Source organism: Anabrus simplex, chromosome X (assembly GCF_040414725.1).
Source record: "Anabrus simplex isolate iqAnaSimp1 chromosome X, ASM4041472v1, whole genome shotgun sequence".
NCBI classification, from domain to species: Eukaryota; Metazoa; Arthropoda; class Insecta; order Orthoptera; family Tettigoniidae; genus Anabrus; species Anabrus simplex.
This window is the reverse complement of record NC_090279.1, coordinates 9887210-9959298: the sequence shown is the minus strand read 5'-3', so window position 1 is coordinate 9959298 and position 72089 is coordinate 9887210. Positions and strand designations below refer to the sequence as shown.

At 40.4% G+C, this 72089-nt stretch overlaps 1 long non-coding RNA gene across 1 annotated transcript; it reads right to left on the bottom strand.

The window, feature by feature from the left end:
• Window positions 1-27223: 27223 nt before the first annotated feature.
• Window positions 27224-69572, bottom strand: LOC136886241 (uncharacterized). The gene is made up of 3 exons (XR_010861745.1): window positions 69508-69572; window positions 63683-63778; window positions 27224-27306 (listed from the first exon to the last, which is right to left on the bottom strand). It is a non-coding gene; the product is annotated as an uncharacterized lncRNA (long non-coding RNA).
• Window positions 69573-72089: the final 2517 nt, after the last annotated feature.

The window sequence follows — 72089 nt, the reverse complement described above, 5'->3', positions numbered from 1 at the left end:
ATCTGGTGAAAGGTATAAAATGGCAGGGAGGGATTCAGTTAGGTGGAAATGTAGTAAGCAGTTTGGCCTATGCTGACGACTTGGTCTTAATGGCAGACTGTGCCGAAAGCCTGCAGTCTAATATCTTGGAACTTGAAAATAGGTGCAATGAGTATGGTATGAAAATTAGCCTCTCGAAGACTAAATTGATGTCAGTAGGTAAGAAATTCAACAGAATTGAATGTCAGATTGGTGATACAAAGCTAGAACAGGTCGATAATTTCAAGTATTTAGGTTGTGTGTTCTCCCAGGTTGGTAATATAGTAAGTGAGATTGAATCAAGGTGTAGTAAAGCTAATGCAGTGAGCTCGCAGTGACGATCAGCAGTATTCTGTAAGAAGGAAGTCAGCTCATGGACGAAACTATCTTTACATCGGTCTGTTTTCAGACCAAATTTGCTATACGGGAGCGAAAGCTGGGTGGACTTAGGATATCTTATTCATAAGTTAGAAGTAACAGACATGAAAGTAGCAAGAATGATTGTTGGTACAAACAGGTGGGAACAATGGCAGGGGGGTACTCGAAATGAGGAGATAAAGGCTAATTTTGGAATGAACTCGATGGATGAAGCTGTACGCATAAACCGGCTTCGGTGGTGGGGTCATGTGAGGCAAATGGAGGAGGATAGGTCACCTAGGAGAATAAGGGACTCTGTTATGGAGGGTAAGAGAAGTAGAGGGAGACCAAGACGACGATGGTTAGACTCGGTTTCTAACGATTTAAGGATAAGAGGCATAGAACTAAATGAGGCCACAACACTAGTTGCAAATCGAGGATTGTGGCGGCGTTTAGTAAATTCTCAGAGGCTTGCAGACTGAATGCTGAAAGGCATAACAGTCTATAATGATAATGTATGTATGTATGTATATATGTATGTATGTATGTATGTATGTATGCATGTCAGCCCCTCTCATTCCTCACACCCAGCGGAGGCTGTGATTCTTCATCTCCATAGTATTTTTTCTAAGATGGTAAGTCATATGTGTACCAAGTTTCGTTGAGAGCAATTCTGGAACATACCCACATGCAGTACATCCATAATATCCGTTATATTTACATTCATTTTCACCCCCTCTCAACCCCCATACTAATTGCGGCTGAAGTATGCCTTAACCATCCAGAGTGTCACAGATCAACTCTGTGACCTCGAAAAGAAAGTATTCGACATTAATATCCGTAAAAAATCGTTTATTTTTATATTTCACCGTCTCCCCCAGGTGTGCTAGGGGTGTTTTACCCCAACAGTGTTTTTTTCAGATAGCAAGTCATATGTGTACCAATTTTATATGAGGGCTATGCTGGATGAAAAATACATTCGTATTTTTGGTCATTTTGAGCATTTTCCTTTCCACCCCTTCTAATATCTATGCCGATAGGGGCTGAACAACGACAACCGGAGTGTGATTATTCATCTCAGCGACGTCGAAATGTATGTCTGTACCTTAATTAAGGCCCGGGCGCTTCCTTCCAATTCCTAGGCCTTTCCTATCCCATCGTCGCCGTAAGACATATCTGTGTCGGTACGCCGTAAAGCAAATTAGAAAAAGGAAATAAATAAATAGAAATGCATGGATTCGACACAAATTTCAGTTATTTTTATATATCATCCCCCCATCCGGAAGGAAGCAAAAATTGGACATGCCGGGCTGAGTAGCTCAGACGGTTAAGGCGCTGGCCTTCTAACCCCAACTTGGCAGGTTCGATCCTGGCTCAGTCCGGTGGTATTTGAAGGTGCTCAAATACGACAGCCTCGTATCGGTAGATTTACTCTCACGTAAAAGAACTCCTGCGGGACTAAATTCCGGCACCTCGGCGTCTCCGAAGACCGTAAAAGTAGTTAGTGGGACGTAAAGCAAATAACATTATTAAAAAATTGGACATGAAAAATTTCCGGCGTGTCACTATTCAACTCAGCGACAGCGAAAAGTATGGATTGAACACTACTTTTGGTGATTTTTATATCTCACTCCCTGGCCCCCTACCCCTAAGGTCAGGTGGGGTGCCTAACCCCCACGTGGTTTGTCTCATGATACTAAAAATTTGGAGTGCCGCTATTCATCTCACTGACCCCGAAAAATGTGGATTCGACATTATTTTCGACAATTTTTATGTATAACTACCCCCTCGCCCCCACCCCAGAGGAGCTGAATTTGGACTTATAAAAATCCGGAGTCTCACTATTCATCTCAACAACCACGAAAAGTATGGATTCGACACTTTTTCAAATATTTTATGTCACCCCCTCGCCCCCCCCCCACCCGTCCCCATTGAGATGGGGACGTGGTGGTGTCTTACCCCACGAGGTTTGTCCAAAGAAATCCGGAGTGTCAATATTCATCTCAGCGACCCCGAAAAGGATGGATTCGACCCCATTTTCGGTTATTTTGATTTATCACCGCCCCTCGACCCCCACCCTAAAGGCGGCAGAACTTCGACTTTAACAAATTCCGGAATGTCACTATTCACAGTAAAAAGTATGGATTCGACACTATTTTCGAATATTTTATGTCACCCCCCTTGCACCCCTCCGCCGCTATGGGTGCATGGGGTGACTTACCCCCACGCGGTTTGTCAAAAAATTCCGGTGTGTCGCTATACATCTCAGCGACCCCGAAAAGGATGGATTCGAAACTATTTCCTATTACTTTGATGTATCATTCCCCCTCGCCACCATCTAAAAGGGGGCCGAATTTGGACTTGCCCACGCGGTTTATCAAAAGAAATCCGGAGTGTCACTATTAATCTCAGTGACCCCGAAAAGGATGGATTCGACACTATTTCCTATTACTTTGATATATCACTCCCCCCACGCCCCCACCCAAAAGGCAGATGAATTTGGGCTTGGAAAAGTTCCGGAGTACCACTATTCATCTCAGCGAATCCGAAAACGATGGATTCGACACTATTTTCGTATATTTTGATATGTGATCCCACTCGCCCCCCGCCCCTAAGGGTACATGGGGTGTTCTCCCCCACGCGGTTTGTCAAAAGAAATCCGGAGTGTTACTATTCATCTCAGCGACCACGAAAAGGATGGATTCGACACTATTTTCGATTATTTTGATATATCACTCCACCTCGCTCCCCTCTCCAAAGGGGGCTGAAAATGGACTTTAAAAATTCCAGAGTGTCACGATTCATTTCAGCGACGACGAAAAGTATGGATTGGACACTATTTTCGAATATTTTATGTGTCACCCCTCCCCTCGCCCCCACCACCTCTATGGGTACGTGGGGTGTCTTACCCCACGCGGTGTGTCAAAAGAAATCAGGAGTGTCACTATTCATCTCCGTGAATCCAAAAATGATGGATTCAACACTATTTTCGTATATTTTATAAGTGACCCCCTCGTCCCCGTGGGCCCCACCCCAAAAGGGGCATAATTTGGACTTCAAAAAATTCCTGTAAGTCACTATTTATCTCAACGACCATAAAAGTGATGGATTCGACACTGTTTTCGAATATTTTTATATTACCCCCTTGCGCCCCCCCGCACCTAAGGGTACATGGGTTGTCTTACCTCCACGCGGATTGTCAAAAGAAATCCGGAGTGTCAGTATTCATCTCAGCGACCCCGAAAAGTATGGATTGGACACTATTTTCGTATATTTTTATATGTGACCCCCTCGCCCCCCGCCTCTAAGGGTACTTGGGGTGTCTTACCGCCACGCGGTTTGTCTCCTGATACTAAGTCGTAAGTGTACCAAGTTTGGTGTAAATCGCTCCAGTGGTTTAGGAGGAGATGTAATACATACATACATACAGTACATACAATGACATTTATATATATATATATATATATATACATATATATATATATATATATAGACTAGCAAAAGGACCCGTGCTTTGCTACGGTATTCTACAATGTACACGGATCGAAGTAAATTGCTGTACATGAAGTGAAGAAAAAATTTAATTGCATGTCTCTTGGCGTTATCCGAGAAAAAGCATAGGGAGGTCCGCAGATGTTGTTTCCAATGTAAAGTGCGAGTTGCAGAGTTGTGATGATAACGACAGGTCCACTTGTCTGCCGCAATTCACTATGCGTAACGTCAATCACATTTTGATGGGTAAATTTGTTTATAATCGGGCGCACCTATACCTAATGATAAAGAGAATCAGGTAAAAGAGTTTTAAAAATGCACGCTCCCTTGCCTTCTGCTAGTCAAATCAAGAAGGGAATTATACATTACAATGGTACACAGGCGTTGGAGAACTACCCCATTCCTATTGCTAGTTAAGGTCGATGTGGGGAGTACTGATTACAACAGCAGACACCCTCCTGCTGAGAGCCACTTTTGATTTGTAAAGTATTAATTACAATGTAAGACACATCCCTTTCTGGATCGCTACAAATCGACTTAAATTAATAAATACAGATCGACATACTGAAGTATATGCATGTTCACCTTCATTTACATAATAACTGCTGCTAAACGGTGCATTCATATTGAAAAACGGATTGTATAAAAAGACGACTCTGGCCTCATTTAGCTATCTAAATGGCTGGCCCTATGGCATTTCCTCGTATCTCATCCATTTAAAGGCAAGATTATTTTAGAACCGTTGAATAGTGTGAAATTTGTGTAAGGTTTTCACACAGTGAATAAATTTTCAGATACTTACGCGACAGCTTCAAACATAGAATTTGGCTGGTGGGCCAATATTCGTGTAGAATTTGATGATCCTATCTTTCCTATAAGTGAATCAAACCATCAATTTACGTGTACAAAGTGTAAAAATTTAGGTAATTCAAGAAATACAGCCAAATTTAACATAAGGGATAAAGATATAACAAAAGTTATAGGATCAAAGTTGTAGATCACTCTAAATTATGCCATCCGTTTTGTGATACGACTTACCGTCTAGCCACCAAATACCTCGACAATTTTTGACAATTTATTATTTCACCCTTTCTCACCCTCTATACCAAAGGGGGGTGAAGCTGGAATTTGAAAATCCGGAATGTTACTATTCATCTCAGCGACCCGGAAAACTATGGATTAGGCAGTATATTCGATTATTATTATCTAATTACCCTCCCCCTAACGGGGGACAAAATTTGAGTTCTAAAAAATCGGGAGTGTTACTATTCATCTCAGCGACCACGAAAACTATGGCTTGGAACCTATTTTCGATTATTTTTAAATCTGAATCCCCCTCAACCCCACCAGAAAGGGGGATGAACTTGGACTTGTAAAATACCCGGGGTCTCACCATTCATCTCAGCGACCCCGACAACTATAGATTCAATTATTTTCGTTTATTTTTATATATCACTCTCCAATTGCCACTCACCACGAAGGGGGCTGAACTAAAAAAATCCGAAGTGCCATTAAATCATCTCCACGACCCCGAAAAGTATAGATTCGACACTATTTTCGATTATTTTTATAACACAGCACCTTCGCTCCCCTCCGCCCCTAAGGGTTCCAAGGGTGTCCTACCCCCACGTGGCTTGTCTCCTGATACTAAAATTTCGAAGTGTACAATTCACCTCGGCGAAATCGAAAACTATGTATTCGACACTATTTTCGATTAATTTTATATATCAATCCCCCTCGCCCCGATCCCAAAGGGGGATAAACATGGACTTATAAAATAAACGGATTCTCACTATTCATCTCAGCGACCCCGACAACTATGGATTCGACACTATTTTCGATTAATTTTATATACAATTCTCCCATCTCTCCCACCACGATGGGGGCAAAAATTGGACTTTAACAAATTCCGAAGTGTCACTATTCATCTCAGCGACCCCCCAAAATATGGAATCGACACTACATTCGATGATTTGTATATCTCAGCCACCCGCCACCCACCCCTAATGTTTCCTGGGGTGTATTACCCCCACGTGGTTTGTTTCCTGATACTAAAATTCTGGAGTGTCACTATTCATCTCAGCGAACCCTAAGCCTACGTATTCGACAGTATTTTCTATTATTTCTATATATCAATCCCCCACCCCCCCCCAACGAAGAGGGCTGAACTTGGACATTAAAAAATTCCGGAGTGTTGCTATTCATTTCAGGGAGCCCGAAAAGTATTGATTCGACACTTCTTTCGATGATATATATGTCTCACCCCCTCGCCCCTCCATACCTAAGCGTTCCTGGGGTGTCCTACCCCCACGTATTTTTGTCTTCTGATACTAAAAATGCGAAACGTACCATTCACCCCGGCGACCACGAAAACTATGTATTCGACACTATTTTCGATTAATTTTATATATCACTCCTCCCTCGCCCCCCCAAAAGGGGGATAAACTTATACTTATAAAATATCCGGAGTCTCGCTATTCATCTCAGCGACACCGACAACTATGGATTCGACACTCTTTTCGATTATTTTTATATATCACTCTCCCATCGCCCCATACCACGAAGGGGCTGAACTTTGACTGAAAAAAATTCCGGAGTGTGACTATTCATCTCAGCGACCACGAAAAGTATGGATTCAATATTACTTTTGATGATTTTTCTATCTGAGCCTTTTGCCCCCTGCCCCTAAGGTCTCTTGGGGTGTATTACCCCCACGTGGTTTGTCTCCTGATACTAAAAATCCGGACTGTACAATTCCCCTCGGCGACCCCGAAAACTATATATTCGGCACTATTTTCGTTTAATTTTATATATTACTCACCCCTTGCCCCCACCCGAAAGGGGACTGATCTTGGACTTAAAAAAATCCAGAGTGTCACTATTCATCCCAGCGACCCCGAAAAGTATGGATTCGATACCATTTTCGTTAATTTGTGTATCTGACCCCCTCACCCCACCTAAGGTTTCTTGTGCTGTCTTAGCCCCACGTGGTTTATCTCCTGATACTAAAAAACCGAAGTGTACAATTCCCCTCGGCGACCCCGAAAACTATGTATTCGACACCATTTTCGTTTATTTTATATATCACACCCCCTCACCCCCACCGCAAAGGGGGCTCAACTCGGACTTTAAAAAACTCGGAGTGTCACTATTCATCTCAGCGACCTTGAAAAGTATGGATTCGACACTATTTTCGTTAATTTTTATATCTGACCCCCTTGCCCCCCCGCCCCTAAGCTTTCCTTGGCTGCCTTAACCCCACGTGGTTTGTCTCCTGATACTAAAAATCCGGAGTGTACAATTCACCTCGCCAACCCCGAAAACTATGTATTCGACACTATTTTCGTTTAATTCTATATATATCAGTCCCCCCTCGCCACCCACCCAAATGGGAGCAGAAATTTGACTTTTAAAAAATCGGGAGTGTCACTATTCACCTCAGCGACCCCATAAACTATGGATTCGACACTATTTTCGATTGTTTTTAACTGACCCCCTAACCCCCCACCCATAAGGGGGGTAGTGGTGGCTCACCCCCACAGTGCTCGTCTCCACATAGCAAATAATATGTGTTCAAAATTTGATTGAAATTGCTCCAGTGGTTTAGGAGGACATGTGTCATTTACACACATACATTCATCATCAGTTCCCCCTCACCCCCACCCAAATGGGAGCAGAATTTTGACTTTTTAAAAATCGGGAGTGTCACTATTCACCTCAGCGACCAAAAAACTATGGATCGACACCATTTTCGATTATTTTTTACCTAACCCCCTAACCCGACCACTCCTAAGGGGGGCTAGAGGTGGCTTACCCCCACAGTGCTCATCTCCGGATAGCAAATAATAAGTGTTCATAATTTGATTGAAATTGCTCCAGTGGTTTAGGAGGAGATGTGTCATTTACATACAAACATACATTCATTTTATAGATATAGATAGATAAAGGCATAAAAATGAAAACAGACGTGAATTAATGAGACCATTCTAGGCATCCTAGAAGCTTAAAACTTGGTACTAGACAACCTGATGACTTCAGGATCCCTAGAAAAATCTAACGTTCTCAAAATTCTCGGAGAGCGACACGCTGGGAGTTTCAAATCTGCATAAGAACACAGTCGGTGATATTTATCCAGAACGATAACCTATAGGTCTCATGGTCTTATAAAGTTTCCTGGAAGTCCTAACTTTTAACCCCTCCCAATATCAAGAAGGCAGCACAATCCCCCAGACGAGTTACAAAATAGAAATTTGGCAAAATTGTAGCTTTTACCCTCTAACCGACGGAAAATTTACGAGATGTTTAAACATTTTATTTTTTACTCCCGGAAAATATCGAAATATCGAGGGAATTTTAATGACCGTGCAGACATTCCTTTCGAGGTATTTGGTGGCTAAACGGTAAGTCGTATCACAAAACGGATGGCACTATCTCGGTTCAATTTGGAGTGATCCACAACTTTGGTCCTATGACTTTTTGTCGTATCTCTATCCCTTATGTTAAGTTTGGCTCTATTTCAGGATTTATCTAAATTTTTACTTTGTGCACGTATAATTGATGGTTTGATTCACTTATAGGAAAGATGGGATCATCAAATTCTACACGAGTATTGGCCCACCCAGCCAAATTCTATGTTTGAAGCTGTCGCATAAGTATCTGAAAATTTATTCACTGTGTGAAAACCTTACACAAATTTCACACTATTCAACGGTTCTAAAATAATCTTGCCTTTAAATGGAAGAGATACGAGGAAATGCCATAGGGCCAGCCATTTAGATAGCTAAATGAGGCCAGAGTTGTCTTTTTATACAATCCGTTTTTCAATTCTGTAGTTATTCTGTAAACGAAGGTGAACATGCATATACTTCCGTATGTCGATCTATATTTATTAATTTAAGTCGATTTGTAGCGATCTAGAAAGGGGTGTGTCTTACATTGTAATTAATACTTTACAAATCAAAAGTGACTGTCAGAAGGAGGGTTGTAACCAGTACTCCCCACATCGACTTTAACTAGAAATAGGAATGGGGCCCTTCACCAACGCCTGTGTACCATTGTAATGTATAATTCCCTTCTTGATTTGACTAGCAGAAGGCAAGGGAGCGTGCATTTAAAAAACAAACTCTTTTACCTGATTCTCTTTATCATTAGGTATAGGGTCCCCCGATTATAAACAAATTTACCCAACAAAATGTGACTGTGGCAACGGTTGCCACAGAAACGTCAACAACAGAGAGCGTACCGAAGCAAGGGAAGATGGCACAACACAGAACTAGATCCCGATCCACGGAGATAATCTCACGATCCCAAATCTTTAAAAATGTGAAATACATGATTAAATTAATCTTCACGAAACATATCAAACATAATTTCATCGGAAAAATCATTTGTAACATTAGTCGAAATGTATTAGGTTTCGGCCATAGTGCAGGCGGCGAGCGGAGAGTTCGAAGTGGGGTCAGGAGAGAATTTGGTGTTCATCCAATTAATAAAGAACGTGAAATGTATGGAGAACTTCATCATTTATATGGGCAACTAAGGAGTTTTCCTGATAGATGTTTTTAATATACTCGTACGTCTATTCAAACGTTTGAGTTCTTACTAAACAAACTTAAGGTGCGACTACAGAAGCAAGTCACCAACTTCCAGAGACCCATCAGTACCGAAGAAAGACTAATCATTACAATGAAGTAAGGCTATTTTTGAATTAAATGCACAGGTTCTTGGATTCTATAAGTAATGGAGCAATTGTATATATAAAGTACATTGATTAGTTCTACGTCTCCGTAAATTTTTGTGGAAGAAATTAAGTCATATTCATTCAAAATACATCCAAGAGCTGTCCTACACTGCAAGGAAAAGTAAATAAGAACAAGTTAGCTTCTACTTGAAATTAACTTTTCAATATTAGAAAAATGTTAGAATATTAGAAAAAAATATTAGAAAAGAACGAAAGTTCCAATGGTTTCAGCCTGTTTCATATGCTTCGTGTCTTTTTACTGCATTTAAAACTTCAAGCAAGAGTGTAAAATGTTAATTTTTCCACCGCGCTTAAATTCTTCATATGCGGCAGGAGAGTCATTAAGAAACAGTAATCGAGATCACTGAAATCCTGTCTCTGCGTTTGTTCTTCTAATAATATGTCCATCTTTTTTCCTCGAGCTCCAGCATCTTCTCATCGAATGGATCGATTTTACGCTTCCGGGCTCTTGGTTTGGGCGTTGTGGTATCCAAGAACACATTTGTCTGTTGCGATACCTCTTCACCATCACTGCCAATAGTATGTTCACTTTCCCCCACATAAGAGGCGCTTGATGGCAATGGCATCTCTTGTAGGTAGAGGTTTCTCTCAGTTATACCGGGAAGAACGACGTCCTTTACAAACATCATGGCGTAGATAAACGCCCAAGATGAGTTTACGGTTTTTGTTTCGGAACCGCTGTATGTCTTTGGAAGCTTCTGGAGTTCCTTCCGAAACTTGTCTTTCAAATTCTTCCACTTGTTTTTCGCCACGTCTCCTGAAGTAGAACACAGTAATAAATATTCAATAACTACTGTATGTTGTAATTAATATAATCTTATATTTGTCCTAATGGCTTAACATTAAAAAAGACACTCAGAGTAAATTTCTAACACTGTTCTTATTTTCTAGGTCTCTAGCGACAGGGGTTTCGTTTCGGTCACTGGCATTTTCCTTCAGGGTAGGAAAATCTGCGGTTTCTGTAATAGTGAAAGAAACCTGTGAGGTCATCCAGGTTGAAGAATTCATGCCACAACCAACTGAAGAAAGGCCACTGACTACTATGAGCGCTGGGTGTTCCCTAATTGCTTCGGTAAAATCGACGAAAAGCATTGTGAGATAAAGCGCCCTCCTAATTCCGGCTCCAGTTATTTCAATTATCTGAAATATTTCTCTATAGTACTACAAGGTGTTGCTGACTATTGAAATGTGGTCGAGAGGAAAACAGAGTGTTGGAGGCATTTTCACGACTTCCACTCTTTTCAATTTATTAGAAACCAATAATTTTAATGTGCCTAGTGATAAGGGACTACCGAACTCTGCCACTGGTACTTCTTGGAAATAAAGACTGTCCTCTAAAACCTTACCTCATGTGGCCATATCCGGGGAGAGGACAAACGCCTAGAAGGGAAAGGTTTAATAAACACTTATCTAGCACCCGGAAATGTGTGGAATGTGCATTCGGAATATTACGCGCTAAGTGGCGATTTCTGGATACAAATATTGACACAAACGAGAAGGCCATCACATTTATCAAATGTGCTTGTGTCCTCCATAACCTAATAAGGGAAAAGAATGGTGACAGTGATCTACACTATCGTGAAGTGACTCTAGAATTTCCAGAAAATGAAAATGTCCAAACTTGTGGGAACTTAGATCGCAGGAACAACAGTTGCAGTGAATATGCGAGGCAAATAAGAGAGTATTTCACTGATTATTCCAGTGACTTGTAAACTATCTGTTGGTATTATCACATCATCATCATCACAAACAGAATTAAAACTGCAGACTTAGAAATAATCTAAATTAATTAATTACTGTAATTAAATAGTTGGACATATTGTAACTAACAGTAAAGGGAAACAGATAGAAATAAGTATTGCTTAAACAATACAGCAAAGGTTTCTTCCAAGTTGTAGGCTGAGCAAATCTGTCAATAACCTCACAGAACATTGTTCTCAGTGTTATTAGTACATAAACACTAGAACATTCATTTTTCTGTCCCCAAGGACTCCTTTTAGTATTTTCAGTATTAGTAGTTCTATTAAAATGCAAATTTCATATCTCATGTAAGTACTTTTATAAAAGTCAGATGCAATGCCGAAAACAAGTTTTCAAAATAGTAATATGTTACAAAATATATTCATATTAATTACACAATAATAGGGCGTACAATAATAATAATAATAGTAATAATAGTAAGACAATATTGATTATGTTCATAACCGTGTTTGACTTAGTTCTTCTCTCTGTCATTCCATAGGAAAGTGCGGGTTTGAACTTCAGAAATTAACACTTCCTAATCTGCTCTTGTTAACTCACGAACAGTCATCGCGAGCGGCGCAGCTGAAATCTCAAACAGGAGTGAGCGGCTGGCAGCAGGCAGCGTTGTCCTTGAGCCAAATGACGCGCCGCTGGCGCTATGACAACATGCATTTGCTAACGCAGGTTTGAGTTTCATTCGCGCCGCCAAACAACGCAACGCTCCGCTCGCCGCCTGCACTGTGGCCGAAGACTTACTATCAACTTGAAACTGTTTTATTCAATGCAGCCATTAAACCCGAAGTTTTCATGTTTTTTTATTCCTACGTTCATTCGAAACGAAGGTCCTTTGGAAATGGTGATAATAAAACAGAAAATTTTTCACTTCAAAAATTGAGGTTTTGAGATGACATCCAGCTCCATGGTAAAGAGAAAACTGTAGTTCACTTACTTTTGATCCATGTGAAGAAAAGTAACGCATGGCGTCAGTTTGGAAAACATGAGCACACTATTTAAGCAGAAAAAAATAACGGACGTCAACTCAGGAAAGGATAATACTGAAAAATCAAGAAAATTAAAACACTTCAGGGCCTTAGCCCATATTTATAGCGCATCATCCGGGCATATCTAAATAGAAAGATGCCCAATCAGAGAGCCCACGCACAAGGCTTCCCGCCATCTTGGAACTCGGCAATGCACTGAGGCTACGCTACAAGGCGAGCCTGTTGCAGAAACCGGTAGAACAGCGAGCGAGCGGACCTAAGATCAGCCTCGCTCTCAGGTTGGCCTGAGGCGGACCAATAGACAACATGAAAATCGTGACTTACATGAAATTAAAACATTTGAAGTACTCCGCGGACGGACGGACGGAATACAGATACAATAAGCGACATTAGTCGCACAGTACAAACAGAGATACAAATTTCAAGGGTGAGTCACCAAGGCTAAAATTGTGTCCCATCTGGGACATATTTAACAATACCTCTTCATTAAAAGTCATGAATAACTGGATAATCGAAACTGAGAAAGAAAAAGCAATCAGCATACAAGATGAAAGTATATGGCACACGCCTAGCTTTAGAACGTTGGTGAACTCACATCTTGGTAAAAACCCAAGATGAGAACACCACTGCATGGACGGATGAAAAGCACAGCGAGGGAAGAAGAGAATCTGGGAAGAGAAGAAAGCACACTCAACTGCAAAATAAGTACAATTTCGCTACTTAGTTGGACACATACTGAAATAATGATAATAATAAATAATGGAATGAATAATATATACTATCCGTATGTTATGGATTGTTTTGCAAAAGGTCAGTCTGCGATAAATTTGACAGAAGGTGACAGCAGGGGGTTAGGTCTAATGAGGCTTGAGGTCGATTTTTAAATCTGTCATATGCGTCTGGTGTATTGTATTTCCAAGTGAAGTGAGAGACTTCGTAACTGTCTATAACTCGGTGGTAGATCCGATCTATTTTTCCATGTAGTTATGACAACATGTGACTCAGTTAGTGAGACATGTTCCTGGTAGATATTCCAGAGTTAACAGTGTAGATAATGCCGTGGTTTCTATGCTAAAAGGCCTGAGGGAAAATCGTGAAGACAGAATGTTTTGAAATATGGTAAGATCCATGGTTTGAACAGGATCTCATATCAAGAGGGATGCTTTGTTCATCTATTAACTCCATTAATACCAGTGAAACTCATATCGTATTCCACAGATCCCAACAAATTTGATTTCGTTCGTGATGGCAATATTGTTGACCGATAAATTGTCTGATAATACACGGCTTTTGACGTAGATTTGTGCTGTAGTAAACGGTCGTCCGTGGCGAGATTTGTTTGCTAACTTGTAAGCCAGTGGGAAGCGGCAGCTATAAACCTGTTTGACGAGATAACAGGTGCTCACATTTGTATGTTTGGAAATAGAAGGGCATTTTAAAACAATATTGATGTTAAAATAAATAGGGAGTTATTTGAATTTCAATTCTACTGCATAGGCAAATGACAGAGTGGATTTTCAGTAACGGTTCCAAACATTTGAATTTGTATTACACTTTCGATGTTTCCATAACACAGTCATAGCTCGTACTCCCACTGGGCATTTTAATCATTATTTAAGTGTAAGAAGAATGTCCTTACGTATTTAGAATTTCCATTTCTTGATATGTTTGAAGTGCAGCTAGACGTTAATGATTTTGGATGACCATGTCCTCCAGTGGAAATGTAGGATGGTGTTTGAAGTTCATAGAAGGGATTCTTGGGATTGCTCGGCCATACTAGCATCATGAAATGATGTAACCAGCCAACTGATCCTAGATGAGGTGTGAGGATCCCATTATATTTTAGCAGTGGATGTGGTTGAACTCTGTGACCAATACTATTTAAGGGTTACCCATGAGTCCAGCTTATTTTGGGGATTCGCTGAACGTTAAAACAAAATGACAGCGTGGGTAAAATTGTGGTAGTATAGGATTTCCTTTAACAGGTTTTCGTGGATTTATTCCAATCACAGACTGCGATCTGTTGTTATGGTTTGTGAAATAACTTCATACATTTAATATACACAATACTGTTTTATCTTGTGTAATATTACACCTGTCACTGGCACTTGAGCTCCTCTTGTTTCGGCGAGTCACTTTGGTCATCAGGCATGTTCAGTTAACTTAACTCCAATGAGGGGTCACCTTGGTCATCAGGTACGTTTTTAACCTTAAACATTAATGTTATTGAATGACCATTATACCTCAGTACTGTGAATTGGAGGTTACACAGATTCATTTACGGCTCCAGATAACTTGTCTTATGCCGACGGTCTGTTAGTTGACAGCCTAAATTAAAAGAGGTCTGGAGATCACTTCCTGATATTTAGACTATCGAGAATCATAAAGCACTCCTGCTTATGGAGCCGAGTAGATTGAACCTCATATTGTTGTTTTCTAATTAACCACAATGTGGTTTCCTAAAATATCCCTTGAGGCTTTCTTTTGTTGTGGTAATTAATTTCATCCTGAAATCGTCCAGACGCAGCATTATATTAAGGCTTATGGCCATATTTGTGAAGAAACCCACCATTATATTACATTGTTTTTGATTGTATACACATAGTCAGATTATGTAAGCTTTTAATTCAAGTAAGTAAGCCTTCCTTCATACCCCATAGTCACGTATAGAAGTGACGAAGAGCCATTAACACCCCCTAAAACAAAACAGTTAACAATTCCTGCCAAAAACCTGGAACAGGCAAATATTAATTTGACATGACGAAAAGGGTTCAGTACTCAGTGTGTCTCTTCAACACTTGCAACGTTGAGATATAAGAGATTTATAGTGACCTATTTGTAGTTTCATTAGAGAAAAGCAAGTGGCCAATTCTCTGACACTAGGTAAACAAAAATTGAGGAACTTTTGCACAAGCATACAGCACCTGTCGACATACGAGTCCTTACTTACAGACGCCTCCTCGAGAACTACGTGATCTTCATGAACAGGTACGGGCACTGAAGTTTAACTTTCAATTTGCATTCAGAACAGGTTGACAGACATAATATTATCGTACAAGAGCCGAGGGAGCAGGTACAGTTTTGAGCTACTGGCCTACTCATAATTAAAGGGACACACTTGTGACATGTAGGAAGGGCAGCACAGGTGTGCTCAGTCTTCAGCAAACACTTCTTCAATTGCGTACCTTATTATGCCTCGATTCGGCATTTATTTATCCTCTAGAATAGTTTATACGAACGTTTGAATATTTTTCATCAGTTTCTAGTCTCTTACCACTTCTCCTTGTCGTATGATTCTTCTGCGTTCATCCGGATTACTTCATATCCCCACACCTGGGCGACTCCTCAATGAGTGTTACTGACCAGAGTTCTACTGATATCCGAAAGCAGAAATAGTGTCGTCAACGGCTGAAAACCACCGGGCGTCATATATCTGTGATTGATGAGGAGAAAAGTTGGAAAATTTCCTCTGCTTCTTTTTCTCTCCTGGTTGCCTTACGTCGCACCGACACAGATCTTTGCTTCCGCCGCACACGGACCTTGGATTATGTTACTTGAAAATTGTATCTCAGAGGAAATGAAATAAAGGGATGGACCGCTCTCCAGAGTACATTATAAGGTGTGCCGAGAAGGTGCCGATCTGAATTAAAAGCTTATTACTTCTCTGCTGTGTGCGATCGCAAGTGCCTGGCTACATCTCCCGGATTGGAGAAAGCCTTGTGGAACTCGTGAACTCTCGTGCAGTAGTTAGTGGAACGTAAAGCAAAATAACGTTATTTAGCTCTTGCAGCTTTATCCCGGCGTGGCGTGACCCTCGTGCACCTTCTCGGCCGTTTGCACCGGGAGCGTTGTGCTCCGTGCGAGCGATTCGCGATACAACACGGAGCAGTGCGGCATCTCTGTCGCTTGTGGTTCACATATCCTTGGTTAAGTTTACATGATTATTAGAGCATTTTACAGCGTTAATGAGATAAACGTGTGCCTTACCAACTGTATGCTTTCGGATAGGAACAGTTATAGTTTTTCTGACTGAAGATTTTGCGACAGACATTTCAACAGTATCGGCTCTCTTGTGAATGCGCCTGCATGTGTTCCGAGAAAGCAATTCTCTTTGAGATGTGCATAATACAAATACCGCAGCAGTGTGGCTACGCACCCGTGTGAATATCCATGTGACGTGTAAGGTGCCCTTTACGGCTGGCGGATTTGCTACAGATATTGCATAACTATAGCTTGTCACCGGTGTGAGTACGCAAGTGATTCGAGAGTGTTCTTTCATCCGTGAACACCTTACCACAAATATTGCAAATATTCTCGCGTGAGTGCATGCGCACGTGACGTATCAAGTTGACTTTCTGGCTGAAGGATTTGCTGCAGACCTTACACCCATATGACTTCTCACCTGTATGCGTCCGCAAGTGCTTCGGGAGTGAACTTTGATGGGTGAAGAGCTTACCACAAATATTACAACAGTATTGCTTTAGGCCTGTGTGAGTCGGCATGTGTTTCGAAAGATTAATTTTATAGTCGAAAAGCTTACCACAAATATTACAACAGTATGGCTTCTCGCCTGTGTGAGTGCGCACGTGAACGGTTAGATCGCTTCTCAGCCTGAAGTACTTACCACATACATTGCAGCAGTATTTCTTCTGGCGTCTGTGTGTCCACGTATGTTCCGTAAGTGTACCTTTATCCGAGAATTGCTTGCCACAAGAATCGCAAGAAAAAGGCTTCTCTCCTAAGTGAGTGCGCAGGTGCAGTGTTAGATGGAATGCCTGGCGGAAGGATTTGCCACAAGCCGTGCAAGAGTATGGTTTCTCTCCTGTGTGAGTTCGCATGTGCACGGAGAGTGAACCTTTATAGGTGAAAAGCTTACCACAAATATTGCAACAGTATGGCTTATCGCCCGTGTGAGAACGCATGTGCCCTGTTAGATTGCCCCTCCGGCCAAAATTTTTACCACAGATATTGCATTCGGTCCCTATCCTACTTGTATGAAACCGTATGTGCTCCTTAAGCCGGTTCCGTTTATTAAAGCATTTATAACAAAATTCGCACACTAGGAGCCGGTGGACCTTCAAGTGTTCCGACAAGCTGCTTCTGCTGCCGAAGAGCTTTCCACAGTAATCGCACTTGAAGGGACGATCGCCTTTGTGTCTCTTCAGATGTCGCAAGAGGCTCAACTTCTCAGCCAGAAACTCTCCGCACACATTGCACCTAAAACAAGGTGCTCCGCCATCCGGACGTTGATTATCTGCGTTGCTCACCTCGGTTCTCCATCTACAGTGACAATTAAGACCATGCGATCACTAGTTCAACAGCCAAGTCCACTACAACTCTCACACAAAGAAATTGCTACTGAACATTCCACTCGCTGATATCAGATTCAGAGAACGAGTTACAAATGAACATCACATTCGTGAGGGTAAACATCATCTGAGGTCAAATTCAGTGGTCATAAATTTCAAAACCTATCACTTGTTACGAGCATGTGGCACGTCTTTTCTCCCGAATCATAACATGTCGCGCAAGAAACTTCTAACGGTTTAGGAATATACGAGCAAATTGACAACCTTCTAAATAAAGGTCCCTTGTTGGATATTACTGAAAGTTGTTACATCCACTAAGATATATATAGTTAAATTCAGGCTACAATATGAATGAAATTTCAGAAAAATCTTGAACACTCTTTGATATCCTGATCGCATTCTTTAGAAAAAATAAAATTCTCAATAGCAGATTAGTCTTTCAAAATATGCACAATAACCTTTTCAAGCCACTCACATTCTCTCCATTACCCTCGCTAAATTCCCCGTCTTTCCATACCTCTACACCTCTCGCGCTGCCCCTCCCTACTCCCCCGCCCATTCTCTACCACAGCACAGAGTGCATCTGCGACCCGGTGCATCATAACATTCAGTTTCTTCTCTACCGCACACCACAGCACACGGTACTAGAAGTTAGGCGCACACTGTTCCGTTATTCACGTAAATACGCTCTAGTCTAAATAGTAAATTCCCCTATTTTCTTTCCTTCAGTTCTTATATTGAACTACAAATTCGTTATCGGACATTGGCACATAACATGGCATCCACATTACATACAAAACATTAACAAACTTCAAATTACCAACTACAGCACAATTCCCAAGTTCGGAAAATGAACAAAACATCTTATTCTTATACTGCATTTTACAGCCAGAAAGATTCAACGGATTTTTCATGTAACAAAGACACACATCGTACTCCTAAAACAAGTGATATAAGTCTTTTCCTTATCTTAAACTATAGACAACACAAAGTTGTACCCGGAATCTTAAGATCCTATTAGACTTGCCGAAAACTAGTTTTAAAGTGTAATGTCTTGTCATAAGAACGAGCGTCATGTTTTCAACCCAACATTGATGAATCTCATACTTATAAGTGGAAAAACCTATTGAGCATTTTGTTATGAAAATTCAAAATTGGACCCTCATATTCTTAATGATGTCAATAAGGAAACTATTTTTCAACGTTATATGATGTTATAGAATGGATGTTAACATTTTTAACTCAGTTTTGTCAAATTTCTCCTAATTCATTATTACTCAGTTTAACTCTTAGTCTATTTCAATCATTTTAAACATAGAGTTACATTGTTCTAGTGCATTGCCCTGTATGGTTATTTATATATGTGTCTATGTCTGTTTTTTCAATTTTGGCTTAAGATACGAGAAATTGGCGTTGAAACTAGTCCAACTACTAATTAAACGGTTGTAATTTAACCATTATAACTGTGTTCTGTATTGAATAGATGGACCTTCCCATTATACTACTATGTATTACATCCGTCTATGTCTCAATTGCAGTCTTCAACAGAGGCCGTATGCAACATGGAAACCCATAATCCTGATGAAATCCCGGAAAATCTGGAATATAAAAAGCAGATGACGGCTCTTTTCCTAACACTGACGCTTTCTTTTCTCCTCCAGATATTGCTGTGATAGACTTTATGAAGCTAATTGCTTTACGTCGCACAGACACAGATAGGTCTTATGGCGACGATGGGTCAGGAAAAGGCTAGGAGTGGGAAGGAAGCGGCCGTGGCCTTAATTAAGGTACAGCCCCAGCATTTGCCTGGTGTGAAAATGGGAAACCATGGAAAACTATTTTCAGGGCTGCCGACAGTGGGGTTCAAACGTACTATCTCCCGCATACTGGATACTGGCCGCACTTAAGCGACTGCAGCTATCGAGCTCGGTACATTATGAAGTCGACAAAGAATATGGCATTGGTAGTAGTGTTTTCTTACAATGTTCTGATACCCTCAATTTGAACCCAAATGCAAGCTATCATTTCCTTGAATATTCTTACAAATGTTCCTTTAACACTAGAGCTAGAAGGAGAATGAAAATCACGGTTTTAGCCAAAATTTGAGATTACAGGACATTGAATTTCATCATAGTGGATATTGATGCTACATAAAAGAAGGTATGAGATTCCTTCTACTTCAAAAGGTCATGGACAAAGTGAATATTTATAGTCGAATGATAACATCATTGGATAGGTTCCAAGTCTATGCCTGTCTCCCCACCGCAGAGTAGTTCTACATATTCTAGGAAACGAGAGCGAGAAATACGGATTTCTTGGTTAAAGGTGAGATCAGGAACATGGGAATAGTCGAACACGAAGGCCAAAATACACTGTAGCATGAAGTAGCACTTCCCATTTCACGCTGTCTACACTGAATTCACATGGACCAGTCGAATGCATGACTTCCTAACAAGCAAAGTAGTGGAAGGCTCGACCACGTGTTATCACCGCACTCTTAGGAGAAATTAAGCTGACAAATAATGAAAGGGGGACACTGATTCCAGATACGACAGGCTAAACCTCTTGATCATCGCACAAGGTTATGATGATGACTCCACTAGACAACAGGGGGCAGAAAATATGACACTGGACTGTATGCCATACATTTTGTGGCAAAAGTTGTAAACTTCTGTAGTCAATCTTCTTTGTGATTATGTGATTGTTGACACAAGTGATTTATGAGGTTCACAATTAGTTTTTCAGTAAAATTATATGATATATTGCTCCTATATTCTCCACCAACCAGCTACAATGCTGTAACACGTAGCATGTCCCAGGCGATGGATACGGCTTTCCCACTGGCATGTTGGCAGACTTGAGTGAAATATAATAGCTCTCGCGAACCAAACACGCACAAAGTCCTTAATGGCAATTTTGGTGGAGAGTGACACATTCCTTTCAGGAAGTTAATGCTGAAAGGAGCGTAGTGATTCTTCTCTAGAGGATCGCCTGCAAAAGGCGTCAGTTCCCCATGTACGGAGCACCGTAACTACCTGGTGTCACTAGCTCACAAATGCTTCAAGACAAGCCGGCCGTAAAATAATACCCTCACATGATTACAGAAACATGTCTCATGTAATCGGTACCAAGGTTAAGGCCTCCTCTGGAAGGGAAGCACGTTGGAAGCACACAGCTAGCATGAAAAGTAAGCAAGGGTTACCGTAACACGGGCTGTGGTAGCTAAGCAAGCGAGTACCTTCATTCTGTATCACATCACTGAACTATGTGTGGATGAAGTAGAAAATTAGCGACAGCACTTGTGAGAACGCATTTAGGCATCTGTGAGTTACAGGAAAATGAAGGAGTGGAGAAAAGTCATGTGAAATGGGGTGCGGTTACTATGTGATGTACAATGGAAGCCGAAGAACAACTAATGATGTTGGCATTATTATAGAATCAATATTTGACGGTTCGGTCTCTGACGTGCAGAAGTGTGACAATCGCTTTATGTAACTCGTCTACATTGGGAAGAGAAGGAAATTATAATTTTTCAGTGGAATCCTCCAAAACTGGCCTGGGCACGGAAACCAAAGATGCCTTCTCGGCACTGCCTGACAAGAAGACCGCTATCTTATCGTTGCTGGTGATATAAATAGACATGTCGGATGGAGAGAAGAAGAACCCACAGTCCATGGCGGACATCGATATGGACAGAAGAACGATGGTCAACAAATTCCTAATTAAGCAGAAACTATCATTGCGAAGACACAGTTCAAAAAGTGTGATATTCATCTAGTCACGTACTACAGTGGCTCCCATCCAACTCACATTGACTAAATCCTCGTGAGATGAAGGAATCTCAAAAACGTCTTAGAGATAACAGTTGTTCCTTACGAAACCGCTGCGATGAACATCGACCTGTCAACTGTAAGCTGCAGATGAAGTCACCAAGAGCCCAATACTTCGCAGGAAAAGGATTAAATGGGATCAAATGGTAGCGCCTGAAGAAGGAGGCCAACGTTGTTGCACAAGTTACAGTGACACAAATCACCATAGCTCAAGTGAGCCCGAGTAAAGTGAAAGATGCCGCACGCTCTATTCTTGGAACAACTAAGCCAGGGCGATGACAACGAAGGATTAACTATGACAAGTGGCTTCGGAATGACGTTAATTATGCAGTTCGTTTAACCCTTTATAGGTTGCTGGTACATATATTTACTACTTGGGTTGGCATAGAAACTGTTCAGATGGCAATAACCTAAGTGGACGTAACTGTCTGCTTTCTAGTCTAATAACGCTCTCTGGTAAGTTTATTCATCACTCTTTTCTAAACTCACGCTTCACGGGTATGTGAATCGTTCCACTTCCGGAAGTTGTACATATTTTTTGCCAGAGAGCGCCACTTGAACTTCACTCGTGTAAGCATTGTGTTGACCGTAAAATACAGCTCATTTTAAGCGAGATACTAATTTTCTTGATTTATATAAGGATACAATATATATTTTTGAATATTTTGATTATTTTGTTAATACAGATTTCATATTTTGTGGTTAACTTTGAAAGATCTCATTAAAATTATCATTGGTCTACACATGAAGTACCAAGAAAGGCGAAATAGTGTGCTCGTTTTGCGTATCTATAACGCAGTCATTTCCAATGCAATTGCTAATATAAATATCGGAAAATATACTTCAGAGCTTCTAGTTACATGTTTTACATATGGCTCTTCCTACAATATTGTGGCCAATATGTTATATTCACTAATATGAAAACATTCAGCAAGACTGTAAGCTTATGGACGTACGTTTTATCGGTCAGAAGATGTATTAGCTTCCGAGGTTATGAAAACTGGATTTATATCCAAACAACACTTGATGTGTATGTCGGAAAAACATGAATTTAGTCAATCTGTATGATATTCAGTTCCTCTGAGTTCAAGGGCTTATACATACAATAATAATAAAAATACATTTTAAGGGTAATTATGGATGTAAGAATAGACTGCCACATGTAGTGGCTAACACTAGGGCATCCCATAGGGGAGGGGGTGACAAATCAGACATTTATTGTGGGGATATATCACAAAATTCCCCTCACTCCCCTGGGCGCTTGCCTTCCAGAATGCATATTTATGATAACTTGTAAGATATTCTTATACGATCTTAGAAATTAATTTTAGACGAAGGCTTGCCTTGAATCGTATTTTTGTAAGGAGAATTATGTGCCTTAGTTCTATTAAAAATAATAAACAGAAGATGTAAAACAGATGTAGCCTCTGTTCTTAGGTTAGTCTTTTCCGCCCATGACCCCATGATTCTAGTGCAATTTTCAAAGCCAGTGTGCCATTCAAAATTATATATACCTCTTGTCCCATGCTTTATATCTGCATTTTGCACCTATTATTTGCAAAACCCTGTGGAAAGTTGTCATATATACAATGTGGTAAATATATTTACCAGTGCACACTCAGTGGAAAAGAAATCCTAAATGCTTTCTGGTAAAAATACTTACCACCCCTTATCGCATAATCAAACAATGTACTGACTCAGATTTCAGTCAAAACCTAAACAGTAGACCCCAATGACATAGTATTTAATCAAATAAGTAATATATTTTATTCCCCAGGGTTTTGCCCTATAAAGGGTTAAAGAAACAGCTGTACCACGGGTTTGTTGCTCGTTGCAATGCCTACAAAGCAGCCATTAGTAAAGTGAAGGAGGTCATTGCTGTAACAAAAGCAAACCGGTAAGCAGGTCCATATGTGAAACTTGACACACGCGAAAACTAGCGAAACATTTAACAGACAGTCAAATCGGGGCATCGCAAAACGGACGAAGTCCAACGCTTTTATGGCATCAACGATGAAACAGACAATTTGCTACTCGACTGGCGGGAAGCACAAGTACACTGGCGGCACTACTTGGAAACAATGTCAATCATTTAATTTTCATATATACCAATCCCAATCACCTCTTCTGTTGAAGGTCCAATGTAGGAAACTGACATCACCGAAGTCCACGCAATGTTGAAGGAACTGAAATCAGGGAAAGCCATCTGTCCTAATTATCTTCCGGCAGAGATTTGTTTCTCTCAATGGGGGGATGCAAGAGGAATCTTTTCAACCATATCACCAAAGAAGGTCAAAAACCAACAGATTGGCGATGGAGTTTCCATTCATAATTAAGGACATCCCTGCCGATTCTCCTCATTACCGCCCGATCATACTTCTGAGCCACGCAATGGCGGATTTAGAATAAATCTTCAACAGAAGGATTAGGAATTTACCCAAACATACTACAAGCCAACTGGATTTGTGTAAAATTATGGCACAACAGGAGCAACCCATGCTGCAGGGCTGTAACTTGAGACATTGTGAAAAGAATAAGAGAATTCGTCACGATTTTCTGCATCCTGAGAAAGCCTTCCATTGGGTACCTCATAAACCAATCAGTAAGCAGTACAACAACTTGGCATTCCAGAGCACTTTGCTGAGAGGGTATAATTGCTATACGAAGAACCAAGGAGTTATATTCAAGCTGCCGCAGGAACGTCTACTGAATTCCACATAACTGTAGGAGTCCACTCTATTACATCAGATCTGCACAGTACAGTACCATGGATACTTCTCTTGCAAATGATGCCATTCTGGCTGAAAAAATAAGCTTGATCTGCAGCATCAAACAGAAGACTGGAACAATCGACTAGTGCAATATATACTGCGGCTAAACAAAAAGAAGAGAGAATACATGACACTACATTGTCGACAAGTTGGAACCATGCATGTTGACGGTGAAGATATAGCACAAGCAGAGAAATTTAAGTACCTTGGCTCCACAATCCCTAATGATGGCTGACTTACTGATGAAGTCAACTTAAACATATATAAAGCCTGACTGAAGTGGAGAATAACACTGGTTTGGGTATGTGTTGCATGCAGAGGATGATATATTAGGAAAGTTAGCGTATACAAAGAAAGTAGGTGAAAAGAGGTGCAAGCGATGAACAAGACAGCATAGGACAGATAAAGTGTACAATGACCTGAAGGCTGTGAGGCTACATACAGACATGGCCCAAGACCCAACTAACTGGAGACAATGAATCACAACACCTGACTCTACCACAAGGCAGGACTAACACTAAAGAAGCAGAATTACAAGAAGCAGATTGATGAATAACCTCTTATAAAAATGGGATACAATGGATATTTTACACATCCTATAATTCAGCTCTGTATGTTCAAATTCTCTCCCCTCCAATATCTAAAAAGACCTTTCACAAAATACAGTAGTGTTTTTCATGTTTAAGTAACTTGCATAAATGCATAATAAACAAAAATATATAACTCAACAAAATAAATATTTCAGGATTATCTGTGTTAATGGGGACTGAGGGTTTGAATATTGGTGAATTTCTATGAATACCAACAAGAGGGGAATCAGTCAGTGTTTTCTAGCCTGAATGGAATTTTGCAGTTCATATTTCTGCTTACATCCATCACAGATAGCAGATGATCAGAATAATCAATTTGTTATTTTCATCACAATCAAGTCCATAAGTATGAAGACCATGGAGGACCAGCACCAAGTGGTCAGCTCAGGGCAATGAGACATTCGACACTCTTCAAGTGGAAGGAAACTGCATCACTAAGTGGTTAGTTCCGATGAATCTCATCACTAATTGGTAATCTCAGAAATATGTGTCTTTCAACTGCCAGCAATTATGAAATTTTATGAAACTTAAAAGCTGTTCTTATATAATTCAGTACCAAATTGACATGGCAAATGTTTTGGACATTTTAAAAGAAGTCATTTAAGTTGCTGAATGATATTTGTAGACTGCTGAAATGAGAGTCAGGATAACAGCAGCTGAGGTGTGATCTAAAACAAAGTGGGAAGCAGCAGATAAGATCCGGTTGACTGAATCCTTCAGAAGCATCTAAAATGTAGGATATAAAATGGACTAAGCTACATAGACAATGGTCTGTCATTTGCCTTATATACCAAGGAAAAAGAAAACACACAAAAGGCTTGTTGCTTTGCTGGTTCAGGTGTGCCTCTGCACGAGATATGTTTAGGAAGAAGAAAGCTAATATAAACTCCATCCAAAAATAGAAATATGCATTTGTGTGTGAAAAGTATTCATGAACAACATAACATATAACATAGCCTATGTGTCCTGTTACACAAGAATTACAAACAGGCAGCAGAATTTGAACCTCAAAGAGTTGATGCATTTGGGCGATCTTCAGTTGTTTGCATATTTCTACTCTCACTAATGAGAGAGTGTAAGCTGGTACTGGGCAGTTCTGAAGACTGAAATGAGTATTTCTTGCCAGTAGTTGTACATTCAAGTACCAACAATGGTGTGAGAGCAAATAATGAATTAGTGAGTATTCCAATGGCACATCTAGAGTTCAAAAATCACTACTGCATTAAATGTTTGAAAACAGCATATACACTTGTGCTACATTGTAACATCAGTGACAAAAATTACAACTTTGAAATAATATTATATCATTACATTATTATTTACCTACTTTTACGAGATAATAAATTTACTTCCTTGAAGAATTCTGAACTTCGTTCGTTAACCTGCACAAATTTAAAGCCTCAGCTGTAGGTGTCCATTTTATTAGTTCATACTAATTGTGTAAATGTGTTTGCAATCAACAGACCACAAGCATGTGACTGTCAATGAGCACTAAAATGAATAGTAAGAATTGGCAACAATCATCAAGTGTAACCAAAACACTGGAACAAATATAAATGCAATATCACGATATATTTTGTACACTTACAACAATGTGGAAGTTTTATTTGATAACTATGATATCTAAGATGTAGCACTACTGATCTGAACGTTTCATTTCTACAACACATTATTTGCTTTGGTGTTCACAAATGGAGGAATCTGACTTAACACACAAGAGAGCAGAAAAATTGTAAATATAAAGAATCTAACCAAATAAATAACTTGAAAATAATTTTTGAGTTAGTGAACTATCAAACTCAGCCATCATTATCTTGTTAATGAACCTAATTATGTTCGTTTGAAATATTACATTGTTTGTAATGTACATAAAACATAACAATTTTGAATATGTAGATTTAGTTTATAATCTACAAACATGAATTTTTCTGCGTTTCAATGTTGGTACGAACGTATAAAATTACTGAGAATATCTGGAGGTAATAACTGTAAATGACATTTCAGATGATAAGAATGTGATGGACAAATGATACAGTGACAGTGAAAGAACGAACAGATTTTTCATGGTTGCTTAAAAGTATTGTAAAAAAATACACATCAAAAATATCTAGCTTTACCAGAGATTCAATAAAACTACATGATGGAACATAAATATGATCTTAGATTTGCTGAAAATTGTAGATAATTTCAACCAATAGAAATTTTAGGTATTAGTGTTTAAATGTAACCTTGTAAAGAAAGGATTAAAACGATGAAAATGGCCAATTTTGGAGATAAGCCAACTACTACTGAACACAACCGTGAATATGTACAACCTATCACGTACTGTATAGGATTTGTAGTGTACGTACTTTGTTTCTTCCTTGATGTATGGCAACAGCTGATCATCAGCATGTTCTTCTATGAAAATTTCCTCCTTAATACCTTCGGACAGCTATAAGTAAAACGGAACAAAAGTAGAATAAAGAAGTAAGGGAATATGCCGAAACAAGGAACAGCTGAGGAAATAAATTTCATAGCGGCACAAGAAGAGTACAAATTATTTATCTCCCATTTAAAAATATAAGAATGGAAAGGAACAATCAAATTAAAATCATCTTAAATACAAAAGAGCTGCCTACCTTGGTGGAAAATGGTACACAAAATACATTATTACCAAGTGCCAAATCTTAAATGAACAGAGAAGAAGACAGTTTCCCAAAACACAGTATTATACAATTCACACTAATTTTCTTCTACAAAACACACAGCTCATCCTTAAAAGAATTACATTATTTACAAAATTCTGCTCATAGTATCTTCTGTGTTTGCAAACATAATCAACTCATATACATGTGGAATACATTCAAATAATACTATAAAACTACTATTAGATAAAAATTTACATTTCATTTATTTATTGTATTTGTTTACCCTTTTTGGAACCTAACTTACATAATGACCTGTTAAATTCAACCTGAGACCCTTCTGCCTCTGCTTTTCAGAAAATTGATAAGGAAGGTAAGAACATGGAAAGGAACACACTGTAGGATAGCAGTAGACAATGTAACAATAGAAAAGGAGGAAAGTTTGTAAATATGAAAATTTAAAATTGCCTACATATTTATGAATATTCAACAGAGTATATGTACATATGGAGGCACTTCCGTAATTGTATACATGTACGATTTAAGGAAAATAAATAATGATAATCATAATAAATACTCCAAATCATTACCCAATACCATTCCTTCCTTCTCTTTCTCTTTCTGTTGATCCCTATTTCCACAATGACTAGCTATTTCCCTTATCCTCTTATATTCATATTTCCCTGTTCCCAACTTTCTATACATGACTTGACTTGTCACCTCTTTCCTCATTTCCATGTTCCAATATACTTTCTCTCCGAAAACACTTCACTGTAATATCAAATAATCCCACATTATTCCTACCACTTCCGCAACAAGTAGACAATGCTTAAATCATAACCATAGAAACATCCATCAGCCCTTTCTGTACATCACATTAAGATAAAAAATCAATCAATCAATCAATCAATCAATCAATCAATCAATCAATCAATCAATCAATCAATCAATCAACTGCATTTAAGGCTGTCCGTTGTTTAGGTAGAAAAATATTGTGGACATGTATGAAACAACTCCCTTGGTAAATTATGTCAATCACTAAATCATCATCCTGTAAATAAACTTTTGCCAAATTTTTCCCTTTGAATTCCAACTTATCTTCATGATGTGACCTTTCCCACATTTAAAGAACATGACTGAAATTTATTCATCAACTAATGTCATTCCAAGCCATCTTTCCAATGACATCTCAGAATATACTGCTTAATAAAACAGCTTGTCTCTTTTATCCAAGTCTTCCCAGCCAAAACTTTGCAAAATCTCTATAACATAACTCTTTTGCTAGAAATTATCCACAAGAATCGGAGGTGTTTCTGTACATTATTTCATATTCTCTAATCAAGTAATACTGGTGATGATCTCATTCTCTCATTGTGGCCCTGCTGGAGATTTATATGCCCTCCCTTTTACAACCTCTAAATAACTTCATAATCATAATAAGATATCTGTAAATTTTATTTTCAATCCTCGTTATGTCATTACCACAATGGATATCTATCCTTATTCTGAATACCTAGGTACTTACATACATCCCCATGAGGAACTTTCACCCCATCAACACAATAATTAAGCCAGAGAGGACTCCTCCTATTTTTGAAACACACAACCTGGCTTTTCACCACGTTTACCATCATAACATTGTCCGATGTCCATCTTACAATATTGTCAAGGTCTTTTTGCAGTCACTCACAATCCTGAAACTTATTTACTACAAAGAGCCTGATTAAAGTTCATTATTCATATTGTTTATATATATCAGGAAATATCAGGAAATAAAGTTCTCATAATACTGTGTTGTCGGACCCAATCCCATAACTGTTACAGGATCAAATAAATCTTTACCTACTCTAAAGCTCTAAGTTCTACTTTCTAGAAATACACCAGATGTAGCCTAATTATTTAGGTAAAAAGATATATTTCTACATTTCTGTAAATTATCAACCTTTACAGGCTAATCCTTGACATTTTTGGTGGTAAAGTTACCCCTTGGGATATCCCTGTCCTCAATAATGTATTTTTAATATAGTTGGTACAGTGAGAATCACAATGTAATTTCATTATTGAGATAGTTCTGTGTCATTTTGTTAGTGCACATGTTCTGTTGGTTATCGTCTATATCTGCATATTGTTGCTGTATGGAAGTAAATAACATGACCTATTGTTAATACCGTGCATTCTGTAAGATACGTGCATTATTGATACTATTCACGAGCTGAGTTGATATTTTTTTAAGAGTGGTTCTAGAAAACTGTCAAATATTGAGATTATTGGGAGACAAAAGGACCTATCGCCAAGAAAGATAGGAAATGTCAGTTAGCTACTTTTTGAGAAATATTATTCATAGCAAGAGATAGCTTTTAGATATCACAGCAATCTGTTAGTAGAATTTTAAAAATGTGAAGACAAGAGGAAGACAAAATATCAACAATGTGTTGGAAACTGTGGGCAAAAGAAGAAACTAACCCCAAGGAGTAAGTGAAAACTGATTAATTCATCAGTAAACAATTGCAAGGCTACTGGTTAGAGTATTAGAAGAGTATGGGTCATTTGTATCAGCCAGCACTGTGAGATGAGAGCTGTTTAATGCTGGAATGAAAGCAAGAAGACCTTGAAGAAGAGCAAAGATTACCCCTGCTATGACTCCAAAAAGGTTCCAGTGGGGCAAGAATATCCAGAATTGGTCAGCTGGTGACTGGAAAAGGCAAGTCCATGACAATAACTGTAATTCCTAAATAATCATTCATTATTCCATTTTAACCCGATCTAACTGATGTAACCATACAGTACATTAAATGTATGAAATTTCTCTTTGGAACTGTGTAGATTACTGCATTTAATGCTAGGTTTATTTGCTTTTATTTATTTCAGGTTTACTTTAGTGACAAATCAATATTTACTGTCAAGGAAAAGGCAAGTCAATATATCAGAAGAAATGTTAGTATGTCAGATTGTGTGAAGCGGAGAGTGAAGCATCCACCTTCAGTTATAGTCTGGAGTGTGTTTTCTTGGTATCGCTGTGGACGATTATATATTGTGAAAGGAATTATGAGATGTGAACAGTATAGTATTAAGAACCCGTCTGCTACCTCAGGTGCAAGAGTGGTTTGGCCAAAGTGAATTTCTTTTTGTGCAAGATGGGGCCCCTTGCCACAAAGTGAAAGAAAAGTAATGGAATTTGTAAAGGAAAACAATGTAAAGGTGCTAGATTGGCCCAGAAACAGTTCAGATACGAACGCCATAGAAAATCTTAGGGCAACAGCAATGAAAAATAAATATAACAACAAAAATCGTCTTCAAGATCTGGTTTCATGATGACGATTTCAAGTGTCAGTGTAAGATACCGATTCAGGGTATCCCCTGTCATATCAAGTGACACATTAAAGCTAAGAGGATGCATAACAAGTACTAAAGTCATAAACTTAAATATTGGTAACATCTTATGTGTTCAATTCTCGATTTCTTAATGTTTACTTTAATAATTTAGCCACGTCCTTATAGCCACCCATTTAGTCACTATTTTATCTAGCACGACTGCATTAATTTTTGTCAATAGTCTTCCAAGGTCTATCCTATCGAAAGCCTTAGATATGTCAATCGTGATACATTTGACCTCCTGAACCTAATATATCTTGCTGGAATATACAGGGTGAGCTTCAGTGGAATAATATTTCCTAAACCTGAACTACTTTCTATTGAACCAGTTATTAATTTCGTAAATGTGTATAATCAGACAGAATGCATTCCAAGAGCTTGCATGCAACACCAGTCAAGATGACTAGTGTGTAATTACTGGCTTATAAGTTTATCACATTTTCTTTATACACAGGATGCAACCATACTAATTCTTCATTCATCCAGTATAGCTGCTTCATACACACACAAATCAATTAAGCACTACAGATTTGGTTCTATATCAAAACGAACTGACTTTCGTATACACCCAGAAATTTTACCAATCCAAGCAGAATTTCTAGATTTAAATTTTTGTATCTTATTTTCAATGTTTGTTTTATATTGTAAATCCATGTGGACATTGCAAAGTCATTCCAAACGATTGGGGCAAATGTGACAGCCACTGAAAAAGGACTTAACAATACCATTGATGACATAATCTATGCCTCACGAGTGACGGGTGCGATGCCCACTTGCTGGTGAACGGTGTTTTTTTCACGTGATGCAGGACTGCAATCCCCACGGACTAACGGAGTATATACATTCCCATGTTGTATAATTGCTACTCGATACCCTTCTCAGTCAATATTCAACACCGTACACAGAAACAAGATGTAGTACCATGCAGTACATTCTGGACTTCAGATTTCGTGACATCATTCAGTCACAGAGTGTGACTTCCCTTCATCTTATCCATGCTGACTTTACCATAATTCGCGCTTCAACAACTACCACAATATCAGTCTGTAGGTAAGAACCTGAATCAACTTGGATGGAGCCATTAGCTGGTTCGGATGACTCCAGGTATTCACTCTTCTTTTTGTTCATTCAGAAGTTGTATTGTATGAAACAGGTATACCGATCTTCACCTTGATGCTGCAGTCCCATTCTGGGTCTATCAGCAAGTGCGACATCACCTTCATATAAGGGAGTCTTAGAAACACTCCTTTGCAGGTCCCATGTGGTGGTTACCATGCTGAGGACAATGGGCAATGGGGACAGACTGGTACATTGGTGTGCACACCAACTTTCACTGAGAAGCTCTCCGAGACGTTGACAGCGCAACAAACACAACCTCTGGTGTTCGTGTATAGCATTTTGATCCAAATTATACGCATTTCTGGTATACCATGGTCACGACTGCAGACCAGATCACATGGTTTGGAACACAGTCAAAAGTCATTCCGAGATCAAGGAAGGCAATGTACACTGCCTGATGATGCTTTCAGTGCTTTTCAATTGGCATTCTGGCAGTGAAATTTGGATAAGTTATTCCAGCACCCTTAATGAAGATGCACTCTTTAGCTATAATGCCGACGATTTCAACCAGTCAATAATGAAGGATATTCTCAAAGATCTCCTCAGGTACAATTGGGGGCCAATTTGACGGTAATTTGCACATCAGCTGGATTGTCATTTTGCCTAAAATAGGCACAAGGATGTTTGTAGCCCAATGACTGGGAACAGAGCCAGAGTCAACTCTGGCACTGAACAGGCTTGTCAGCCAGTTGATAATGTGTTTTTTAAATTGCTACAACTTCCAGAAGTTTGCTGGAAGGTCATTTGGTCCTGGCACTTTTTGGTTCTTTATACTCCTAATGGCACTGTCGACTTCCTTTGATGGAATGCATAAGATGGGACTCACCATCTGGAATAGGGTGATGGAATTTTTTTGCTAGTGGTTTACGTCGCACCGATACAGATCGGTCGTATGGCGACGATGGGATAGGAATGACCTAGGATCTGGAAAGAAGTGGCCATGGCCTTATTTAAGGTACAGCCCCAGCATTTACCTGGTATCAAAATGGGAAAACACGGAAAACCATCTGCAGGGCTGCCGACAGTGGGATTCGAACCCACTATCTTCCGGATGCGAGCTCACAGCCGCGCGCTCCAAACCGCATGACCAACTCGCCCGGTATGATAGAATTCAATGCAGGAAATCTCTACAAATATTGTAGCCAATGTTTGAGGATTTCTTGTCTGTCCTGTAATCACTGGTCATCTTTGCCTCTAATGCACACAGAGTGCTCAATACTTGTGTCAATTTTGGTCAGCTGGAAAACAGTTCTTTTTTGTTCCTTTGAGTTCAGTAGTGTGCAGTGTTTATCGGAACTATACCGACAAAAACTCAAGGATGCTCTTTGTGTATGTTAAGAACAATGGTTCAATCAGACTGGCAGGGAAAATTATTCTTTTTGAGAAAATTGGGTTAAATTGTTCCTTCCGGGTGCGCAGTTCAAACTGAAGAGCTGCTGCCGTGTTTCAGGGAAGATAAGGGTAGACAGTTGTTGTGGAGTGTATGATGCAGACAGACATAATGCTTCGCACGTATGAGAAACTTCCCAAGTAACCCCAGAAAAGAACCCTACTCAGAAAAACTGCCTAAGACATGATTCTTCAATTAGAGTAAAACACTCGAAAACAATTCATTTCAAGTGACAATTGTTGACAATGTGAACATTCAGTACCACACGATACAACAAACCAATTCTCAAACTGAGGGACAGAGGAAAAAGAGACAACAATCAAGAAATAGGTTTATCACAATAGTTCTATGAACTTAGACTGACCTACATCAACACAGATCTATCCATATTAAGAAACAAAGTATACACTTGTTTGAAGATAAACTGACGTCCAGAATTATCCCATGGAATATTTGGAAGCTAATACTAAGAGAAGTGTAAGAAAAAACTAGTAAACTAGTAAACAGGAATCACGGATAAAAGGTATCTGGGCAGAGAGAAACGCCCATGTCTCAATTTATCTCCAAAGGGGAAACATTGGGTTGGATCGAACACATTTCAATGCAACTTTGCTGAATTATCAATTAACAAATAGTAAATTTAATTATTATCATTATTTTACCGTAAAACAAATTATAGTATTAAAATTTACAGCTGAAAGATAGCTGGGCATCTCAGAAAAGTTAACTGTTAATAATGTAGGATGACACTGCATAAGCACTGTACAAATCTACAGATAGTTTCAATTTGAAGTTCTACACAACAATTTATACTGAAAATGAGACTTTCACACCATACATAGGATTTCTACACACTAACTTTACTAATTCAACAGAAAATGGAAAATGCTGTGGCCACTGCATTCACTTTCACTCAAGACGTTTATAAAGTCGCCAACGTTCTTAAAACAATCAACATGAAAATATCTTTTAGAACCAATAGAAGAAATCGTGATATATTACACAACTGTAACTCATTACATAAATCTGATGCTTTTTCTAAATCTGGAGTATACAGATTCTAATGTAACAACTGTAGCTCATCGTACAATGATCAGACAGGACGAAACTTTACTATCAGATACTCCGAACATGACAACACCATAAAATATAACAGATTCTCTGCAATAGAACAACACATGCAAGACTCTAAACATAATTTCATCAAAATTGAACGGGACAAGGAAATACTTAAAATTATTAACAAAGGCCCCCTTCTAAACACAACTGAAAATTGTTTCATTCACATTGACCAATACTTCAACACGAATTTCAATTTAAACACATTTCTGAATAACACAATATTCTATTAGACTTCATCTTTCTCATTTTCAAAAATGCTAAATTTCTAAACGCGATTTCGATTTTCCATGGATTACACATTTCCTAGCCACGTTTTCTACCTCCAATAACCTATCCACGTGACCAACCTTAAACTACTACTCCTCCCTTACTTTTCTATCACATCCTGTCCTTTCTTCTTTCTTCATTCCACTTCCCGCTCTATTAATCCTCTCCTATCAAAAGCAACCTCTCTCTATATATACTTTTACCTCATTTAGTCATTATTTATATTCTGATCCACACCTATTTATCTTCTATTAACATCTTTGATTTCCTCTCTTTCCCTTTTCCGCATTGAACTGCGTATTATAATATCACTTACGATTCAGATCATTACAACATTTAAATTTAAACCTTAAGCCACCTCAAGAACTACCTGAGCCCTTATCTTCAAATAAATCAAACGCTGTGTAAATGTGTTTCTCAACTGTTCTAATATTCCGCTTTTTAACTTTCTTCTTTTGACAATTGTTTCTTATATCAACTGTTCTGCATCTCCAAACTTCAAGAATCTGACATACGATATTCTATTAACATTAATATATATTTCTATCGTCAAGTACAATGACTTAGCAAATGCCACGGGATAGTCACCTAATAGCATGCGGGGCCTCCTCTGGCCCTGCGAACTGCAGTGAGAAGCCGTGGAAGTGAGTCGACAAGTCCCTGGTAGTCCTCTGAACGCAGCTGACACCAAATCGTTTGCAGAGCTGGCACCAATGCTGGTCTGTTCGTGGGTGCAGGATCCATGACACGGAGCCTGCGTTCCAGGACATCCCAGATATGCTCGACAGGGTTCATATCGGGGCTCCTGGGTGGCCATGGCAGTCGTTGAACCTACGCTGCATGTTCCTGGAACTATTCCCGCGCGACGTGGGAGCGATGTGGCGGCGCGTTATCATCTCGAAACACCGCAGAACCGTCTGGGCACTGGAAGGCCAAAAATGGGTGGAGATTGTCTCCGAGCAGCTCAACATACCGCGTACCATGCGAAGTCCCTTCCAGAACAACTAGGGGGCCCATTCCATACGAGGAAAATGCATCCCAGACCATAACAGAGACACCAGCGCCATGGACAACACCTTCGAGGCAGGCGGGATCCATCGCTTCACGTGGCCTGCGCCATATACGTTACCTCCCATCAGCATGGTGCAGTTGAAATCGTGATTCGTCTGTCCATATCACGTTACGCCATTATTCCAGTGTCCATCCCTGGTGACAATCGACAAATGCGCGTCGTTCTGCCCGATGACATTGGGTTAACAGTGGCACCCGTGTGCGGCGCCGGCTCCCATACCACATAGGACCCATGCTCCTACGGATTGTCCACTGGGAGACGTGTATAGCACGGCCTGTGTTGAATTGAGCTGTGATTTGTTGCACGGTTGCCCGTCTGTCACTATTGACAATCCGTCTCAGATGTCGCCGGTCACGGTCATCGAGGGTGGCTGGACGGCCGGTCATTTGTGTGTAGTGGACGGTGACATCCGCATTCAACCATTCACGATACACCCTGGACTTGGTTGATCGTGTGAAGCCGAATTCCCGCACCACTTCCGAAATCGCACTTTCCATCCGTCGGGCACCGACCACCATACCCCGTTCGAACGGTGTCAGCTCACGACGACGTTCCACGTTACATATTTCACATGCACAGCCGCTGCTCACAAGGTCTCCTATACAACTGCCGCTGGCACTGGGGGCGTGTGGTGCGTAGACAACACACCTTCGCATCAGTGCTCCGCTACCCCATGACATTTGCTCAGTCAGAGTATATTAAACAGTATTGTACGAGTTCACGTCTAGCAGCGTTTGCAGGCTTGCTCCTTGAACCATTTATATTGTCATCGAATTTCACAATCATCCAGAAGCACAGTGCCGGTTAACACATATGTTTTGCGGCTTTCCAAGAACTTGCGTCTGGCTTCATTTGTGTGATTGATCCTCGAATTCTTCAGGTTTTTGGGAACTTTCAACACATAGTGGTAATTCCTAAAGTGTTATAGTGTTTTATGATCCACAACCGGTGAAAGATTTATACATCAAGTATTGTTTTCCTGTGCACTGCTTTTCATATTTTAAGTGATCGACTGATGATGACCCGGAACAATGGTAGAAACCGGTACCGCTTGTAATCAACTAGGATTTTAATATTACATTTCTAATTCAACTTGTATTTAAATGGTTGAACCGCTATATCTCTCATTTCAATGTGTGTTCCCACTACAATTCTGTAAGATATCCTACGCCAAGCGATGTTTATTAGCCGTGACGTCTTACAAAGGAAACACTATTTCGCCTTCTGCAAGATATAACCACTATAACATTAATTCCAGAACACGTGTGGTATGCATAAATCATCTGAACCCGCAAGTTAAGTGTCGACTGACATTTAAATAGGCATGGTTGGAGCACATATTAATGTGCCGTTTTAGTTTCGGTGTGTGTGAGACGTGTGTGTATGTATGTGAGGAAGCCTACTGTTACAAGAAGACTGCAAGACAAGGAACAAGGGGAATCAACATGCTGCTTGCAAGAGAAATCTCTACTTTCATCATGGTTTACCTTGCAGCGGATATTCCTTCCGGAATGTGCTACTAAAATGGGAGATCCCAACACACGCTAAAGGGTGCTAAAAGGACCAATAGTGAGACACAGCCAGCCAGGACTGAATCAAATTCCATCATAAAAATGTAAGTGCCCTTTTAAAATATTAATTTCCCTTCAGGAAGACTTCCTTCTTGATGCAATATTTTCTATTACTTTGTGTTCCTACAGAGCCTTATCGCTTTTGATCTAGGGCCGATGACCTTCGATGTTAGGCCCCTTAAAAGAACAAGCAAGCAGCTTCCGATCTATTTATTGGTGTTGGTAAATTTTGTGAACACCTTGAAAGACTAGAGATAGGAAGTTCACATTCACAGGAAATGTGCATTAGTATCTCCTGAAGAAATGGTTAGCATTTGAACCATGTGGACCCTCGGGTTAAAAGTCCACATCGGTATCTCTGCGCACCACCACCGACTGTTAAATTGTTCCTGCGGCTATTGTATTGCTATAGATCGAAGGTAATGGATCAGTGTGACTTGAGAAGACGTGTAGGATGCCTCGCAGACGAATGCAAGAAAAGTACTGTCAAATGTGTGAGTTTCAAAGAGGGCGCATTATTGGCATGAATGTGATGGATCTATCCGAGAAATTGCTGATTGTGTGCGAAGAAATGTGCCGGCTGTGCAACGGGTGAGTAAACATTCAAAGAAGGCTGTAGAACACGACGAGATGGGTCTGGTCACACCACCCGAGAAGATCGCCACCTCATTGGAATGGCATTGCAGCATATTTCTACGTCCTCCTCGGCTCTGGCGCAACAGTGGAACAGTGCAACATATCGCAAATTATCAGGAGTGACAGTGCATCACTGTTTATTACGATCTGGTTGTCGCCGCGTTGTCCACTTCTCTGCCTACCTTAGACTAATGTGCGTGAACATGCTGGACTTTTCTTTTGCTACTGGCTTTACGTCGCACCGACACAGATATGTCTTATGGCGACGATGGGACAGGAAAGGGCTAGGAGTGGGAAGGAAGTGGCCGTGGTCTTAATTAAGGTACAGCCAGCCCCATCATTTGCCTGGTATGAAAATGGGAAACCACGGAAAACCATCTTCAGGGCTGCCGACGGTGGGGTTCGAACCTACTATCTCCCGAATACTGGATACCGGCCGCACTTAAACGACTGCAGCTATCGAGCTCGGTAACATGCTGGACTGCAATGGTGTGAGGAACGACGTCACCGGGGACAGGAATGGCAGCAGATAGTGTTTTCGGACGAATCCAGGTTGTGTTTGTTTGAAAATGATGGCCGCATTTTAGTTCGCTGCAAACAGGAAGGCGGCATCACACTGATTACATTCGCACAAGACATACAGCGCCCATTCAAGGCCTTATGGTGTGGGGTGTTATTGGGTACAACAACAAATCACAGTTGGAGCGTGTCCAGGTAACTGTTACCAGTTTGACGTACGTGAATGACATCCTGCGAACCGTAGCCATACCCCTTCTACACGACACCGCAGACGCCATATTTCAACATGACAATGCGCGTGGGTGTGTTTTTTTGTGTAATTTTGGTAAGGATATGGCCATGGAGATAATAGGGTTCATGTGAATTAGTCTTTGCTGCTCTTGTTCATTGAATAAGAAAACTGAATTTTTATTAGTGTTTTTAAATTTCGTTAAATTCTGGTTGTAGGTTCCTTGTTTACTATTGAAAATGTCGCACCCGCAAGAAATTTTTCAGTTTTTGTAATATATTCGTTCCTGTTTAATAAAATTGTGGTCCCTCCTTTGTCCACTTAACTTACTATGATGTTATTTTAATTAGTTTTGGTTTTTAATCCTTGAATTAGATTTGTGTGGTTGGAATCAGAAGTTTTATTTAACACCTTAGTCACTGCCTGTAATTTTGTTTTTATTTTTAACTTGGTATCGTTCTGTAAATCTAAGGGGAGTTTCAATTTATTCGACTCAACCTCCACTATAGTAGTGTTGATAACGTCCCTTTCTTTTCGTGTGCTGGGCCAATAATGCTGTATTCCTTTATTAATGGGTAAATTTCTTGTTCTGAGAAGTTTGTGTTTCTCATATTATGACTATGGCTGGTGAGTTGGTAAAAGGTGGAATGCTTTTTATTTTTTCTACGTTCTTTTTGAGTAAATGCAGCTGAGTTTCCTTGAAGTACCATAAGCAAGTTTATTATCTAAAGTCGTTTGTTTCCTGCTTAAGGTGTCATTTAACTTGTAATCTACACATAGCAGAAAGGAACTCCATTCTACTGGGGATATGAGTTGAGATACTGCTAAGTATATCTTGTTTAACTGTAAACTTAATTGTGACTTCTTTTGAAAGAATGTTTTGATTTCGTCCTTAAGCCAGATTTCATTGGTTCTATTTTGGGTTTTACTTAAATTGGGAGCAGGTAAGCCTTTCCTCTGAACATGTCTCAAAATCTAGGGACCAACTTTAGTCGTAGACATTCTTTAAAATAAGCTGTGTATTGACTTATTTTACAGACCTCTACCTTTAGGTTGAGGTATTTGTTTAACTTATAGGGAACCTGGTTGGCTATGACATTACATGTTGCATTTCTCATGACTGGTCCGTGTTAAAATTTCATTAATTCAACAATGTTACAAATGTTTATTGAGATCCACACATTCAATACAAGTAGGGTTCTTAAAATTAAGATTTATATCTTGTCATACTAATTTAATGGGACATGTTTCGCCCATTGCATGGGCATCATCAGCCGTTATCTCATGCCTAAAGAATAAAAACCAGGATCCTGATTACTCTAGTCAAAGTGTTACATACAGAAACATGTGTGTTATAAAAATGAGGAAACTTGAAGAAAGTTCACAAACCACAATTTACACAATAAAACAATTACGTTCTTTTTTAGTAACTGCAGCTGAGTTTCCTTTAAGTACCATAAGTAAGTTTATTATCTAAAGTCGTTTGTTTCCTGCTTAAGGTGGCATTTAACTTGTAATCTACACGTAGCCGAAAGGATCTCCATTCTACTGGGGATATGGGTTCAGATACTGCTAAGTATATCTTGTTTAACTGTAACTTAATTGTCATGTGACAAGCCTTTCCTGCAAACAACCCTCAGAAAACCAACTCTTCACACAACTGCAGGCATGGGACTAGGGTTACCAACTGAAAATTTCCAAATGCAGGATATTGCATAGCAAAAAGCAGGACATTTAAGAAAAATGCCTGACAATTTCGATCAATAATGTGACGATCACTCACCTATTTTCGGCTACCGTCATCTGGAACTCCACTTATCTTCATATACTCGCCGCTACTTTACTCATCTAACCGGCCTTGGACCTTCACTGCCGCCTTGCCGTGCGTCCGTCCTGCTGAATTGCTCACTACACACTGAGTCTCCACTGGATTACGTCACCCGTTCGTCACTCTCCGATGTTTCTCGATGTTTTGTGTACTTCTTTCCTGAACTTTCGCCAGTGGTATAAAGGCTTCCCCCACGTACTCGGTCGTCAGCCAAACGAACAGGTCGACGAATTATTGGACATAGCCCTACTGCGAAATATTCCTCAAAAACACACCAAAAACCATGACCTAGGGTCGAGGCATCAACCAGTAATATTTACACTGGAAACGAACCCGGAGGAATATGAGAATAACCCCAAGCGCCGACTCAACTATAAAGCAGCCAAATGGGGTAAATTTGAAAGAAAACTCGATTCACTCCTACAGGGGACTGAGGACATACAAACAGTAAACCCAGCCCAAACGGATGAATCCCTAAAACACTCATAAATGCGATCCAGGCAGCCACAACTGCGAGCATTACAGTGCACAAACCTAGGAAAAACACTAACATTGAATTACCGGCCAACATTAAAGATCTAATACGCCAACGCAACAGACACAAGCGCAACTGGGCCCGATACCACCGCGATGAAGACCGGATACGTAAAAATGAACTCAGGGTCGAAATCGAAACCGGAATAATGGAGTATAGGTCTCAGATCTGGAATAACAAACTGAGTACGTTTGACGCTAATACCAGACCGGTTTGGAACTTAGCGAGATATTTCACGCGAGAACCACACGTGATCCCAACAATTAAGGGACCTAACGGACCAGTATACGAAAACCAAGATAAAGCCGAGGTGATAGCCGACTCACTGGAAGAGGCCTTTACGCCCAATGACGAACCGTCAGACCCCGCCCTCATTAGGCAAACAGAGGCCAAGGTAGCGGAATTCCTAGCAAACGCACCTAAGCCCGAGGTTAAGAAGACTAATATCCACGAAATTAAGTGGATAATAGGTCACCTTAACCCGAAGAAGGCACCCGGCCCAGACGAGATACAGAACATAATATTACAAAAGCTAACTCCAAAAGCCCCCGCACTACTCACTAAAATATACAACGCAATGTTTCAATTGCAGTATTATCCGGAACAGTGGAAAAAGGCGAGAATCCTTGTATTCGGCAAACCAGTCAAGGACAAATCTAATCCTAATAACTACAGGCCTATCAGTCTCCTAGACGCCCTCAGCAAAGTATTCGAGAAAATATTGCTGAAAAGGCTAATAGCACATATCAAGGAAAGAGGAATCATTCGAAGTGAACAATTCGGTTTCAGGAACGGCCACTCCGCCCCGCAACTGCTTACCCGGGTCCTAGAACAAGCGACCATCGGACTAAACAAGCGGAGGGACACAGGCACGGTATTCCTTGATATCCAGGAGGCATTCGATAAAGTCTGGCACGAAGGCCTATTAGCGAAAATAATAGACCTTGAATTCCACCCAGGGTACATAAGATTAATTAAATCATACCTGGAAGACCGAGAGTTCCAAGTAGACGTTCATAACACACTGTCAAGCACGCGACCGATCAGGGCGGGCGTAGCCCAAGGTTCACTAATGGGGCCAATCCTGTTCATTCTATTTACGAATGACATGCCGACAGCGGAACTCACTACCACGCACCTCTACGCGGATGACACTGCTATCACAGTACAACACTTTCAGCTAGCATGCACCCGAAAGAGACTACAAGTAGCACTGCGAACCCTCGAGCCCTGGCTAACCAAATGGTGTATCAAGGTCAATGTAGATAAATGCCAAGCTGCAATGTTCACTAGGAAGAACATACGCACACACAGGCCAGCCAATATAAAACCACTCAAACTATTCAATCGAGATATAGCATGGCACGACAAGGTCAAATATCTAGGAGTAGTCCTAGATAGAAAACTAACCATGCTATATCACATTAAAGAGATCCAGCGGAAAACACACGCACGACTGTCACAGCTCTATCCCATACTGTATTAACAAGAGAGTAGCAATCAACATGTACAAGGCCCTAATTAGGCCAATAATAACGTACGCAGCCCCGCCTGGGGCTACACTGCTATGACAAATCTGGATAAGCTGGAGCTAATACAAAACAAATGCATTCGAGCAGCGGCTAGACTCCCGTACGACACGCCAATACGCCAACTACGCTCTATTGCGAAAGTCAGCTCGATAAGGCAACACACTCCGAATGTACAAGAAGTCATGGGGTAGTAAGGTCAACCCACTTGTCAGTGGAATCGGACGCTATGACGTCGACCTATACACAAAATACCCCGAAACACATTCTGTTCAGGCACAGGGTTAGGAGACCGGGGTGCCAAAACCGCCCTCGCTCTTAAGCTGACACCAACCCATTACACCGCTCCACTTAACATTACGCCCACACACCACACTGCAGCACCTGTATATATGTACATACCTATATCCTAGATTAAGCTATACTACTATTATTATGCTATGTTATGTTTTTGTAATGTTACAGACCTAGCCACCACCGGTAATCAAGCGAGGGAGGATTGAGATAAGAAATGCATCAAGACGAAGGCAACTCAGCCTTAATAAGTGACGACCCATTCCACCCCCGCCCCGTGCCACCGACAAGGGATTGGACAGATAACCCACCCCTGATTATATCATTTAATTATACGATGTACTTGTTTTACAGGGCACGAGAGCGGAAGAGAGCGGCCCGCACTCTAACGTTTTAAATGTATACATGTACAAATTGTTGCAGAGACAAGTGTGTTCCAATAACACCGCATAGATGGACATCGACAGGCGGAAGAAGATAGCCCCTTACTTGGCACCAGGGACTGCTGGCTGCTGGGCAATGGAACAAACCTGTGGCCCAGAGCCCAGACGCTACCAGACCCGAGCCGCACCAGGCAGTGACAAGAAGGACTGATCCCCACAATAACAGAAAATGGCAAGGAAATTGTTATGTTTGCATGACACATAATCCTAACTAACACAACCTCTGGTCTATCTCCAGCCCACATCCTTGCATGTGCTATCAAAAGAAGTCAGGTTTTACATGTAGGCTCTTTCTTCTTTCTGCCCATGTGGTTTTCCCTGACTCTTCAATACCACACTTCAACACCATATACCTAACACAATCTCACCTGGTAACGTGTCTGACATGGAAACAGGCAGATACTCCTTGTATCAATTCCCACTCTACCCAGCTATCTCTTTTCTACTTAGAAACTAATAGCATGTCGGAGGCCATGTAGATTGAGTCGATGGTCACGGCGGGGGAGCGTGCTACATGGGCCCCCCGTAAAAAAAATCGGTCGTCAGTCCAGCACTGACTCCAAGTGTGGTTAGAGGGTAGTCTGAGGACTTTCGAGTATTTGCTGGGAAGCTCCACTTCTTTTATTTTGCTGTATTGGGTGAGCAACAGAGTATTTATTCTTCTCCTATGGCTTTTGGAGTTATCTTCATTGCTATGGCCGGTTTTCTTTTACGCTTTATATGAGTGATATTTTTCCTTAACAAATGAACATCAAGTAATATGCAACCTCAAGAGTTAGTGAGTGATTGAACTTGTGGCCTGGACGGTACAACTTATCACATAAACTGTTCCTGCACTTGGCAACTTTTTATACTCAAGCGACTCCCACTTTGTGATTCCAGTCTTTGGCCCTCCCGTGCCTTTCTTCTCCCTTTGTTCACCTTTTTTGGAAATTTGTGTCAATATTCTCCGAGGCTTATAGGTTATCATGTTCATTTGATTAGTTACACATTATAATTTGTAAATGGTCTAGGGATTCTATACTGATGTACGTCATTCACGATGAACGTTTTCTTTTATGTGCCAGGTTACAAAAATTTGAGTTGTAATTTGAGATTGATTTCCTTGTAGATATAATACACTGTTTTGATTAACCTTTATCATTCTTCTTCTTATTACGTCCACCGACCTCAAATTGGTCCCAGCCCTTTTCTCCTTGAACGTCTTGTCAAAGAAGCTTAATCAACTATTACGTCGTTGCTTTGTTCTCAACGAATTAATAAGTTTGTATCTTTTTACATACCCAATACGTAATAACATGGTAGCAGAGTAACTCATCCGATTTATTGTTATCTTCTTTCTATTGTTTTTTACTCTTTGTTACGTACTTTCTTTCTCAACATGGCAACTTTTTCCGATAATTTTCCATTAAATTCTTCTAATGACTATTCATTTTACCCCGGTTTTCCGGTCTCTACCTAATTCACCTTGTGCGGATTTAATTTTTTTTATGAGACTACGCCCTCAGAACCGTCATCCACTATTTGTTCATCTTCGCATTCTAACACTTCAGATTTATTTAATCAAGATTTAAAACCAAAACTTCCAATTACCACTCATCATTTACAGCCAGAATCTTCTAGGCCATTCACCTCATCGCCTATTTCCTCAAATCCACTCATGCCCTCATTAAATTTGGAGATTATTAAGCAGTCATTAACACAAGTGCCTCCTTTAACAGATACAAATCCTCGAAATTCAACTATATGGTTATTTTTTTCGTAAATTTCTTAAAATTAACCTTGCCCCATTTTCTCAACTCGTTAGTTTATTAACGTCTAAAACTACTGGACATTTAACGAATTTTTGGCTTGAAAATATGGCACATTTTCAGGACTGGGCTCAATTTCGCACATGTCTTCATAATTACATTCTACCTTATGAGGTACGTCATACATTGAGTTTGGAATTTGTCCGCAGTCATCAACGTACTGACGAACCTGTACACGATTATTTAGACTCACTTCTTACTTTTAGTGATGTTCTTAATATCGCTAATAATCCATCGGACTTAATCTCAATTGTTACATTTTATGCTGTGCCTTCTTTCCGACAACTTCTTCATGTACATTCTCCTCCTACCTCTTTGCTACAATTGTATACAGCAGCACAAGCCCATACGACTTACTCGTATGCAGATATTTACTACTATGCTCATGTACCACCACCAGGCTTACCTTCTGCTATTACCTCTCCCCGCCGTCATTATCATTACCAATATCTCGTTCTGCTACAGTCAGTAAAACCTATTATATGTTATCGTTGTAAAGGAACAGGACATATAGCTAAATATTGTGCCTCCCCCCATTTCGGAAAACGCACCCAACCCCCGTCCGTAGGCAGTGGACGAGTTCAAGGGGCAAATCTGCCTACTCAAATACATTCTTTGCATCACGCCACCTCTATTACTCGGCAACCTCTTCGATATTCCACTATTTCTTACACTAAACCGAGCTTAAAATATGATTCTCATATTTTTGCTCATTACCCAGGACCTCCCATATTATAGTCTTGCTCCACAATATTCCTACTATTGCACTTTTAGATTCTGGTCCAACCACTTCTTTAATTAGTCTAGAATTTTTCCAATCTTTTCAGACTATTTTTTCTCATCTCCAAATTTCTCAGTCTTCTCTTCGTTGTACTTCTGCATCAAACAATCTACTTCAGACCTTTGGCCAAGTCAGGCTCAACTTAAAAATTCAACATTTTTCCTGGCCTTATTCTTTTAATGTTGTAGAAAATTTATCATATCCATTAATTCTAGGATATGTTTTTTTCGTCATACTGGTTTGGTACTTGATTCCTTTTCTTCCTCTACTCGTTTCACCCTTTCGGATATTAGGATTCCATTAGTGAATTTTTCTGATTTTCCTCTTTCACATCTTCCTTCTGTTTGTAAGGACTATGTGTATTGTAACCGTTCTCAGTCTGGCCAACTTGATAATTTGTTAGTTGAGTTTGCTGATGTTGTAACCTCTAAACTTGGAACTGTTTTGAATTTTCACGCTCATATTGATCTCACTGATACAACTCCTGTTTGATCTCCCCCGTATCATTTAAGTCCGCCCAGAATGAAAATTCTTAATCAACATGTAGATGAAATGCTGGTCGATAATACCATCGTACCTTCCACTTCTGACTATGCCTCTCCCGCGTTCATTGTTGATAAATCTGACGGGTCCTTTCGTTTTGTGATTGATTATCGTAAAATGAATTCTAAGATCCTCTACGATGCTTACCCCATGCCTAATGTTCAAACTGCGTTTCAGTATTTTTCCAATGCACAGTATTTCTCCCTCTTAGATTTCAATTCTGCCTATAATCAGATACCCTTAGATGATAGTAGCTCTAAGTATACTGCTTTTATTACACCTAAGGGGCTGTATCAATTCACTAAAGTACCTTTCGGATTAAACCTTGGTTCACAAATCATGCAAAGATTTGTCGGCAACCTTTTTTCAGACATAAAATATCAGTATCTATTTCCGTATGTGGATGACCTTTTAATTTATAGTCCTGATTTTGACACTCATATTAAACATCTTCGTGAAGTACTCTCTCATTTACGTTCTGTTAATCTTACCGTCAATCCTTCTAAAATTATTTTAGCTCGAAATTCCATTAAATTTTTGGGGCATACTCTGTCGAATAACGGCACATCTGCTGACCCGGATCTTTCTGCTGTTGATCGTATTCCTCCACCTAAAAATTTGAAGCACTTGCGAACATTCTTAGGTATGGTTGGTTTTTATATTAAATTTATCCCTCACTATTCTCACATATCTGAGCCACTTAACTTACTTAAACGGAAAGGCATGAAATTTCACTGGGGACAACAGCAGCAAACTGCATTTCTTTCTCTCAAATCTGCCTTAACCAAAGCCCCTGTTCTTCAAATACCTGACTTTGATTTACCTTTTGAAGTTTTTACGGACGCCTCTGACGTTGCTGTTGGAGGACTCATAAATCAAAACCGAGACGGTAAACTTCTTGCTATTACTTATTTTAGTCGCTTGCTTTCACTTACTGAACGTAGGTATTCTGTTTATGAAAGGGAAGCATTAGCGTTAATCCTCACTATTGAGCATTTTTCTGAATACCTTGACCATCGACAATTTCTTGTTCAAACCGATAATCAGGCCTTATCCTGGCTATTGAACAATGCCCCTAAAAATAGGCAAGACCGGTCGATGGCTGCTCCGCTTTTCCCGTTTTAAGTTTTCTGTGAAATTTGTTTCTGGTTATCAAAATTCAGTTGCTGATGCTCTTTCTCGCCTTTTTGACCAATCATCCTCTTCAACCTTAGATCAACTTCCTACTTATGAAATCAACGCTATTTCTTCTCTTATTGACTTTCCATTATCTTTTGACTCCTGTCATCAGCATCAATCTATTGATTCTTATTGTAAAGACATTAAGATTTCTCTTTCTGCTGCTAATTATGAAGGACCTTTTCGGATCCATAATGATTTGCTGGTTTTTAAACCAACTCCTAAATCGATCCCTAGAGTTCCAATTCCTTCCTCTTTACGTTCGATGCTGTTCCAGTATTATCATGGGTCTCCTACAGGGGGACACTTTGGGCGCACTAAAACTTATTCTCGGTTGGCATCTCAATTCTTTTGGCCCAATATGCGTAAGGATGTCTTCAACTGGGTCAAATCTTGCACTTCATGCCAAAAACACAAACCCCAGAACACACTGTCCTTTGGTTCTCATTCCGCCACACCTTCTACTTACCCTGCTGAGAGGTATTATATTGATGTTGTTGGACCTATCACTAAATCCTCCCAAGACAATGCGTATATCGTTACTCTTCCTGATGGTTTCTCTAAATTTTTAATTTTGCGCCTGTTGCGTACACTTTCTGCTCAAACTATTATTCGGCTTTTGAATGACCAAATATTCCCTATTATTGGTCTACCGAAGTACCTAGTTTCTGATAACGCTACCGTTTCTACATCACAATCCTTTTATAACTTTTGCTTTGCCAATGGTATTAAAAAGGTCTTTACCTCCCCCTACCACCCTCAAGCCAATCTTGTCGAACGATATCATAGAAATTTGAAAGTTCTATTGTCCATCTTTCATTCTGAAGATCAACGCCATTGGGATTTTGAGTTACCTGCCTTTGCGTTAGCACTTAAATCTGCCATAAATGACTCCACCTCTTTTCTCCACGGCTAAATTGTTTTTGGGTAGAGATTTGCAACCTCCTTTAGATTTAACTTGGGATCTACCTTCTTTGCAATCCCCCCCCCCAAGTCAAGTCACTCATGTGGAGTGGAAAAGGGCATTAACTAAATTACACCAGGCACGGGAGATCCATCGACGGGTTCACGACCGTGGGCACCGTCCCTGAAAATTTAAACTTTTAGATAAAGTACTGCTAAAGAACCATCCTCAAAGTTCCGCGAGTGATCACATACCTGCTAAACTTTGTACTCGTTGGACAGACCCTTTTTCAATCATTCGCTTTTCTACTCCAGTTTCTGTTTTATTACAGGATGCAAATGATCCTTCCATTGTTAAAAAGGCCCATGTTTTGCAGTTGAAACAATATTTTCAGTAATTTCTTTCTTTTTCTTTTCTCTTTTGCTCTACCCAGTGACCCTTCAACCCCACCCGGGTCAACTGGACTCTCCCATCTTGGTGAACATAAGGGAATGTTCCCCTTCTTTTGTTTTATATATATATATATATATATATATATATATATATTATGCATGTGAATGGGACAATATTTTTACCCTAGATCATATTGTGTTTGTTTATTGTATTTCTCCTTTTTCGACACCCTCCCCCCTTCCTTCCTTCAGCTTTTACTATTTGCTTATATAAACTTTGTTTCTTGCCGAGTCTGCTTTCATTCCAGCTCCTCTTTCTCTTCCTTCCTCTTCGACCGTCGCCATTCGTCGGATCCATCTTGACTCTTCACTCCCGGAATCCTTCGGATTCCTGGCCGCCGGGGGAATATGTAACGATCACTCCCCTATTTTCTGCTGCCGTCATCTGGAACTCCACTTATCTTCATATACTCGCCGCTACTTTACTCATCTAACCGGCCTTGGACCTTCACTGCCGCCTTGCCGTGCGTCCGTCCTGCTGAATTGCTCACTACACACTGAGTCTCCATTGGATTACGTCACCCGTTGCGTCACTCTCCGATGTTTCTCGATGTTTTGTGTACTTCTTTCCTGAACTTTCGCCAGTGGTATAAAGGCTTACCCCACATACTCGGTCGTCAGGACGAGTTCGACTGCGCTAGCGAGAGGACATACGTGCCTATCGCTCCGCTGTCCCTCTCCTCTCACCGAGACCTTCCAGACTTCGAGAGACTACACTACCTGCCCCAACCGGTTATCGCTTCTCGGTACCTAGGGTTAGATAGGAAATCTGTGGACCAGGGACCCGCCTAACAACGGATAATCCCGCGCCCACTAGCTCGTATTGGAGTGTCTCCACGCCAACACACACGGAACCAGGCTCGCAATTCCCAAAAGAGCAATAAATCGCATCGGTAAGAGCAATTTGTCGATGAGCCTGGGACCATTACAGATACAATCGCCGAGCAACCAGAAAGTCCAGAGACCGAGAGGGAAGAGGCACTGTTGTCACAGCGCTCCGACCAACCGGCTGGCTCCAAACCTACGGCGGAGAAAGAGACCCCCTCACGTCTCTACTCGACTGTGGCGACGCTGTACTCACAGCGCCTCAACTTCAACACCACATATCCATGGCTACAGTTTGAAGGCAGCCCCACAGCAACGGCTGCTGGCAGGAATGCTCAGCCAGCCTTTCTTAAGGCTGGCATAGGTAGCCTTGTCACGCGCGGCCCCAACCGGTCACAGACGACCCTCGCTCCGGACACTGACCCTGTAGAGCAGGGAATTAACGTGACAGATAGTGTTTCACTCACGAAACACTACATCCTACACATGACAGGCATTCTTAGCACTGACACTAACTCTAACACCCTCTTGACAGCTAACCGGAGCTTAAGCTCGCACCTACCAGTCCAACCAGTGCCGGCCCGCGCGGAACGCTATACAGCAGAGCCAGAGACCGACCTGGCGAAACCTGGGGGCGGCGCGCCGACCGGCCCGGTGGCCCAAGGGGCTAAACACAACACGGAAAGCACCTCTCCCCCAATGCAATCCACCCCATCCTACCTAACCTAGTGGTCGTACTGCCAGACGCCGGGAAAGAGGGACCCAGTCCTGCAGACCCGAGCAAAGGAACGGCCGCCCAGGGAAGGAACGTTGGGGAAAAGAACTGGACTCGGCGAAAGGCGCCAACAAAAGTCCAACCCTCCCCCAAGCAAGCCAGCAACTCAGACTCCGACTAGGCTAAACTGGTGATGGACCTATCAAGTTCATCCCAGGAGGCCGACTCTGAAAGTTTGGAGGGAGAGGAGCAGCGCGAAAAAGGGGTGACCGAACCCGCGGTCCCAGCCACCCAGCCTGGAAATCAGGGTGACGGTTTTAGGGAGGCCAAAGGGAGGAAGAGAGGGAAGGGGAAAGGGAAAGAACCCCAGCCCCGGAGCCGCAAGGCTCAGAAAGGCAGGGGTCGAAACCCGAGAACCCAGGCCGATAGCTCCACGGACACTACAAACGACAAGTCTATGCCACCACCAAACACAAACACGAGGAAGACATATCAGAAATCACCTCAACCAGCCACCCGTAAGGGGTCTAAACCCCCACCCCTTACGGTCTACACAAACAACATCAAACAGATTGAAATGGAGTTTCTCAAAGAGCTGACACATGAGCAGAGAAACTACTATTTCTCTAAGCCGAGATTTAATGCGCACGAAGCAGTCCGGCTACACATGTCTAGCTTCAAAAGCTATGAAATCGCTATACAGGTGCTGAGACGGCTTAATATCACATTTGTAAAGATATTGCCCAACGTTACATAAAACGGTTCGTAGTGAGAACGCCCAACAACACATACGAACCGGGAGATATCGGGCTAGCCATGCAAGCCCAGGGTATCAACGCTCTTATAGTGCACCGGATGCGAACAGGAAACAGACCAGCCAAAGGCTGTCTCTTCCTAGTTGCTGTGACGGATACCCCAGGAGCAGACAGTCTGAGGAGAATGCGGATGCTGGCGAATATGCTGGTGACAGTCGAGCCCTACCGCCCCCAGCCACTGGCCCCCAATTTGGAGTGTGTCAGAGGCATGGGAACTCAGGAGCGGCCTGCCGGCTAGATCCCAGATGCCGCAGGTGCGCCGCCTCCCACCTGTCTCGCGACTGCCCCTACGGCAGCGACCCCGCGTACTCTCATTGCGCAAACTGCGGGAGGAAACACGCGGCTAATTATAGAGAATGTCCCAGCCGCAGGGACTACGAAGCCGCTTACCAAGGCAAAGGGCCAAAGGGTGACAAGCGTGGCGACCCTAAAGCCCAAGCAGGCCCGTCAGGCACAGGCGCTTCACGCAAGCAGAAAACAGGCCCCTCAGGTAAAAAGGACCCTTCAGGTCCTCCAGGCCCTTCAGGCTCAAAGGGCCGTAAACAAGGCCACTCAGGCAAATTAGACCCTTAAGGTGGAGGCAAAACTAACTTGCAACCCCCAAGGACGGACACACAACCCTGGGCCTTCAGCCCAAGCGCCCCCCACCTCCGTCCAAAGTACTGTAAGACCTCCAGGAACTACTCAAAGAAGAAGGCCCTACCCCCAATAACTACAAGACAGGTTAAGCCCACACACGCTGCCCCAGGGCCCCCCCGGGCCAGCTCCACACCCCGCAGACAACCTGCCAACAAAAAACTAGCAACCGAGGCACCGCCCCCATTGCCCGCCCCAACACCACAACAAACAGACCCATCTCACCACATACACACAGCCCGAGGGGGACGCGGCAGGGAGAACATTCAAGGAAAGGATAGAGGAAATCCTGAAAACCATCTTCCCGAACTTGAACCTCACTGCAATCATAACCTCTGCAGTTATGATAGCCAACTTGCTGCCCTTCCCCTGGCTGAGGGACCTGGCGAATGCAATATACGAACTCATAACCCAAGATGGCTGAACAACTCTACGAGAATAATAACAATAATAATAACAATAACAATAACACGCAAGGGCTTCGAGTACTAATATGGAACTGCCAGGGCGTTAGGTCCAGGAAATACGAACTCGAACCCTTCCTAGTCGCGAAAACTATTCATGTAGCACTCTGAACAGAAACGTTCCTCCCACCGGGGAAGAAGTTCAACATAAGAGGCTACAAAATACTCAAAAGCGATAAGGCCAACGGAGTTGGAGGGGTGGCAGTTCTGGTAAGAAAGGACATCAAACATATGGAGGTGGACATACCAGAGCTGGTCGAACTGGAGACATGTGGAATTGCCTTGCCAGTCCGAGGAACACCCATAAATGTCATAGCGGCATACTCCAGACCGAAAAGCCTGAACACACAAGATACAGACGCAGTACTAAGGCTAAATCGAAACACGATCCTAGGTGGTGACCTAACTTCGAAACACACCAGCTGGGGCTGCCTGAGACCTAACTCAGAAGGCATAAAGCTGTACAACCACATGTTATCCCAGGACTATGTGGTAACAGCCCCCAGCAAACCCACGTTCCTAGCGCCAAACGATAAGGTCGACGATATACTAGACATAGCCCTACTGCGACATATTCCTCAAAGGCATAGCATAACGGTAGTGAACGACCTTGGGTCGAGGCACCAACCAGTGACACTAAATGCAACCCCAGAGGAACATGAAAACAACCCCAAGCATAGGCTCAACTATAAAGCAGCCAAGTGGGGCAAATTCGAACACAAACTAGACACACTCCTACAGGGAAGCGAGGGTATGCTATTAGACAGCACAGCCCAAATTGACGAAGCAGTCAAAACCCTAGTAGAAGCAATTCAGGCAACCGCAGCAGCAAGCATACCTGAAAGGAAACACAAAGAATACCCACAATTCGAAATTCCAGCCCACATTAAGGAATTAATATGCAAGCGCAACAGCCACAGACGCAACTGGGCACGACACCATACAGGCTACGACAGAATTATGAAAAATGAACTCAATACCGAAATACAAATCAATCTGCAGGAATGTAGGTCACGAGAATGGAACAATAAACTCCGTCTATTCGACACAAACACCAGGCCTCTGTGGAACCTAGCGAGACACTTCACTCATGAAACACACAGCGTCCCTACTATTAAGGGACCAAACGGCCCAGTATATGAGAACCGTGATAAAGCAGAAGTCATAGCGGACTCGATCAAAGCGGCATTCACTCCGAACGAAATACCATCTGACCCTGCCTTCACCAGGCAAACCGAGGCAAAGGTAGCTGAGTTCCTCGAAAACACACCTAAGCCGGAGGTTAAGAGGACAAATATACACGAAATTAAATGGATTATAAGTCATCTTAACCCCAAGAAGGCGCCTGGCCTAGACGAGATGCAGAATATTATAATTAAGAAATTAACACACAAAGCCCTAACACTACTTACCAGCATCTTCAATGCAATGTTCAGACTCCAATACTACCCTGAACAATGGAAAAGGGCTAGGATACTCGTATTTGGAAAACCAGGCAAAGACATGTCAGACCCAAATAATTATAGGCCTATCAGCCTCCTAGACACCCTCAGTAAAGTATTTGAGAAAATACTACAAAAAGGCTAACAGGGCATATCAAGGAAAGAGGAATAATTCGCAACGAGCAATTTGGCTTCAGGAATGGGCATTCAGCCCCACAACTACTCACGCGATTCATAGAAAAAGCGACTATAGGTTTCAATAAACGAAGGGACACAGGTTCGGTTTTCCTTGATATCCAGAAAGCATTCGACAAAGTCTGCACGAAGGCTTACTAGCAAAACTAACTGACCTCGAATTCCACCCAGGCTATATAAGGCTAATCAAATCCTATCTGGAGGGCCGAGAGTTCTAAGTAGACGTACACAACACGCTGTCAAGCATGCGAAGGATTAGAGCGGGCATAGCCCAAGGGTCACTTATTGGCCCAATCCTCTTCGTACTATATACAAATGACATGCCCACTACAGAACTCACTACCACATACCTCTACGCTGATGACACTGCTATAAGATCAACACGTTTATAAGCGGGATCGGACGCTACGACGTCGATCTTCACTAAAAGTACCCCACACCGAAACACATTCTGTTCAGCCACAGGGTTGGGGGACGAGGGGCCGATAGCTGGCTCCTCCCCAAGCTGACACCTAGACGCAACACCCACAACTAGCATGCGCTCGGAAGAGGCTCCAAGTAGCGCTAAGAACTCTCCGGCCATGGCTAACGACATAGCGCATCAAGGTCAATGTTGACAAGTGCCAAGCCGTGCTGTTCACTAGGAGGAACAGACGCACACGCAGACCGGCCAACATTAAACCGCTAAAGCTTTACAATCAGGATATAACATGGCATGATAAAGCCAAATACCTAGGAGTAGTCCTAGACCGAAAGCTCACCATGCTATACCATATCAAAGATATCCAAAGCAAAGCTCAGATTAGACTCAGCCAGCTATACACTATACTGAACAAAAAGTCCAGTATAAACACAAACGTAGCCATAAATATGTATAAGGCCTTAATTAGGCCAATAATCATCTACGCAGCCCCAGCATGGGGGTTTACTGCAAAGACGAACCTGGATACGCTAGAACGAATACAAAATAAATGCATTCGAGCAGCGGCCAGACTCCCTTTCGACACACCAACACGCCAACTACGCAATATTGCTAAAGTCAGCTCGATTAGGCGCCACATACGAAAACAAACACTAGGAATGTACACAAAGTCATGGGGTAATAAGATCAACACGTTTATAAGCGGGATCGGACGCTACGACGTCGATCTTTACTAAAAGTACCCCACACCGAAACACATTCTGTTCAGCCACAGGGTTGGGGGACGAGGGGCCGATAGCTGGCTCCTCCCCAAGCTGACACCTAGACACCACTTAAACCCACACACTGCAGACAACATGTACCTATGTAAATATGTAAATATGCTCCCATGATTACAGCTGTCTTTAACCCAGGAACCAGGCGAGGAAAGACTGATAAGCAACACAACACGAGAAGAAGACGATGGCAACTCAGCCAGACGGCCAAGAACGAATCAACCACCTCCGCCCCCGAAAGAGAAACGGGAGTGGAACATCAGCCCGCGCCCTATAACGAAGACAGCAAATACTGGGAAGTCCTCAGGCGACCCTCCAACCACACTTGGAGTCAGTGCTGGACTATGTACTAATATAGTTACTATTTTGTGCCATTCTTCTATTACTTAGGTAGAGCACTGGACCTGAGCGCAGGCAAGCAAGCCGGCACTCCAAGGAGCACTTGTATGTATATATATATATATATTTATTGTTTAAATAACCCTAGCATAGTTGCAGATCTGCAGTGACATGTGTGTTCCAACAACACCGCACAGATGGACATCGCCAGGAAGAAGAAGAAGACAGCCCCTTGCACCAAGTAAGGCTTGGCTCTTAATCCCCCTCTCCAAACGGAGACTTGGCACCAGGGACCACTGGCTGCTGGGCAAAGGCCCAGAGCCCAGACGCTAGTGGACCCGAGCTGTCCTGGCAGTGACAACATGGACTGATCCCCATAATAACAAACAATGGCAAGGAAATGGTTATGATTGCATGACACATCTTCCTAACTAACACAACCTCTGGACTTTCCAGCCCACATCCTTGCATGTGCTATCAAAAGTTGTCAGGTTTTACACGTAGGCTCTTTCTCTTTTCTGCCTATGTGGTTTTTTTACTGACCCTTCAATACCATACTTCAACACCACCTTACCAAACACAAACTCTTGCCGTGGTAGCGAGTCTAACTCGGAAACCGGCAGATACTCCATGTATCACTTCCCACTCTTCCCTGCTATGTCTTTCTACTTAGAAATTAATAGCATGTCGGAGGCCATGTAGATTGAGTCGATGGTCACGGCGGGGGAGCGTGCTACATGGGCCCCCGGTAAAAAAAAAAATTGGTCGTCAGTCCAGCACTGACTCCAAGTGTGGTTGGAGGGTCGCCTGAGGACTTCCCAGTATTTGCTGGGAAGCTCCACTTCTTATATTTTGCTGTATTGGGCAAGCAACAGAGTATTTATTCTTCTCCTATGGTTTTTGGAGTTATCTTCATTGCTATGGCCGGTTTTCTTTTACGCTTTATATGAGTGATATTTTTCCTTAACAAATGAACATCAAGTAATATGCAATCTCAAGAGTTAGTGAGTGATTGAACTTGTGTCCTGGACGGAACAACTTATCACATAAACTGTTCCTGCACTTGGCAACTTTTTATACTCAAGCGACTCCCACTTTGTGATTCCAGTCTTTGGCCCTCCCGTGCCTTTCTTCTCCCTTTGTTCACCTTTTTTGGAAATTTGTGTCAATATTCTCCGAGGCTTATAGGTTATCATGTTCATTTGATTAGTTACACATTATAATTTGTAAATGGTCTAGGGATTCTATTCTGATGTACATCATTCACGATGAACGTTTTCTTTTATGTGCCAGATTACAAAAATTTGAGTTGTAATTTGAGACTGATTTCCTTGTACAAATAATACACTGTTTTGATTAACCTTTATCATTCTTCTTCTTATTACGTCCACCGACCTCAAATTGGTCCCAGCCCTTTTCTCCTTGAACGTCTTGTCAAAGAATTTTAATCAACTATTCCGTTGTTGCTTTGTTCTCTACAAATTAATAAGTTTGTTTCTTTTTTACATACCCAATATGTAATAATAACAAAATTATACGTATATTACACACAACTTGTTACAAAAGGAAATACCTTACTTAATCATCAGTCCTTGCTGCAGTTTATTTCCTTGAAGCTGTATTTTTCAACAGAACCTACTTTTGAAAGAAGACGCGAGTTACTTTCTTGAAGTACATATTTATAAAATTCTTCACATGATACATCTTTGAAATTGAACTTCACAAGTAACATTCCTTTCACTGATTCTACCAACAAACGGTTCCTTTCCTTTGTCCATTGGGCATTTATGAATGAAAACACACGTTCAGTGGAGGCATTGCTGCCTGTATGGCAAAAACTGGCAAATGTTCAAAAGTTCAGAAAATACCTCAATGTTCTGGCACTTATTAAAAAAACATAGCAATGTTGGTCTAGTGTTGTATCTTTATCCAAAGTTGAAGTTTTAGAATAAGCCCTTACGTTGCAGAACTGGCCGAATAATTTTGAATCATCTATTTCTACACCTTTTGACTGTAAGTACTGAATACATGGTACAATATCGTCAATGCTGAGGTCTTTAATGTTTTGAAGTTTCAGCCATTTGAAAATCTTGAATTCCTCTATAGGATGCATCCATTTATCCAGGTTTCATAGAAACAAAATACATTCTCCATAAACACTTTGCATTCTTTATCCAAACCATCTTCTGAAAATTTATTTAACATCTGTCTAACTTTAAGGGGAATGAATTGACCTTCAGGTCTGCCTTTCAATGAAGATTGGACAGATTCTAATAGTTCAAGCACTTCTACAACTGAATTATGTTCTTTCTCAAGTGACAACGTTTTATAGTGAAAAATGTGCATGGTTGAGGAAAGAAGCAAAAGATAGAGCTCTCAAAAGTCATTTTCAAGGAAGTTTCTAATTGATGAAGGCACTGACATCCTACCCTGAAAAAGAAAGTAGGATTTCAGAGCTGGGAACAATTGCAGGATTCTTTCAACTCCTGGATACAATGTTAACCACCTAGTCATAGAATGATTTAAAAGCTGCAGATAATTTACATCAACAAATTCACAAAAGTCTTTCAGTTGCTGAGTGCGCACCGCATATACATGAAAGAAGTTGAAAATTTTCATCACCACAGACACAATATCAACAGGAAGAGCATCAGCTCCATGTTGCAAACAGTTATGTAGAATGTGAGGAGGACATCCAACACCTACTATGTTTTCATTCAAGTCTTTTTTGAGAGCAGAGAATACATTCTTCCCTTCCCTGCATGCATGGCCTCCAAAATTAACATTGGCATTGTCTCCAGAAAATTCAATGTGTCTAGAAGTAATTTTAAGCTTTTTGAGAGTATCAAATATAGGAGGAAATACATTCAGAACTTTCATATGGACATGCTTGTAAATCAAGAACTTTTATATGAATGCCATTATGTTTGTAATCAAAGAATTGGATGACAATTGGAAACAACTTTAGTGCACCATGATTGCTTGCATCTGTTCCTAGGCCAAAAAATGGAACTTAATTGTTAAGAGTTTCAATTATAATATCTGTCGAGTGAGGAGCAATAACATTACTTATTATGGCTTCTGTTTTAGTTCTTGCACAGGTCAGTTTCTGTGCTACTTCAGAACCTAAGAACATACTCTTATTCAATTTAGTTGTGCAGTCCATTGATTTGTACGACTGGTGATGGAAAACTGTATGAAATGACATTGTAGCTTCTGCAGCTTGAATGTTTTTATCATCTGTTGAATATTTGGGAGCGACAAATGATAACATTGAACATGATATTGACCTAGTTCTCACCGTCTTTTTGTGTTTTTCACGGTTAATGTGTCTTTTCAAGTCACCAACACCTTTGCATCCGACATTAACATTACTATCACACACTGCACATTTTGCTTCACTTTCACTGGGTCCGTGAGTAAAGCAAGGATACTAATGTTTTAGTTTTTCCGAAGTATTACACTGTCTTTCTTTAGATTCACTCCTTTCAGGTTGCAAAGATGACATACCGGTACGTAATAGGATGCAATGAGATTAATATTTCACTCCACTCGCTGCATACTCGCACTATAATTTACAGCGACAACCAGATAACCAAACACGATAGCTGCAAATCATATGGCAAGCACATGTAAACTGTATCTCTCGACACTTCTGGTTTCTCTCAACATAAACATGGAAATGAAGCGCATTGATTGGTTGATTGATCCTGGACTTCGAGTTCAATATATCGAATATTAGTATTACTTATTTCCACCCTCGTAAGTAGCGCCCTGAGCACATGGAGTTGATGTACGATACAAAAACATGCTGTCTTCAGCCGAAAACCTAAGTCAGCAATCTTGTAAAGAAAAATGCCGGACAATGTCGATAAATTAGAAATGCCGGCCGGACATAACCAAAAGGATTGAAAAGTTTGCTGGATGGTAGGTAACATGGCATTTCACCAGTCCTGCAGCACCACACTTTGGTGGAATCTGGGAGCAGCTGTCAAGAGTCTGATATAACCTCAAAAGAGTGATGGTTTCTTATTGCTTCACCAACAGAGAATGAACAACTCTTACAACACATACATCCTCTCACCAACTATTTTACAGACATGTTTTAATTGTGTACATCGTCATTTGTGAACTTACAACAAGTTTCCTCATTGTTATAACACACGTTTCCCTATGTAACACTTTGACTTGAGTAATGAGGATCCTGATTTTTATCCTTTAGGCATGAGATCACAGCTGATGATGCCCATGAAATGGGCGAATCCTGTCCCATTAAATTAGTATGACAAGATGTAAATCTTAATTATAAGAACCCAACATTTATTGAATAGGTGTATCTCAATAAAGTTTTGTAACAACCCACGGAGAGAAATTAAAGTCCACTGTTTGTATTGGAGTTGAAACCTGTACACAAATGTTAGATTAATTTTGTATAGGTAACTATCAACTCACATTAAGACTATAAATCCAATCATAGATCAGAAAGGCAACCTTCTTGTTGGCAGAAGTCTGCACAATATTCCAATACTAGTGGAGTGTAAACATTGGAAATTCTGTATCCATATCATCCCACAAGTATAATTATGATGGCGGTACACTTTTGACTACTTCATCATGGCACTCAACTCTCTGAGAGACAAGTTTAGGATCTCATCAGCAACAGGGAAGGAAAGAAGCCACACTCATGCATGTCTCAAGTGTTCTAAGTTGAATGCAGATACTGCAGAACAATTGATGTTAAATACACACAGGGTGCATGTAATCCCAACGTACCCATTCATTAAAACTAGCATAGACTATGCTAGCCCAATACTCATAAAAAATGGTGTGAGATTGAACAAGACAAGACTGCCTAGCTACCAAGGTTGTCTACATAGATATGATACCTAATCTCACCACATTTCTCTCCGTACTTTACAGCGATAACTTCTACGGAGCAGCTAAGGAAATCAAGGCCTTTCTGCAAAACAACCCTCAGAAAACCACTCTTCACACAACTACAGGCATGGGACTGACATGGCATTTTTCATCCCTCCTGCAGCACCCCACATTGGTGGAATCTGAGAAGCAGCTGTCAAGAGTCTGATATATCACCTCAGACGAGTGATGGGTTCTTATCGCTTCACCAACAAAGAACAGACCACTCTTACGACACATACCCACATTCTCTCACCAAAGCTAAATGACGACACTTCTTACCTAACAACAACCCACTTCATTATAGGAGAGACAATTACTACACTCTCTGATCATGATTATACTTCCTCTCCCATCAAAACCTTGCCCACATGGCTATATATTCAGCATGCAACCCAGAACTCCTGGAGGAGATGGTCAAATGCATTTCTCAATAAATGGACAATGAAATACCCCATAGCAACATAGTCATACTGAAAGAAGACGACACACATGCTATGAAGTGGACAATGGCAGTGATCAAATATGTACCCTGGTAGTGACAAATTAATTCATGTAACAAATGTTCAGGTGAGTAACGGTGAACTTACAAGGCCTATTCACTAACACTATCACTTACGAAGTATGAAAAGAAAGGCAAGTTAACTCTTGAATGGCTTGTTTATTCATTTCATGTTTAAGTAACATTATAAGTGACAATGGACTAGTAACACCACAGACCATATTACGAAGAATAAGAATGTTTTTCATTTGCCATGATATGGTTACAGTGTGAGTAGTATGTAAGTGAATCCTCACAGTAAGCAACTTGTATCTACAAATAATTGTATTATCTAGAAGACAATCTATATATATAAAATAAGTTATGTTTGTACATTGCTCAGAATTTGAAAAGAATGGCATTTCTGTATCGGTTATGTCCACAGTAACAAAGAAATGCACTTTTTACTTTTCCATAATTTCTGTCTGTCTGTGTGTACACGCATCACGAGAAAACCGCTGAAAGAAATTAATAAAAATCGGTATGTAAAGTCAGGGGATGAGCCACTACAACCTACGCTATAAATTATTTTATTCATGCTGAGTGAACTGGTAGTATAGGGGAAGGCCTAAAATTTAATTATAAAATATTTGTATTATTAGTGGTCCTATCGATAAATGCTACATAACTTAAGTTATATAGAATTAAATTTCCGATCATTTATGCCGAGCCACGAGAAAATGGTTTAAAAGAAATTAATGAAAAATTGGTATATAGAGTCGGGGAATAAAAAATTACAGTCTAAGCTATAAACAATTTTATTCCACCAGGATGAAATTGTAGTTTAGGGGAAGACGCCTAAAATTTAATTTTTAAATACCAATGTTATTGGTCTTATAAAAATGTACCACAGGACAATAGTTATAGAGAACACAACTTCCGATCATTTATGTTTTATTCAGTTTTACCGTACCGACTATGATAAAAGTGGTATTTCAGAGTTGGAAGGAAACTAAATCTGAAGGCCTACAATATTGAAAGCGCATAACATTGATCAAGATTAACAATACATTGACCATTGTTTGTTGTGCGTACCGACTATAACAGCCTGACTGAATATTGCCGCGAAATATCAGGGAAGTTAGAAAACTTTCTTTATTAGCATGCCATTCCTCTGGTTCATACATTTTCTGATACTGCTGGTTCGTAACATACTGGTTCATCATAGAATTCTAGCTATGCGATCCCTACTCTGACGCGCTGTTTTGAATGAGCAGTGTGCACATGTAAGGCAGAGGCTCACTTAGTAGTAGAATTAGAATTTAGGCTTGTTCCAAATTATAGCACCACAATTCACTAAATAACTCAAAATTTAACTCTGAAAAGAGCCATTTCTTTAGAAAAGCTTCTTCCTCTTCACTTTTATTAAATTCTATATTCATTTTATTCCAAATCAGCAATGAAGAGGGGGTTTCTCCTCTGATTTGGAGAAAAATTTGCTTCCAAGTCAATATAGATTTTCCGCCGCCAGTGTAATGAATTGAGATTTTCTGACTCATCGGGCACTCCTAGGAAACAAGTTAGTAAAAGACCATAGTTTTTGCCCTGAGACTCTCCACTATTCGACACTCCCGCCGAATAAATACAAAGAGTGTTCACGGACCACACCTCAATGCGGTTTGGTCATTTAGCTCCAGAACTTTGGACTGTTAGATTGGCAGTGTAGTACTGTTCGTTAAAAGTGAAAAATTGTGTAGTATCTCATTTGATCGAGTGTCTCATATGAAAGCGTTGTTTTTAATTGCGCCATTACTACTGACGTCATTGTAATGGCCTATGTTCATTTCAGTTGGGGAAACCATGAAGACAGTTTTTCTGGGGAAGTAAAAAGGCAGGTGGAGAGTGCCTGCCATTATAATGAAAACTCGCCAACCTGATTGTGACTGATGGTAGGCAAGCGAGCCTACCATTACAATGAATACTCCCTAATCCAGTCTTCATATGAGAAAAGATGTTTGGTAACTTCCCAGTCGCGTTTCTAGGGTAACGTTAAGAGCTATGCAATTTAATACAATCTTGCTCACAACGTGTACAATACCTCATCTAGAATTCTGTATACAATGTAGAATTCCATAGCAAAGCATCGGAAAATCAGCTAGTAATTAATATAATCAATAAGATTTCAAAGGTGTTTCATTTGGAAGCAACTAGTATAATATCCTGTAACAGTAACAAAAGAATGTATCTTATAGCTACTTTGTGATAGAAAACATTTATGAAGTAACAGTATTAGTGAGAATGTTACCAGCTCCCAAATGGTATAGAGTAGAGGTCTTTGGAGCAACCCTAACTGCTGCGCCATTCATAACGCAAGATCGTGGAACAACTTGACCAAAAAGGGAAAATTAGGTAAGTAAACAGTCAATCTCATAAAAAAGTATGTTTACCACAGGACTATCAATCGTGTGCACTGAAATGAAGGATCAAACACTGATATCTGTTGAGCCATTTTCAAACTATTTCAATTATCAGATGATGGCTTATCAAATTATGTACATTACCTCAAGAGAGTTTTCCTGCGTCGACCCTGGATCTGATAACTCTGATTTAACTTCTTCTTTCAGAGCTATTACTTCTGGCACATGTTCAATATTCTCCTGTGGAAAATAAGATATATTTTAGGTATGCTCATAACACACATCTACAAATATAGCCACCAAAAATGAGCTTGTTAATTAATTGCCTGTATTACAGTTACTTTCCAAATTTCACTAATGTTTAAGAAAGATTTCTACCAGCAGAGGATTGTAATAACAAAAGGGGGTACTGAGAAGTGTTACTATTCTTGCTCACTCCTTATGTCAGAGAAAGGATGAGACTGAGAACAAAATATACAATGAGAAACATTTTCTAGCCATTTCAGAAGATGTCCTACCAGGGATGGAATTGGGGCCATCTTGCACAGATTTTGGAAGGAAGCAGCCATAGACATAAACACTAAATTGTATGAACTCTTTTGATATCCACAATCATATCAATCAAATCTTAAAGGTTGTTTGAACCACTTATAAGTATTACAACTGCTCTAAATCAGTTTTGTTCTCAGCATAGAGTTTGTCTACAGAGTAAAATACCTCGAAATATTGGACTCACATTCTCTACTCTGGTTTTGCTGAGCTCACAGAGGCTACATCAAGCATTAAGACAGTTCTGTTTCGAACAGCATATTTCATTGCTGCCAAGTGTAAAATAAAAAATAAACATGACAGAAGCAGACTTATCACAGTCATATACAAGCTAAAGATGTGATGTAGCCCAATGTCAAAGCAAATGCAAATGAAATATTTTACTACTAAAATGATATTATATAGTGTTCTGTGAAGGACTATGGGGAGGAGAACACTGTCAGTGGGGTCGACAGCATTGTAGTGTACACCTGCAGTTTCAGAAGCTCTTTCATGATATACTACAAGATATTTAAATTTCTCACTTGGATTCATAAAACCTTGTCAGAACTAAAGGGGGGGCAGGGAGGGACTGTGAACAAAAGCTTATGTTTTATTATAAGTGAACTTACTAATAAAAGTGAATTAAATATGAAGTTCTAGAATATACCAACTTACGCCATTCAATACAGAAGGAAAAGAAGAGTAGCAGAACTAAGGAATGGAAGAAAAAGATGCACAAAATGGAAAGGGAAATATAGACAAAGATGAAAGAAAACTTTTTTAATGTGCCGTATGTCCTCAAAGTGTCAGTGCCCACTAAGAAGGAGCATATTAACTTTTTTCACTGCGCTATTTTTAAACAGAGCAATTACAGAAATATTTAACTCTTATTTTTGTATTTTCCAAATGAACTGAAACCTAAATTTTTTTAAAGATTAGTGACTTTCAACATCATTGCACCATTTTTAACTCAACTTGGGCAAACTAGCAGTGACATTTGACCTTGAAACACACATTACTGTGATACATCGTGAAACATGGAACTGGACACATTGCAGGCTGTCTTGGGCAATTCCTGCAAAAAAAATAAAAATTGTCTGTCTTGTCTTGTACAGTGCCTTTCCTTTCTCTGAACAGTTAGCTGATAATATGGAATGAACAACACAATTACGTTCGACACTCTTGTCCTGCTGCTTTCCAAGAGAGTGCCCCTCCGTCAGGCGCACTTGAGGTATGTAATCAAAAGGTCTTCCTCGTTTCGCCGGCGGACTGCGCTGATACTCTTGTAGAAGTCCAATGATGACAGATTTTCTGAAGTCGAGAGCACTAATTGCCCTTTTTTTTAAAGCTTATTGTACAATATTCTTCCAGTTATTAATGCAGTTTCAATGAGAAAATACCACATGACCTGATACCACTCGAGTTTCTTGTGCACAAATGCATAGTTTTCAGTAGATCAAATTTATCAAAACCATTCATTTCACGGTTGTAATTTACAACTAACTTGGGTTTTTCAACAGTTACATAGCCACTTTCACCTTTCTTTTTTGACCTCTTCTGAATCTTCACAATCTCAGATGTGTGTACGGTCGATAACAAGTTTACCCGGCCAGTATCTTGCCGTGCGCACGCTAGCATTTCTTTGAATGGAAGAAGCCAGAATTTAGATTTTTGCCATTTCTTCATTTCCAAGGTTTTCATCTCTTGAGGTAGGCCTTTGCGGTTAGATCTCACTGTCCTGCAGTACCTATGTTCTTCTCAGAAAGCTGGGTGAAAACCGCTGGGATTGAAAAAAATTTGTCCACACACACAAATCTGCCAGTATACTCAAAACCCTCTGTCAGGCTTCTTACCACTTTCTCGCCCAAAGTTCCCTCACGCATTGACTCTTCACTGTCCTTTCCTACATAAGTATGAATCTTGCAAAGGTAACTACTTCTACTGTCGCATAGTGACCAAAAATTTACACCCCATTTTGTTGATGGCTTTGAAGGAAGGTATTGCTTACACCACAGCCTTCCCGTATATTTTAGCAATGTGGTTTTCATTGTTACTGAAATGCATGAAGCTTTGAAGAAGGCAGTACTTGTCTCGAGACATCACTTGGCATAGCAGTAAGCCTTTATTGTTCAGAAAAGTAAGTCTGTAATGCTGATTTACGGCACAATCCCATCCCAATATCAATAGCCAACATTGCCTGAATATCTTCTATTTTGCATTCAGTCCATCGATCACACCTCGAACGAGGAGGAAAATCAAATATTTCATCTAAACAATGCTCAGCATGTTTATATATTTCCATTACTGTGTGCTCAAACACTGAGCGTGACATAAACTGAAGAACTGCTTTGCATGGGTCATCAAAATTCAAAACTTTGCTTTTCACAGTTATATCAAAATTAGCCCCATCACATTATTCATCTTTGTAATTCTTACGTCATCATTAATATCCCACCAGACTGATACAAAATGAAGATCTTCCTCCTTGGCAATTTCTTTCCAACAATCACTTTGCACATCATCACTTGTTTCATTGCCAAAATTTACTGAACAGTCGGAATAATAATCAGCCACTAAAAGAATGAAGATTTCTTCACTGTCATTACTAATGTAGTTCTACCCGCTCATAGCTGCTGAGTGAAGTCTGCTATTGGCCAGAGAACTGAGAGGAATGTTGACGGGTGGGCATGTGAATGATAACAAATAAACATAGGTCCAGTATTGGCGGCAATGTTTTCAAACAATGCTTAGTACATAGTCAATATATGACTATAGATGTTTGTATTCTTAAATGCACCTTTATTAAAGAAGCAAGTGAAAACTATAGCCGGAAACTACAAAGTCGACAACAGTCAATTACCACAGCGAATTCTATTGTGAAGTAAGTCGACAAAAGTCGACTTCCGCAGTGTAAGAGTTAAAGAGAATTTTCTCAGAATCATTCATTCTAGAGCCCTTACATATGGTTCTCTATATAACATAGAGTCTGAACCGTATTCAAGGAATAGAATGAGTTAATCACTATTCTGCCTTTCTAAGTGAATTCAATGTCTAAGCAAAGTACTTATTTTGAGAGAACGTACAATCAGATTTTGAGCTATTTTATCTCTTGTATCCCATAAGCAAATCCACTGTTTCCTTAACACACTTATCTTCCAGCACATTGTGGATGTGAGGGTAAAACAGAGTAATCACACCTGTGTTCATATTTTGTTTAGCAGATTGGTGTATCCAGTCTCAAAAACAGTGAGAATAGACTTGTGATTTAACTTTTTCTACACTAATTACAATAGGAGTAATAATTTTTAACATGTGGTTCTAATAGTCCTTTACCTTCCACCGCTCCAAGGGCCTTCATGGCCTGTACGGAGATGACTTTGCTTTGCTTTGCTTCTTTGGTTCTAATAGTGGTTCAGTAATGTTGGAGGATATTAATTTTTTTAAAAGTACAACGGGCCAACCGTCCTTTATTATAATCAGAGGGGAAAAATAGAAGATGTGTAACCCCTAAACCAAAGTAATTACGATACTGACAACAAAAAGTACAGAATAATCCAACCCCAACCGTAACACACTCGCTAACAGTTTCCGATATTGGCATACATTTCCTTAACATAATTTTCATATATGTACAAGTTTGACAAAGTAGTGTTATAAGATATTAAACTTAGAGTTCTTGATCAAGAGTGTGCCCATATGCCAGGTTCAAGTCTGACACAGAACATAACAAGAAATATCAAAGGTAGAGATCTTGAACAGCAGTGCACTCGCATCTAGGATATGTTCAGACACCATTCTCTTCTGTAGTGCCCGTAACTTAGAACTGAGAAAGTACACATTTATTCTGAGGATAGCACTCATTAATAGCAGAAGTTTAGCTTGAAGCACCTGTTGGGCATTTATCTCATCTGTAAATTAGAAGTACACAATGTTTGCAATAGATTATTACGTCAAGTCACAGTCATTCATTGAACATCAATCTTCCAACGTTCACGGTTTGCAAAGACACTGAGATGCCAGAATGATGTGCAGGAAAAATTTACTTTCATGCCAGTAAAACTACAGACATGTGCTGGAATAATTCAGCTTCTTCAAATATCTCTAGGCCGAACCCGAATCGCACTCACCGACATGAAATTAGCATTAGTTTACCCTCTGAGCTATCAGATGAAGAGCCACTGAACTGAAAGCCACACACCCAGAAGATTGCAACGGACTGTGATTAGAGTAGCAACAGACAGAGCAAGGAAAGAAGAGGAAAATATCTTTCATCTTCTTCAAAATTTTCCACTGCATCTCTGCCTTCATCAGGGTGTTTTCCATTAGACGAGTTATACTCACAGTAAGCTTCCAAGGCAGAATTTTACTACGTGCTCACCCAACATTAGTGTCATTGTAAAGAAGTTCAAATGTTTTCCATGAGAGCCAGGGACCTACTGACCAGGACCTAATTCAATCTAGCACCCACCATTTGCCATCACTTCAGCAACAACTGGCACTGCAATAGGCTGAAATGATCAGAAATTACGTCAATTCCACAATGATTCCATTACCGAACCAAACCATGCAGAATAAATACATAACCACACACCCTCCAGAAATACATTCCAATAGCCAACAGAGGTAATCAATTAACAACAGACAGTCAGTCAATGGGAACATAGCACATGAAATGCCTTGAAGCCTCAATCTTCAGACACTGCTAATCACAACTTTGTCACTAGGTGGACGTAAACAAGGCCCCTTGTCTGGCCCCGCAGTGTAGGGGGCAACGGGACCGTCTGTCATCAGGCGGCCCCGGGTTTGATTCCCGGCTGGGTCAGGGATTTTTAATTGTAAATGATCAATATCCCTGGCCAGGGGACTGGGTGTTTGTGTCATCCTCAATGTTCCCTTCCTCATATTCAACACTTTTCACTTCCACCATTTTCAAATACACGCATGTTCACAACATATGGTGCAAAGTAGGGGCAAAAGATCTTCTTAGGTCGACGCCCCAAATAAATAGCATTTTAAAAGAAATAACACCAAGGCTCCTTCAATATCAAGCCCTCAAGATTGATTCAACTTTATGCCACTATCAAGCATAGAATGCACTGCCGTCTCCCTAGTACATGCTAGAGGCCAACTGTCCACTCAGCGGCCCTTTTTCTTTGTCCCACGAACAATGTTTTTGTCACTAGTTTGACCCATAGATGTACATCAATGCTATGGATTGTAGTTCCTAAGAGTTGGCAGCTTTGTGTAGCACATTGTGGCATATTCCCAGACAAAGGAACAAAACAGATTTGTCCTATATCTAGATGCCCATGCAGGAAATGGTGACTGGCTAGTGTTAGCATTGAGTAAGCACATAGTAAATTTTGCCCCTGCCAAACTTATTCAGCTACTATGAGTTAAGTTCTGATCTATATAAAGTTATCTGGAATGAGACTTACAAGTGATGCATTTGTTGTTTCTTCAAGCCAGGCTGGTTCTTTTTTGACCTTTACTTCCAGGTCCATTTCACACCGCAACTGAAGTAGTTAGAAGGTACTGGGATTTTTTATTATTTCCAATGACTTTACACTGAAACATAGGCCAGAAAAACATATTACCTTATTGCTGTCATTGCCACTAAGGTTATTTGTCAACAAACTAAGCAAAAAGCTTGTAATTTTACATGGCCATCAATATTATGATCATACCGAAAAGACCCGAAATATTAATAATTAATTAATGTTATTTGCTCTACATCCCTCTAACTACTTTTTTAGGTCTTCAGCGACGCCGAGGGGCCGGAATTTAGTCCCGCAGGAGTTCTTTTATGTGCCAGTAAATCTACAGACACAGGGCTGTCAGATTTGAGCACCTTCAAATACCACCGGACTGAGCCAGGATCAAACCTGTCAAGTTAGGATTAGAACGCCAGCACCTTAACCGTCTGAGCCACTCAACCCGGCACCCGAAATTTTACATGACTGTTGATAACATTATCATACCTATAGGACCTCAAATTTTCTATGACTGATACTACGATGATAGCTAAGGACCTCCAGTTTTATATGACATTTAACACAGTGATCACTTCCATAGGATATCTAATTTAACATATTTGTCAAGATCATAGTCGAAGGACCCCTAGTTTTACATGACACCTTATACCATACTTGTAGCTATATAACATACACTTTTATATGGAACTGAAAACACAGCAAGATGACTTTTCTTGTGAGAATCCAATTTACATTAATTGTGATCGAAATGCACAAAATTTCTTGAAAATTCAGAGTCTATTCCATTTGCATATCACTCTGATCACTGGGTCCATATCTTGGAATTGTCCTACCATGTTTATCCTCTACACTCGCTTCAAAGCTAACTAAATAAGTTCATAGTACCTTGAGATTTGTTCTATCAAATTCCACCTTCGTAGGATCAAATTCTCACAAACTGTTCTCTTTTTATCAAGCTGTTTCACTATCTCTTTATTTCAGAAATGTTCTACCTATCTGATGTTCAACAACTTCCAATAACACAGCATTTCAAAGGCTTCAACTCTGTTTTTCTCGGCACCAGTTATTATACATGTTAAGTTTTTCAATCTGTTGAATCTAAAGAACAAGATGCAGAAGAAATATGAGTTTTGACAAGATTTAGTGATAACATTTATAGATATTAAGGAGGCAGATGACCGTGTAGCTCTGCAAGTGGTCTTGGATGCAATGATAAAAAGATGGCAGGGAGAGGAGAAGATGCAATTATAAAAGCCAAAAATGAAAAGTTAGTAAATAGTGTGAAGACTACGATAAGACAACAAACTGGTTCAGAGTAGAAGCAGAACTCAACAAGGATGTGTAATATCCCCTCTATGCTTCATTACAGTTATGGATGAAATCCACAAGAGTATACAACAAAAAATGGGAACCAAGCCTTACACATTGCAGATGGCATTGTAATATGAGAATAAGATGAAATGGAAGTACAAGAATATATTACTGTGGAATCACAAGATAGAGGAATATGGAATGAAAATAAGTGTGGAGAAGTGTGTATTTCAGAAGATGGGAAAATAAATCAAGAAATTGGAAAGAGAACTGAACAAGCCAATCAGTTTTTACCACTGTATGAGATGTATAGTGAAGAACTGGGATATCCCACAGGTATGCAAGAATATTCTGTACCGGATGTATTACACAACAATTTTGACATATGCAACAGGCACATGGACAACGTAAATAAACAACTCTCCAGATTTCGAAACCTTCTACAATATTTTGCAGCCTACATTGTAAAGAAATACTGAACATTCACAGCGTCATATTTAAATCGCACACACAATTAAATAACACATCAACACAATAATTAAAATTACTGGTATACACTACATCTTGTCATTTCTTTCTGAAACTACCATCCGCATTTCTTCATCTGAGTAGCACTTCAGAAAAAAATCCCCATTCCACCAAATTTAAATAGGCCCTATAAGATAAATATTGCTACAACACACGAGGGTAAGACTTGCCGGCAATTGTAACGCAAAGGCTACGAGTTTTCAACGAGGTATACAGGTATACATTTTTAATGCTTAAGTAAAATTCAATTTAAGAAAATTAAAAAATATTAAATATGGTATAAAAAATATGTAGGCCAGAATGCTGAAACTGAGAAAGATTAGTATTCACTTATTACGGTTCTGCATTGAAATCTATAAGGTTTTCAAAAGTCAATTATTGAAACTTGAAAATTACCGACAATATGTTATAGGTTGTGGACACAGTGCAAAATGATAGAAATCACAGTTCCTCAATGAAGAAATTCTGTCACACAACTAACGAAATGAGCTGCAAAACCACATACCTCCCACTTCGAAACAAAACCAGATATTTTAACATAGTTCAATCACTTACGACAAACGTTTGAAGAAAAAATATGATTTCAAACCCTGATATTTTAACGTAGTTTAATCACTTAAGACATGCGCTAGAAGAACAAATTTTATTTCTATCACTCAGTAGAACAGGCCGAATTTAGAAAAGGA